General features: G+C 37.5%; 4 protein-coding genes and 1 long non-coding RNA gene across 9 annotated transcripts; 3 read left to right on the top strand and 2 right to left on the bottom strand.

Moving 5' to 3' along the window:
- Positions 1-7896: 7896 nt before the first annotated feature.
- On the top strand, positions 7897-10906 carry LOC110937326. Its single transcript, XR_002590708.2, has 3 exons — positions 7897-8316; positions 9723-10281; positions 10401-10906. It is a non-coding gene; the product is annotated as an uncharacterized LOC110937326 (long non-coding RNA).
- A 7962-nt stretch (positions 10907-18868) lies between these two features.
- Positions 18869-26642, bottom strand: LOC110933923. The gene is made up of 5 exons (XM_022177123.1): positions 26189-26642; positions 21472-22997; positions 20963-21406; positions 20792-20903; positions 18869-20676 (listed from the first exon to the last, which is right to left on the bottom strand). The coding sequence occupies exons 1-5, from the start codon at positions 26640-26642 to the stop codon at positions 18869-18871; spliced, it is 4344 nt and encodes a 1447-aa protein (XP_022032815.1).
- A 2936-nt stretch (positions 26643-29578) lies between these two features.
- On the top strand, positions 29579-30938 carry LOC110937328 (aquaporin PIP1-3). The gene is made up of 3 exons (XM_022179727.2): positions 29579-30285; positions 30430-30570; positions 30670-30938. The coding sequence occupies exons 1-3, from the start codon at positions 29659-29661 to the stop codon at positions 30763-30765; spliced, it is 864 nt and encodes a 287-aa protein (XP_022035419.1). The 5' UTR covers positions 29579-29658; the 3' UTR covers positions 30766-30938.
- LOC110937327 (short-chain dehydrogenase TIC 32, chloroplastic) lies at positions 30901-33968 on the bottom strand. The gene is made up of 6 exons (XM_022179726.2): positions 33637-33968; positions 32575-32806; positions 32401-32480; positions 32151-32304; positions 31577-31655; positions 30901-31391 (listed from the first exon to the last, which is right to left on the bottom strand). Exons 1-6 carry the CDS (start codon positions 33746-33748, stop codon positions 31095-31097), a joined length of 954 nt encoding a protein of 317 aa, XP_022035418.1. The 5' UTR covers positions 33749-33968; the 3' UTR covers positions 30901-31094.
- Positions 33969-40220: 6252 nt separating this feature from the next.
- LOC110937329 (zinc finger BED domain-containing protein RICESLEEPER 2) lies at positions 40221-43397 on the top strand. Of its 5 annotated transcripts, XR_004886060.1 has the most exons (5): positions 40269-40445; positions 40926-41239; positions 42513-42911; positions 42983-43061; positions 43194-43397. XR_004886060.1 is itself a non-coding variant. In XM_022179729.2 (4 exons), exon 2 carries the CDS (start codon positions 40927-40929, stop codon positions 42484-42486), a length of 1560 nt encoding a protein of 519 aa, XP_022035421.1. In that variant the 5' UTR covers positions 40221-40445; position 40926; the 3' UTR covers positions 42487-42911; positions 42983-43061; positions 43194-43397. The 5 variants fall into 5 exon arrangements, 4 of the variants coding, with proteins under 4 accessions (XP_022035421.1, XP_035842501.1, XP_022035422.1 ...); XM_022179729.2 differs by having other exon boundaries at positions 40221-40445; positions 40926-42911; XM_022179730.2 differs by lacking the exon at positions 43194-43397 and having other exon boundaries at positions 42293-42911; positions 42983-43176.
- The last annotated feature ends 20296 nt before the right edge of the window (positions 43398-63693 follow it).

Here is a 63693-nt window from a genome sequence, read left to right on the forward strand (position 1 = left end):
GTTATGTCATGAGCAAGTTGCGTTTTCTTGGTTTGATATGTTAGACACATGCCATATTTAATGTTTATCTTGAATCGCATGCTTGCTATGAGAGATTGTTCACACTTTTATCTTATGCTATGTATGTACCAAACTTGTATACTCGCCTTTGCTTTTGCATTGAATTTGTATTTTAAACATGTTACAGGTTGATGATGATGAAATGAAAGAGGTAGCACGATGCCTAGATACACACTTTAGACATTAGGTTTTATATGTTGTATCGAATTTTGGTTATGTTGGTTTGTTATTTTGATTAAACTTGTTGTTATTTGGGATCTTGTATTGATGACTACTTGAAGTTTGGAAATGAAATTTGGATTATTAAATTATTGTCACAAATAGTGTTATGATGTCTCGAGCAATCTTCACACTTCGTCTCATCCCGATGTTTCCGCCATTGGTTGGGGTGTGACAATTTTAGGAATCAATATCCAAATGAGAAGAAAGAAGTTAATGTTGCAGTAGCCCACTCAGATAATGATGTTTTGATCTGTAGTGTGGAAAGCAGTGTGGATTCCTGGGTTATGGATTCGGGTGCTTCATTTCACGCTACCCACAGCAGTGAAGCACTGCGAAATCTGAAAGAAGGTGATTTTGGTAAGGTAAGACTGGCGAACGATGAGGTTCTTATTGTGACGAGCATGGGTGACTTAGATCTAAAGACTCCAGTCGGTTCATGGACTTTGAAGGATGTCAGGGTGATTCCAAGCTTAAAGAAACAGTTAATTTCTGTTGGGCAGTTGGATGAACAGGGGCACGAGGTTAAGTTCAAGAACGGGCAGTGGAGGTTCTGAAGGGAAAGTCGTAGCTCGAGGAAAGAAACGGGGTTCGCTGTATATGGTCAGTTTACCGTCTAAGGGAGTAACCGTCCCAGTTCAGAAGAAGACCAAGATCTGGTTCACAGAATCTCGTGGGCAGAAGAGGGTTTGCTTTGCAGATGGCAAACCCAGAGCCACATGTCAGATTCAGGATGAACGTGCTGGAAAAGGTTCAGTAAAACCAGTTTGGGGCATTCGTGGCAGTGGGAGCACGAGACGTGCTTCAGTCAGAGTTACCAGACGACATTGGGTTAAGAGAACCAGTATTCCAGCTGTAAAAGTCTCTCCAGTTGATAATCTACTTTATTCGGAAAGTGTTTGTTCTCAGGTTGTTCCAGGATCGGGCAGTTCATGTCAGTGGGAGCCGATAGGAACAGAGAATGAGTCAGGGGCAGACTTAGCCATGACTGATGTGTTGGAGCTAACGGAAGCTTCAACGGGCCTTCAGGATAACTGAAGAGAAGGTCGGGTAACTAGGAAGGAGCTAAGATCAAAAGGTTTTACAGAAATGCAGATGCATAGTTGAAGCACATGTGAAGATTATCCTGTGGCTTCAAGTGGGAGATTGTTGAGTATGAAGCCACTTGATCAAGTGGACAAGAAAAACTTCTCTGATGTCAGGATAAGAGGATAAGGGGCAGAGGCCATTATTCACTGATCTTGTTTTATTTTAAACTTCTTTCTCTTTCTTCAATCTCTATATAAGAGATTCATATGTATTGTAATTCCTTGTACCTCTCCAAATATTATAAACTCCTAGTTACCCGTGGACGTAGGTCAGTTTAGACCGAACCACGTAAATCCTTTGTAATCTTGATTGTGGCAGATTGTGTGAGAGCAAAGTGTGTGTGGTGTGAGTTTGTGTGTGAGAGAGTCTGATCCTAACACTTATACTATTTTAGGCAACCTTTAGACGGTGTTGTCTTGAACACCGTCTTATAAATATCATACACTTTGATTAAAATATTCAAGAAAACATAAAAAAAGGAACTTAAGAAAACATAATCTGGATATCGCCCCTAATTCCCCAAAATACATCCGGGCGGCAAATTTCCCTCCATTGAGTGCTAATTTCATTCTCCTCAAATCTTCTAAAATCTACCTTTTCCCCAAATCTCCTAAATACAATTCTCCACCAAATCTTTCAAAGGCCATTCATCGTCACCACAAAGAACCACCGTCTTCACTTGTGACCGTCTGCCACTGCTAGAAACGAACCGCCATTGACGACTCTTCTTGAATCTGGGCTTGTGTCGAACCGTCTTCAATGAGCATGTGTCGAATCTGCGTGAATCTGGTTTTGTTTCGAATCCGTGCCTTCACCTGTGATCCTCTGCCCCTTTCATCATCACCACAACGAGCCTGTGTCGAATCTTGTGAATCAATGGTACCAGATCTAACACTCTTTACACTTTCATCTAGTTTAATTTTTTGCGGTTGTTAATCTGGAATGATTCATTGATTTGGTGTGATTTAATTTGAATTAAACTTTCATCTAGGGTTTGGAAGAATTGGTCGATTGGTAACTAGGGTCACCTTACAGAGAGTTGATGTTGAGCTTGTTGCTGTCAACGACCCATTTGTCTCTGTGGTGTACATGGTTTGTAAATTTTATTATCTAATTGCATCCGTAGTAGAATTGAGTTTTGGGGGGTTTTGAATATTAAACAGTGTAAAATTAGGTTGAATGAACTTCAGTAGATGGTGGATTTGTTAGCTGATAGTCATGTTGACTTTGAATTTGACTTGGTTATAATTTATGTGCATACTTACATGTTTGAGTGGAAGCACTATGAGCTCATGTGAAGGATGACAGAACCTTTCTTTTTGGTGAGAAAGCGGTGACTGTTTTCGCTTCCGGGTGCAACCTTAAAACATCCACTTCATGTTATAGTATGTTATTATAATTTGTTAGCTATTTTATTAAATAAATATGTTTTGAGATCATTTAAGAAACTTGGAAGAGATCCCATGGGCCTAAACTGGAGCAAAATACATTGTGGAATCGACCGGTGTTAACGACAAGGAGAATCTACAACATTGGCTTGCTGATGAGAAAGGTCGAGATCAGTTTGTTATTCGTTAGGGATCAGACACGGAGGTCCTATGGAATGATGCAAGACAAGTGAAGGCTGATCCTGTTTGCAAACGCCCTATAAATTATACATTTTTTTTATTTTATTTTTTTCTTGTTTGGGGTATTCTCATTTGAACAATACTCAAAAGTGGAATATGTTTTCCCTTCCTGTTGCAGTTTTGGACTGAAAGTTTTGTGCAGTGGTCGTCGTTTGCCTTCTATATATTAGACTGCTATATATGGAAAACATGTAATATTAAGTTACATATTAGTTTTCTCTTATGTTGATGAAATTTTATACCGTATAGCTGTATTTTTTTTGGATAAGATTGGTCCTCCTTGTATATCAATTGTGGCTGTAAGGAACTAAGCGTTGGGGATGATTCTTATGAATGGGACATGCAATCAGGTGGTGCTTCATATTTTGATTCAACTAGAAGTCGATGGGGATTCAGCAACACTGGTCACTTTATGGATGACGAAAACCATGATAGTTATATTGTGGACAATACTTCTAGACTCTTGATGAACAACACTGAATTGTACATGCAGGCACGAGCGTCAGCATTATCTTTGACATATTATGGTTTTTGTTTGCTTAGTGGAAGCTACAATGTAAGCCTTCACTTTGCCGAGATCTCTTTTACAGAATCTCTTTGCTAAATGGCGTTTTAGTCGTTGGATTGTGCTCCTTTTGTACTCTTCTTTTTCTTGAATAGCTGTTGATAGGGCTGTAAACGAACCGAACGTTCAGCGAACAGTTCGTGAACCGTTCAGCGGGAAGTTCGTTTATGTTCGTTCGTTTAATAAACGAATGAACGTGAACAAGAAATTTCGTTCGATTAGTTAAATGAACGAACATGAACAGAGGCCTCGTTCGTTCAACTGTGTTCGTGAACGTTCGGTAAGGTGTTCGTGAACGTGTTCGTGAACATTCGTTGATTTGCGTTCGTTTATGTTCGTATGTTTGTCTTTTAATTGAAAATCTTTGTACTTTCTTATATTTTATTTGTACTTTTCATATTATTACACTTTTATTTATTTTATTACCCTAACAATTAAACTAGGAAACCCACTTTCACCTTGTTTATGCATCATTTCCCTTTCATTTCTCATTATTTACATCGGCGAATACGATCGACCTCCGTTCCACAATAAGGGATTCAAGTTCGAGTGCTACTCTCTGGGCCATCTATCTTTATCCTTTATCGCGTTTGCCAAATTTATTTGTGTTCGTTTGTGTTCGTGAACCGTTCACGAACACGCTCATTTCCTTAATGAACGAACACGAACATAAAATCTCATTCGGTAAGTGTTCATGAACCGTTCGTGAACACATTTATTTCCTTAACGAACGAACACAAACAAGGCCTTGTTCGTGTTCGTTCGATTCGTTTACAGCCCTAATCAGAGCTGAATGGTCTAGAGGTTAACACTGGTTTCTAGAGGTTAACACTGGTTCCTATACACTGAGACAAATCAAAACAAACAAGGTAATCTAGAACTTAATTTATCAATCACATAATATTAAACATGTTTCTAATTATGTTGGGTAATATTGTCCTTTTATGAAGGGAGTATTGCAAGAGCACCTTAATAGCAGTAAAACAACTTTCCTCTAAATCAAAGTAGGGAAATAGGGAGTTTTTGATGAAGAAGTTGATGATGACACGGATATGACGTATAATTATTACATTTTATATGTTAGGTAGTTTTATGATGTGTTTGTGAATTGTGACTTAAAACGAACCCGGATTGTGACGTTTGTGACGTTTATGCTTATGTATTTTTTTTTTTTTTTGAAAGGCAACCATTTATGCTTATGTTTATGCTTATTAGTTTATGTTTATTTAGTTTTTGTGTGTCGTGAACCGGAAATTGGCAGGTTTGTATTGAAAAAACAAGAAAAAAAAAACGTTTTTTAAGCATCAGCGACGACAGGGTAATAGTGACGATCGCGACGACAGGATAACAACCATGATTTATATCATAATATCAAAAGACGGTGTTCATCAAGTTTAATATGGGGATCAAATTGAACACCAAAAGACGTTGTTCATCAAGTTTAAGCCAGTGTTCAAATTGAACACCGTCTAATAAGACTTGATTTTAAACCGGTGTACTTTAAGACGGTGTTGAAAACACCGTCTTAAAACCCATATCACCCCATCTAAAGCTCTATTTTGTACGTTAGGAACCACCCTTTATTGGGAGAATCGCGAGAACCAATGTGAACACAACCAAAAATACCTAAAAAAACACATAATTTTTTTTAACATTTTTTATAAAAAATCGCTACTTTTAGTAGCCAAAATAAAAAAATTTAAATTTTTGTTGTTGTTTTTTTTTAAAAAAAAAATTTGGCTACTAAAAGTAGCGATTTCAATGTAAAAAATATTTAAAAAAAAAATTGTGTTTTTTTTTATTTTTTTAGGTTTTTTAAGGGTTTAGTTTTTAGCATTTTAGCTTGGGGGTGGGGTGGGAGGAGGGGGGTTAGGTTTTTTTTTGGTGGTGGTGGGGGGGGGGGGTTAGTTTTTAGCATTTAGCTTGGTGGGGGGGGGTAGGTTTTTTGTTGGGGGGGAGGGGTTAGTTTTTTTTAGGTTTTTTTAGCTATTCTAAGGTTGTGTTCACATTAGTTCTCGCAGTAAAGGTGGTTCTCGCATGACCCTTACCCTATATATATATATATATAACCCATAAATACATATAACTTATAATATAATATAAACAAGCTTGTTTTATTTATGAATAAAATAAAATTGATAAGTTTCTCATTCTAATTTCTCATAACTATTCACAATGGTATGATATCGGGACAACTTCTAAGCTTTCAAGCAGTGACGATTTACAACCCCGGATCCTTTAGATCTAGGATACCATGGTGACATGAGACGTACCATGTCAACAAATAAACTCCTATAATTATAAATATAGTTAGTTGTATTTTGGTATATATATATATATATATATATATATATATATATATATATATATATATTTAGCACTTCGTGTTTAATTGTTTTAGGATAACTTCCACCATTTCAAGTTTCCTAATCTCATTCGTACGCTTAGTTATACAAGGGATCGCAAACGCAAACTTGTGAGTGAATCTTACAACTCCTCTTTTTCTTTTTTATTTATACGTTTTGGGGTGTATCATGTGTCGCATATTTTTTATCGCATTTTACAAGTTCAAATACATGCAATTACCATTATGTGAAGTATGTATGTTATGTGTTGGTTGGTTGTTTATCATTTGGTGCATTTTCATTCATTTTGGATATCACATCATCATAGATTCATAGGCTCGTATGTTCCCCATTACCTATGAGCAGAACTTGACGTTGCCAACCATGCAAGGTCAGCTCCGTTTGATTGAGCTTAGACCTTGCAGCATACCATAATACCGTGCAAGTTACATTCATTCACTGGTACACCATAATACCGTGCAACATACATTTATTCAATTGCACACCATAATACCGTGCAACATGCATACATTTATTGAATCATTTCATTTGGTTTGTTTATTGTTTGAGGTTGTGTTATGAGTTGGATATATAATGTACAACATGTTTACTTATATTAGACAATGCACGTTGTTTCAAAAAAAAAATCAAATTTAAACATAATAATTTTTCAAATAATAATAAGGTTCACTCACCAACCTTTTTTGACCCAAAAACCATTTTTTACACATGATACAGGTGTACAGGTACGAAGAGAAGATTGGACATAGGATGAGCCTTAGTTAACAAGAAACGGATTAGTGGAATTTAATTGTTATATGTTTTGTGTTTGTAATTGTTTATTTGAATTATTTGTTTTGTGAAACATTCGGTGTAGCTTAGTGAATATTTAAAACACGCAATAGCAAGTCATAAACTCTTTGGATCAACCCAATCATGCCCCGATCACCTATTCCCCTGCGGGTCGGGGTGTGACAGGAAAAGCTTATCATTAGAGTCGGTAAGAACTATATCATCAACATATAGAAGTAAATATCTCATGTCATTGCTGATAGGTCCGTAACGATCCGATTTCAGTCTCGGTTCGGTAAATATACGGAGACAGGTTGATTTGTGAACTCGAATATAATATAATAAATGAATACAAGATAATGATCCACCCCGGGTGAGCTCCCCCGGGGTGGTGGCTCACAAATGTCCCCAACAAATGAGGTATAGTTTCCTATTTATAGACCCTTGAGCCTTGTCCTCCAAACAAGTCGCCTCTTGCTTGGAAAACCTACTAAACCCACTAAAACATTCAACTATCACACATAAAAATGCCATCCTATACAAAAAATAAATACACTAAATAACGTCGGCGTAATTGATAACATCATTATCCATTTTGACCCAGCAATATTCCGCCCGAGAATGATGCTATCAATTCTTCAAATGATCTTCAAAACTAAATCTACTAAATCTGACGTCATCTTCGAATCTTCACAAATCGGCTAAATACCCAAAACCTTCATTGTTGTTTTCCTCCGTAAATGTAGACCCTCCAATATCTTGTCAATTAAAGCTCCGTATCTTATTAAAGAAAAAATTGTAATAGGCATGTGATAGGGTTCAAACTTCAATGATAAAAATTAAATAATTAGCTTCCTTGTGAGGATCTTCAATTTTGCCAGATTGCGTTTAGCTCCTGATCCACCGCTAAAGTCACCCAATTACCATAAAAATCAACAGCCGGAAATATATCATAAAATCCCTGACCCAGTCTTGTTCGCAGCCCAAAAAAAAATATAATAAATCCCGGCCCAATCCTTTAATTCTCTAAAAGCACTTGCAAACCATATTTGTTTTAACACATGTCGAATTATCTATATATTATTTATATTTATATATTAAAAACTAAACCTTATGAACAGTACAAGATCATGTTAGTAATTTTATTGCCTTCTTTCATCTAAACGTGTCACTATCATACACACGTACACATCATCATCACTTTTTCATCTCAAAACCCTCACTCCAACCCACCATCACCCCTCCACCGTCACCCCTCCACCATCCATCTCAGGCACCACCAAATTCGGCCACCGGACACCACTACACACCCCTTTCTCCACACAACACGCGTCATCCACCGCGCGTATGCCGGCATCAACACCGCGCCTCCCTTACTACCATCGATCACCACCGGTCTGGCTCAACCGGCGTCAATCGACGTCGGCGACACAAGCACTTCCAAATAAGGGTACGCATGTCTTCTCCCCCTTCTCACTTCATGCCTAACAAGTCCAGAAACCCTAAATGGCGATGAGGTTTTCCACCGACGATTATCAGCAATGACGACGTCGATGATTACCACAGTCCATCAGAGGTACCCAAATGTGACGGTTTTGATTCGACTTCTTCTTCAGAGGTATTCGGGATTATTGTTGATTTGTAGTTGTGTTATTTATGTTTGTTTACCTAATTTGGAGTTTGCTAATTGCTGGTTTAGTTTCAATTTAAAGTGCTTTGAATTGATAGCTTTTTATTGCATATCAAGATTTATTTTGTGAACATTCGGTCTACGTTTCAAACTTTGTGAATCTGGAGATTTGTTAGTATTTCGAAAAGGTGTGTTGAGTTTGTTTAATTGTGTAATGTTTATTGCTTTTCATTTGTTTTTTTGAAGTATGTGTGGTTGGATGATTCATGAGGTTATTTGAAACATAGTGTTTGATAATTGTGTTGAACCATGATCTGGTAGATTGTTTTCATTGATTTTGGATGATATGAAACTGTAAAAATTTGTTGGAAGTATGTGAGCTTGGCTGATTCATGAGTTTATTTGAAACAAAGTGTTTGAAAATTGTTATCATGGTGAGTTGAGTTGGAAGTTTCGGCCCATTGGGTTGTGTTTAATCTAAAAGAAGGAACGAAAAAAGTGTCCTTGTCCACCCAAACAACCCTTGTGTGTTTTGACTGTACCAAAGTTGGTGTATTTTAATCCGAACCCGGTTTAATCTGTTATTCATTTCTAAAGCTTTTCCTATGTCCATGTTGCAGCATTAACATTAAAGGTGATAAGCCTTTGCTTCACGATGAATCTCAAATGACTCTTAATGTGAAATCACTTGGTCATGTTCTTTATTTGTTCATTTATGTTGGGTTAAACGGGTTCATTTACAAGTCACAGGTTTAATTCGGGTCAGCAAGTTGCGGGTCAAAAGTGTAAATGGTTCAGTAGTAAATGGGTCAAGTAAAATCAATGGGTTTAATTAATTAGTTTCTACACAATTTATTTAGAATGGATTGGTTGGGGTTTGACCATATCTCATGGAAAGTGCACATTGGTTGGGGTACACGAAGATGGATTTTAGTGGGGGTGCCCATCACTCACCACACCCTCCAACGGTCACCAAACCAATGTTCACATTCCATCTTCACGCGTCATGGCCACAACGCGTTTTGGTCACCGCGCGTGGTCACCCATGGTGACGGCGGTCTTCCACGCGTGGTCGGACAACCACCACGGAGCGCCCCCCCCCCCCCCCCCCCCCACATATTGTGTTTTCATTTCCGCGTTAATATGCATGTAGGCTATATAAAGCCCTTTTGTTTAATGAATATTGTACCCCTTCTTTGATAATAATATAGCAAAGCTTTTATCCTTTCTTTCTGCAAATCAACTTTTCTCATTCACATATAGAACTTGATTAGTTAAGTGTGTTCATGTGTGTTTGCTAAGGGGCCTGAACCAACACATTAATGGTCAACCTGAAGGTAAAAGAAAGCAACTTATCGTAATCTGATGCTACTGTTTTATTTGTTTTTGGACAGCTTTTCATCTGTTTGTTGTAATCGTCATCGATGCCTTTTCGCTTGCAGGTAAATACATTTCCAGTAGTGTGTATTTATTGCTTAGCCATATTAGTATATTGCTATTAGTCAATTTTTATTATCACTGATACATGTTATTAGGTTCCCCAAAATTTGTTGTGTTTACATACCTACATTTACTTTTGTGTCGGTTAACCAAACCATTTTTTATATCAATAGAATTAACCAAAACTGTTTTTAACCCAAATTTATCGTTTAAAGAACAAACTCCATCTCTTAAGTTTGACTGTTGGACTTGAATTTGACTTTCGTATATATAAAAGATTTTAATATGAGTACAGAACTATGGTGCGTTTTTTTTTTTTTTATAAAAACGGGTACTGGTATTTTGGGCCAAGTGAAGCTCCAGGGCTTAACAAATGGGTCGGTCGTTGACCTTTCATCTCAACAATGGACATATTGAGTTGGATTCAAAGGAGAAGCACAAGGCCAGGACACTGGTGGTTCGTCACTTTGGATCTCAGGGTCCCCTAAAACTCAACCTCAGACTTGGTACAAGGTAATATCAAAGTCAGTTATCTAAAAAAGCAAACTTTGATAACAGTTTTATATATTAAACAAGTATGTCTTAACTGACCAACTTTGATGCTTTTGCTACTGATGGTCCAATTGCAATAGACTTCACGGGAATGGGGAAAGGCGAAACGTGGGTCAATGGTCAAATCATCGGACGTTATTGGTCTGCTAATATTGCTCCAAGTAACAGTTGCTCAGATTGTAGTTACAAAGAACCATGTTTGAACTGTTGATAACTTATTATGTTAACTGTACTTGCACATATTGTATCACAACAAAGGACATGATAAATGCTTGCAACCATACCTGAATAAATAAATCACAATATTACTAACATGATGAATGCTTGCAACCATACCTGAATAAAGCTAACCAAACACGTCGCGCAACGCGCGACATCGAATACCCCTAGTTAATATAATCTACCTTGGACCAAAATAATCATCATCAGCCCATGTATTTGTTTTAACACATATCGAATTAATATAATCTACCTTGGACCAAAATAATCATCATCAGCCCATGTATTTGTTGACTTGAATTATCATCCCTAAATTTATCCACTTCGTTCAAAAAAAAAAAAAAAAAAAAAAAGACTATTTTGTCCATTAACAAGAATGAATAACCTCCTATATACCTTCAATTTGGAAATATCACCATTTGAATATGTTGATGCAGCACATATTAACTTCTTAGAATTACATGATTATAGCCCAGGTTCTAGGAAAAGAAAAAAGCCTTACACGCTATTGCTCTGATCGTTATTTGGTGCATATGGAAAATGCGTAATGAAGCAATGTTTGATACTAAGGATCCGAATGCTTTCAAAGTGCTCGAGGAGGTTAAAACATTAGGTTTCCTATGGGTTAAAAATAGATCGAAAGAGGTAGCCATGACAAGGGAAGATTGGAGTAGATTTGAGATTTTTGTATAGTTTATGTTAAGTTGGTTGTCTCGCGTTGAGAGTTGATTGGTGTAACGTTGATTTTTTCATGTTCCTGTAATTTTAGCGTCTTGCTAGTATTAATAAAATTTTTGTTGACCGTTCAAAGAAAAATTGTATCTCTCTTACCGATGTGCGGCCCAGATAATATTTGCATTTTGATTAGAAAAACAATTACAACTCCTAGAAATCCATGTTGTGTTGGGTCCACGAACGTTCAAATAGCAGAAAATAATCGCAACTCCTAGAAATCCATGTTGTGTTGGGTCCACGAACGTTCAATTAGGAGAAAATAATCGAATTATGTGTGGGCCAACTAATCAATGATGAAACAATTATTCATCACTCATATCCTGACACAGCTTGCACCAAACCCTAGCCCAACACATCATCTTCCAGCCGCTAACCCCTACTACCCTAAGCCACTATGGATACGAGTAGGGGCGGATTTAAGCCACTTTTGTAAGTTTCTAGAAACCCATTCAGTTTGGAAAATATGGAAAAAATTAATGAGAACCTTGTATGATTTGGAAAAAAATAGTGAGAATCTAACAAAAGGATTGTATGATTTGGAAAAAAAAAATAGTGAGAATCTAACAAAAGGAACTCACTAAAAAAAAGTTCTTAGATCCGGGATGACAGCCACCATAGACATGCTCTGCCACAACCTGGCTGACCCACAACGTCATCCGCCACCCAGTTTCACCGGAAACATGTCGATAACCACCTTCCACCACCATAAAGTACCGTTATGACCACACATCATCAGCCACAACTCATAAGGGTGGAGGGTATAATCCTTGGGGAGTTGTGCGGTGACTCAAGTCACCGAATCGGTGATTATACCCTCCCTTCAAACGCATTCGGTGAGCATGAGAGAGAGTCTCAAAATCGGTGACTATACACCGATGTGATTGATGTTGATTGATGAGTATTTTTGACCGTTCGACATTTAATATTTTGACCGTTAATTTTTTTGAACGTTTTTTTACCGTTTGACACCCAATTTTTATATAAACTCAAATTTTCAATCCGTTTTAACACACAATTCTTACAAAAAATTTCTCTTTCTAGACCCACAAACACTATGGATAAACAAAACAAAGGTGAACCCAAGAAAAAAGGTTCCGCTAGCCGAGGATCGGATTCAAGAAAAAAGGTTTCGCAAACGAGACAAGGTGATTGTAGAGGTCCAAGTGCACCGGTTCAAACCTCCTACGGATATTCACCAACCACTCAACCTCAAACGATAGCCAAGAGGCCCTCACCGAGAAGCTCGCCCAATACACTCTTTTGAAAGAACAAGAAAAAGCACGGACGATAGAGTTGACGAATATACGAAAGAAACGCGAGGAAGACACCATAGCGTTAGTGGCGGAACAACGCGAGGCGGTGAAACAACTCATGTATGATCGGGATTCGAAGACATTTGCTGAGTCACACGACCATGCTCCACCCGAGATGTTGCCATTTATTCTCCCGAGGAAACGAGATATCGTAAAAAAATATAATTGGCCATGCAATTTCTAAATATTAGTTTATTTTATGGTTTAATTTTTTAATTTTAAATGTAATGTGTTTTTTTAATTTTAAATGTAATGTGTTTTTTTTTAAGTTTTAAATGTAATATGTATTTTTTAAGTTTTAAATGTAATATGTTTTCTTTATTTAGTTTAAAAAAATGTTTTAATTATTTATGCATAGTTTATAATTTTTAAATAAAAAATATATAACTCAAACTCTCCACCCTAATATATTGCCAATCTCATTAACACCATCTCAAACCTTATGCGGCCACCCTACGCCACCAAAAACTACCACTGATCGGAAAACAACCAACCGTGTTGTTAATTAACTACAAACCATAATAGTTTTTAAACAGTCTGAACCACAAACCCAGATTGTTTCATAAACAAAGTTTTCTTCCTTTGCACCCAACAAAATCGCTGGATGAACATGCCAAAAGTCGTCAGATCCAAAACTGCTCCAAAAACACTATAAATCACCAGATTTTCTTTCCTTTAACGTCTCGGGCGGTTTTCTGGTGTAGATCGGACCAAACCAAAACTGAAACGAGCCACCGAGGTGTTCTGATACCAAATGATAGGTCCGTAACGATCCAATTTCAGTCTCGGTTCGGTAAATATATGGAGACGGGTTGATTTGTGAACCAAGAACAATGAAATATTGATGAACAAAGGATTAAACCATGAAAAACCAAATCAAATATAATATTATAAATGAGTACAAGATAATGATCCACCCCGGGTGAGCTCCCTAGGGGTGGTGGCTCACAAATGCCCCTAACAAATGAAGTGTAGTTCCCTATTTATAGACCCTTGAGCCTTGTCCTCCAAACAAGTCCCCTCTTACTTGGAAAACCTACTAAACCCACTAAAACATTCGACTATCACACATAAAAACGCCATCCTATACAAAAAATAGATACGCTAAATAATGTCGGCGTAATTGATAACAACATTTTTCATTTTGACCCAACAATTGCCCCATTGGTAGACGAATAACAAGCTATCAGAAGTAGAATTGTGGAACCAACATTTCAAAATATAAGTAGCCAATCAATGGTACCAAGCTCATGAGGCTTGTTTTAGACCATATAAGGACCTTTTCAACCTATTTTTTTTCTTGCAACGAACCCTAGTGGTGGAAACATATAAACAATTTACAATCTCATTTAGCTCCGCATGTAAGAATGTGTTTTTGACATCAAGCTGATGAATGGGCCAGAGATAGGGCCAAGCTAAGGATTGTGCAAATGGTAGAGGGTTTAACCATGGGACTAAACGTCTCATAACAATCAATACCAACCTGCTGAGATTTCCCATTAATTACAAGGTGGGGTTTGTATCTTTTTAGCATGCCATTGGCATGATATTCGTGGCGAAAAAAGCCAGATACAACGTGAAGAAACACTGACCTATGCGGTGATTATGGGTTAGGACTTCGATGATTAGTGACCCGAACGCTTAGCTGCAAAACAGAAGCACCGTTAGGACTCGTTACAGGAATGGGGTTATTCCTGTAACCACCCTCCGGCGTGAGAATAAGTCTCGGTTTGTGGAAGTAAAAGGAAATTGAGAAGAGAAAGTTATATGAGAGCAAGATGATCATACCTTATACGTTTACCTTTATTTATAGGTTTTCCATTAGGGTTTCCTCTAACCTAGGATATATTCCGATAAGTTAGGGATTTACATGATCTTCCCGAAAAGTTGGAGATTTGGTTGTGCAACTTCCATGCGGATATGGAAAGTTCTAGAATAATCATTTATATTTATATTAAAATAATAGGTTGTAACCGGGTCGGGTTGACCGATGCGGGTCATACCTCGTCATGTCCCCCCAGTCCGAGTTCATGGAAAGAAATCCATTAGCTCGGACTAAGAGAGAAAAAGGAAAAGTTATTATACTATGCTTATTACCAAATACGTTGGGCTTAGTGCCGTTATGTTTTGAGGAAATGACGGCAAAAAGATAGGATGTGACAGTTGGGTCATCATTGGGATGACAACTGTTCTTACCCTGTTTGGACACGTATTTCCGTCCGTAAGTCTTTTTGAATTTGAAAGGTTACTTGTGCGTATAAATAACACCTCTATATGTGAGGGTTCAAATCTCTCTCCCCCAAATCGTTCTTTTATCATTCTTTCCGAAAAATGGCCTCAAAACCTAGTGAATCGTCTTCTTCTGCTGCCGCCACTGCCGACGTGCTGTTCTGCAAGTGGGGCGTGACGTCGTACAACAACCTTGTTCAAGACTACGGTATCCGGGCCGAATGGAACCCTATACTGCCGTCCAAAACGGATACTGCATTTCCCCTGAAATCGGGTAAAATCACGTTGTTTAGTGATTTCTTCAAGTTCTGCAATTTTCGGTTGCCCGTCACCAAGTTTCTCAAATTAGTGCTCGATTATTACCATATTCACATTTCCCAATTACATCCCCTCGGTTTGGTGAAACTTCATCAATTCGAATTTGCTTGCATTGCCTTAGGCCATATTCCGGAACTTATTGTGTTTAGGGCTTTCTTCGTGCTTGTGTGGAAATCCCCTTTCTTTACCTTTGACCGGAGAGATACTGATGTGTCCTGCCTTAGGGACATTCCTACCAGTTCTAGGGATAAAGATTGGAAGAAAAATTTTTTCTATATTGATGCCTCTGTTATCCCTGGTGAAATGTACTGGAGGGAAAAGGGGCCAAAGGATAAAGTCAAAGATGATGGGCCTTCTGAGGACGCGTATGTATCGAACGTTCTGTACACAAAGTTGTGTGGTCGTCCTTTCGAGTGCACGGTTATCCCTGAAGGTGCTCTGGTGATGGCTGGTATGAGTTTGTTGTGGCGTGATATCCGGCGATACCCCTCATTTCAAAGGGATGATGCAGGTATGTTTAACCTGTCTTTTGTCATATTTGCCTTAAATTTCATAAATAACGCCCACATATCACGCAGGGGAATGGAGTATGTTTGATTTCGTTGATCCTCCACGGCATCTTGTGTTGAAGCCTGCTGACCGCGTGTTGGACGAAGGAGAACTGGATGTGCTAGGGATGCATCTTGAGCAGTTTATTCTACCCGTCGTACCAGCGGACCCTGCTGTATACATTTCCCCCCTGCCAGTTGTTTCAAATACCAGCGTTTCTGCATCAGAGAAGAGACCCGCTCGAATAAAGCTGACCGGGAAGAAACATACGATGACTAATGTGGCTGTTACCTCCATTGAGGAATCTGCCTGTGTTGAGCGTGGTATCTCTCTGGCCGCCGTTATGACGAGCCCTGGTCGTGCTTTGAAAAAGAGGAAAACATTTGTTGTTCCTACTCTAAGTGCCTTCAAGGCAGTACAAGCTGCTCATGCTTTCCCAATAGGTATGTACTAACCGACTTGGCATGCTGGTGTAGGTTGAAAACTTCATGTTGCTAAATCGCGTCATTTAATTGTGCAGGTACCTCTGTAGGAGTACAACCTGGGGTTGTTGCATCAACTCCTGTGTCAACTGTGGCATTGTTGGTGCCTGATTCCAGTATTGGCGTATCTACGGAGCCCAAGACCCAGGCTTCTGCTACTGCTGCTATTAGCTGTGCCATGCCGCTTCCCACTCCTACCTTATCTGTAGCTGTGACCGTCGACCCTATTGTTACACCACGGACATGCGACGTTGGTACATCCTTGTTCGACTCGCCCATAAGTATTTTTTCTGTTGCTGAGAAAGAAGTTACCGCCGTGTCCGTGGCACAGGAGGTGACTAGCCTTGGTGGTGCTGCTGCTAGTGAAGCTGGGGGGTCAAGCAGCGGCATTGCTGATGATGGTGTCCGTCTGATTGATGACCTATTCTTACCGACCGTTCGATGGGATCCCAATGCTCAAGACAAACACTATCAGCCACGATGGAAAATCGCTAAATCTTCAAGGCTGATTTTCCCCCCTGTCATTCAACACTGGGTTGAGCGGGCGTATCCCCCGGCCGAGGCGGCGTACGTGGAGGGGTTGAACAATGAAGATCTGATGAATTCCTCGATATCTGATTCTGTGAGCCTACCACGAAGGCTGACGGAAATTCATCGTCGATGGATGCATGATAACACCCAACTCCACCAAGCGTCGGCTACTATTCAAGAGTTAACGGATGATAAACATCGCTTGGAGAGTCAACTTCAAACCGCTGGGTTGAAGGAAGCGAGGTTTCTGTCAGAGAAAAACAAGGCTGAGGAGGATTTGAAAAGGGTTACTGCCCATCTTGCTGAAGAAAGGATAATGTGGGCCCGCGATGTGGCGGAAAAAGACCGAGTTCTGGCTCAAGCCAAGAGCATACAGGAAGAGTTAGAGCGCAAGGCCATAGCGGAGGCCCAAAAGGTGAGACTTGAATTATCGACACAATTGGAAAAGTTCCGTGTTGACACTGATTTTGTGTCTCAGGTTCAGGAACGATACCAAGGCCTGACCGCCGAAGTAGAAGCTTCCCATACCAAAGTCCGGCTACTTCAGGCGGAGCTAGAAGAGCGAGAGGGAAAGGTTAAGGAGCTCCAGGACCATTGTGATTTTCTTGTCACCCAGAATAACAAGCTTGCTACATCGTCCGCTTCCCAGCTGAAGGAGGTTGAAAATGCGTTGGCACAATCTAACGCCGAGGTGGATGATTTGACTAGCCAGTTGGCGGCTATTCGCGGCGACAGGAACTGGTTGATAACCAATGGGCTGGTGGGGGCGTTTGAGTATTTACGCGAGTCGCCCCCTTTTACCAATCTGATTGATCGTTTATCCGTTGCTGCTTATCAATCCGGACATCATGATGGTGTGTATAAAGGCTATATGGAGTGCCACCAGTTGGACAAGATACCCCCAGACTTTCATGCTGTCAAAAGCAAACTCCAAAGTGACATGTCAAATGCCCTTGAAGCGGCATACACCGAGCCACTGCCCTGTTATGGCGATTTGATGGACAAGGTGAATGAAGATGGTATAGAGTTGCTGCGTTTGATGCTGGACCCCGCGGAGGAATCTGAAGAAGAATGATAGATTTGTTTTGTTTCGCTTGTTATGTACTCTTGTGGTTTTGCTAATGACACTATTTGACTTGGGTTTGGTGCCCATGTCTGTTTTGATTTGACAGCCATTCTAATGCTAATGTCATGATTTCTGACACCGCCGTATTTTGAAAATATAGCTCTGTGACGTGTAATGATTATTTTCTATTAATGCTTCTAACGTCACCATTGTCAAGCCTTTTTAACCTCTCTATAAATTTGCCTTCCTTTTCCTTATTTGGTAGTTGGACAAGATGGAGAGAAAACGATATAGGCAAAGTCTTTCTAAAATCTTCCGAGTGTTGGATGCTGCTGATGGCTTACTCCAGTTGCAGCATCCGGTGACAAAGTCGATGCTCCGACGAAGAAAGCCACTTCCGAATGCTGCTCCGGCCCGGGCAAACCGGGCGTGCCAAAGTGTTGTCGTTGAGGACCCTCAGCCGATGGATCCTGGAATGTCATCCTTGTCAGCTGACGTCCTGACAGATCTTATCCCAGTGGATCATGACCAGCGATATCGTTTTACGTACCAACGTCGCTCCGGTGGTTTTCCCAAGCAGCGACAGATGGACGGTTCAGAAATGGTGGCTCCGATGGTGGATGGTGAATCATCTGGCAACCTGACTGTTGATCCAGCTACTTTTGTTGATGGTGTTGTGGTGCTGCATACCCCTGCAGTGGTGATGGCACCCAACTTCCATCAGTAGATGCTTTTGAACATGTTCTGCTTTTTTGGTTCCCATGTGTTGGCTTTTAACGACAGGGACAAGTACTTGGTTTATTTAAGATAGGTTACGTGTATGTAAAAATGCCTATCTGTTTTGTGGCGGTTTGTGTATCTATTACCAAGATACCCGCCGTAAGCGCTGTATGTTCTAACCCTATGACTTGTGTAATTGAAAATATTTCGTGTTTAAGGGTGTTGCTTGTAGTTTTACCGTTGTATGCACTTGTTGTGCGATGGTATCCTATGATAAAAGTAAATGTCTTTTATTGAACTAATGTAAAACGAAAAGACACCACTGCGGGTGAGTTACAATTGTAAAATGAGAAAAATGGTTAACTCTTGCTGTTAGGAGCAAGGTCTTATAAGTAACATTTCCTTAACTGAGCGATGTTCCAACTGCGTGGTACTGGTGTGCCATCTAGCCGAGATAGGCGATAGGCCCCTTTGCCCAGATCTTCTTGAATGACATAAGGGCCTTCCCAGTTTGGGCCCAGCTTGCCTGAAGGTTCCATTCTACTCGCTTCATTGTCACGCATGACGTAATCTCCTGTTTTGAAATTCTGTTTGGCCACTCGCTTGTTATAATATCTTTCCAATGCCTTCTTGTATTTTGCTTCGCTGATGGCGGCTGCCTCGCGCCTTTCCTCCAGTAAGTCCAGGCCTTCTCTTAGAGATCTATCATTGTCATCGCCTGTGTTGAGGCGGCGTAGTGATGGTAATCCCACTTCAGCGGGTATCATTGCTTCCGCTCCATAGGTTAGGCTAAATGGGGTTTCATTGTTGCTGGTTTTGGGCATTGTTCTGTGTGCCCAGAGGACATTTGGCAACTCTTCCACCCAGGAGCTTCCCTCGTGGCCTAATCGTTTTTTGATGCCATTCAGCAAACTTCTGTTTGTCCGCTCTACCTGGCCGTTTCCTTGGGGGTGTGCTACTGACGTGAAGATTTGTTGGATGTGGAGATGAGTGCACCATTCTTGGAAAATTCTGTCTGTAAACTGTGTTCTGTTATCGCTTACCAGGTACAGTGGTAATCCAAACCGGCATACTATGTGTTCACAGAGGAATTTTTTGGCATTGTCCGCCGTTATTTTGGCTAAAGGCTTAGCTTCCACCCACTTGGTGAAGTAGTCAACCGCCACGATTAGGTACTTTAGCTTTCCAGGGGCCGGCGGGAAGGGTCCCACGATATCAACGGCCCATTTCTGGAAAGGCCATGCTGCTGTCACCGGTACTAGGCTGTTCTTGGGCCTTATTGTTTGAGAAGCGAATTTCTGGCAGCTGCGGCATTTTCGAAGTTCTGTTACAGCGTCTTCGTGCATCCCAGGCCAATAATATCTCGCGCTATGGATTTTGGCTACCACCGCCCGGGGTCCAGCGTGTATGCCGCATAGGCCCGCATGTATTTCGCTGATGAGATATTTTGCCTCTGTTGGGGAGACACATCGCAGCAGTGGGCCCAGGTAAGACTTTCTGTATAAGACACCATTATTGATCTCATATTGCAACGCTTTCGTTTGTATCTTCTGTGCTTCGCCCTTGGCGGGAGGTAGCTCCCCCGTTTCCAGGAATCGTAGAACCGGGGTGTACCAGCAAGGATCTTCCGCTGTAACAGCGGAAACATTCCGCGGTTCGATTGACGGTGTCTGCAGCGTTTCGACTTTGACTTCCTTTTCCATACCTGAGGTGGCGAGTTTGCTGAGAGCATCTGCTATCTGATTCTTGCCTCTATGCACGTGATTGAGCGTGACGTTGTCAAAAGAATCCTTGAGTTCCTTTGTTTTCGCCAAGTATTTTGCCATTGATTCATCTTTGGCTTCGTACGTTTCGTTTACCTGATTGTTGACCTGTAGCGAATCAACATACGCGTCTACCCTTGCCGCCCCCATAGATTTCGCCATTCTTAGACCTGCTAATAGTGCCTCATACTCCGCTTCGTTGTTAGAACATTCGAAGTCGAAGCGTAAGGCGTACATCAGCCTGATCTCATCTGGGCTTATCAGCATTAAACCGGCTCCAGATCCCTTTCCACTAGATGACTCATCTGTGTATAGTTTCCAGGTTTGCCGGGCAGTGCTGGATTCCGGGATGTCCTGGACGACTGGGTCCGCGATAGCTTCTCCTTCAGGTATTTCGGCTAGAAAATCAGCAATTACTTGCCCCTTAACTGCTGTTCATTTCTGATATTCGATGTCCAAAGCGCCAAGTTCAATTGCCCACTTGGCCAGTCTGCCAGAAATCTCCGGCTTGTGCAGGACTTGTTGCAGTGGGTAATTGGTTAGAACCTGCACGCGGTGCGCCTGAAAATATCTTCTCAGTCGCCGCGTGGCGTGTACCAATGCTAAGACCAGCTTTTCTAGCGTGTGATACCGCGTTTCGGGCCCCGCTAATACCCGGCTTATGTAATATATCGGTGTTTGCCTTCCATCTCGTTCAACCATGAGCACGACGCTTACCGCGGTATGAGCTGCCGCTAAATACATCCTTAATACTTCATTAGGCCTTGGTGCTGTCAGCATGGGTAATCCTTCTATGAAGCGTTTCATGTCTTGCAAAGCTTGTTCCGCTTCGTTGGTCCATTTGAAGTTTTTCTTGTTGAGGCAATCTTTTAACGTTTTTATGAAAGGCAGGGATTTCTCGGCGTGTCTTGCCAAGAACCTGTTGATTGCCACTAACCGCCCATTCAGGGCTTGAGCTTCCTTCAATGTTCGTGGGGAAGGCATCCGCGTTATGGCGGCCACCTTTTCTGGGTTGGCTTTGAAGCCATCTCGGGTGACTACTACCCCCAGGAACTTCCCCTCTTCCACCCCGAAAGAGCATTTCTTTGGGTTTAATTTAATGTTATACTCTCTAAGCCGCTGAAAGTTTCTTCGATGTCTGCTAACATTTGCTTTTCTTCCCTGCTTTTAATTACAAGGTCATCGACATAGACCTTCAAATTTCGTCCGATTTGTGTCTCGAACACCTTGTCCATGAGTCTCTGATAGGTAGCTCCGGCGTTCCGTAGACCAAAAGGCATTTTTGTGTAACAAAAAATGCCCACATCGGTGTGAAACGCTGTTTTTTCTTCATCTTCTTTGGACATCTTGATCTGGTGGTACCCTTTGTACGCGTCCAGGAAACATTTGAATCGGTAGGGTACCAAGGAATCGACCTTTAAATCAATCTCGGGCAGCGGGTATGCGTCTTTAGGGCACGCCTTATTTAGATCTTTAAAATCAATACACATTCGCCATATGCCATCTGGCTTTTTTACCATAACCGGGTTGGATACCCATGTATGGTATTGCACTTCCCTGAGGATTCCAGCTTCCACTAATTTTCGTACTTCTTTGACAACTGCTGCCCGTCGGTCCGGGGCCATGCTACGTTTACCCTGTGCGACCGGCTTAACGCCTGGGAGCGTTGCAAGTTTGTGTTCTGCTTTATCACGGGGGACTCCTGTCATGTCAGAATGCTCAAAAGCGAAGATGTCAACATTTCTTTTTAACAGTTGCTTCAGGTCGTTTCTAACTTCTGGAGACAAAGTATCCCCGATTGTGACCATCTGGTCCGGATGGCGTGTGCTTAGTACCCATCTTTCTGGGCCCGTGGCTCCGGTGGGCCCTTGGCGGCATCTTTTGGTACTCAGTACTTCTCCAATCTTGTCACGAAACACAGTAGCAATACCTCGCGGTGTAGGAAACTTCATGAAACCTCTTGCCGTGGAGACTATGGCGTCCAATTTTCCCAGGGTGAATCTTCCGATTATCACGTTATGGTATGACTCAGCGCGGACCACAAGGAAGGTCAGGAGTATGGTTCTTTCTTTAGGTGACTGCCCAAAAGTTACCGGGAAAGTGATCTGACCGATAGGGTCAACCTTTTCCCCTGTGAACCCTTTGATGGGGGCGTGTACTGATTCAAGCAACTTTCTATCTTCTGGTTGCATTCTGTTGAAGCAATGCTCATAGATAATGTCTTCCGAGCTCCCGGTGTCGACCAGGATTCGCCTCATGCGGTAGTCTCCTACTGCTGCGGATATGATCAGGGCATCTGTAGTGAGGTGCAAGTCCTCCATACGAGGTTCTATGGTCATTGTTGCCAACATCCAGGGTTCGAGCGTGGAGAAACTTCGTTTTGCCCCCCTTCTCATATCCGCGTGTACCATGTTCAATTCACGCGGCCTCTTGCCTGCCGCCTTGTCACTTTCATCCTTGACGACAGGTGGGCCTTGCTTGATATCTCTTACTAGGTGTGCCAATTTTCCCGCTTTTACAAAATATTCGATCTGTTTCTTAAGCTGAAAACAAACGTTGGTGTCATGCCCGCTCCCTTTGTGGTACTCACAGTATTTACTCGTATCTTTGTTAAGGTTATCTTTCAGTGGTTTTGGTGGGTTAAACCAGAGGTTTTCTGAGCCTAAAATTTCAGCCGGTGTCTTGCTTAAGTTGGGGTATTCGGATCGAGGTTTCGACGGCTCATTCCTTGAATAGGAGTTTCGGTGTCTATCTGTAACGTTCCGTATTTTTGAATTTTCTATTTATAGCTTTATCAATTGTACTTTCCAATTTTAGTCATTTGTACTCTCGTTTATTCCCAATTTCATTTCGAGACTTGAATCATAATGAAAACTGCATGGTTTTGATCATATGTTTGTTTGATTCCTATGTTATGAAATAACACGTCAAACTATGTCGAACACGTAAAAACAGTGTAAAAATATTCTAATCTTGGCTCTCGAATCAAGTAATATCAAGAGATTACCCTAAACCGAACAAAAATCGGGAATTCGTGCGATAATTCGATAGTTTAGCAGAAAGTTGTGTTAAATCGAATAAATTACAATATTTATTAATATTAAATAATTAATTAGATTAAATAAATAAATTATTTTTATTTATCTTATCTTATAAAATAAGTAAAAATAATAAATTTTATTAGTTTTAGTTAGTTTAGACTAACTAAGTTAGTTAAAACCTTTATAACATTGAAGTTAACCAAGTTAAGTCTAACTTGGTTAGTTTATTAAAGGAACCAACTAACTGAGTTTGAAAACTCAGTTAGTTCAGTTAAAATTCAAAAATAACAAAAAGGGGGTCTCCTGGGTGAGAACCGCCCTTAACCGGACTCGAACGCGTGACCTCCCGCATAACAAACGACACACAAACCACTCGGCCGGGCATGCCACATCCAAAGGAAATCAGAATCACATTCCCTATATGCGCTAAATACCCGGAACCTCCTTCAAACTTTGCCGCTCAGTTCACTGTAACCGCACCGGAGATCATTCCCTTTCCATCTCGCCTTGGAGCATTCTCCGGTAATCGATTTCGGTTACCAGAATTTACGCCCAATTACCAAACTTGCACCACAACCTCTCCCCTATATAAACCAACCGATTCCCTTACCTCGAAACCTCACAAATCGCAACACCACTACCCTCACCCGCACTCGCAGCCCCTTTGCGACCCACCTACACTTTCGTCGGCACCGGAGAAAGCAGTCGGAGAAGACCACCGGAGGAAACAACAGGAAACCTGCAACCCGCGCTACCGTGCGTCACCGGAGAAACACCCCAGTCGCCGGTAACCCTTCTTTTTCTTTCCGACCACTGCGTTCATTCCCTGTTTTAATTTTCTGTTTTGTTCTTATAGTTTTTTTATTTTCTGTTTTATATATATTCTGTTATTATTAATATTATTAACATTATTATATCTGATTTTCTTTATAAAATCAGTATTATTATTAAACTTTAATAATCAGATTTATTATTAAATCTTAAAACTTCTGAATTTATATTTATTTCATTTCCAGAATTATTATCAACATATTTGTCATTGTATTTATTTAAAATAAATAAGGTTCATATATTTATTTAAATTCAGTTATTATATATCAGAATGTTATTATTATTAATAAAATAGAATTTTATTATATGTACATTAATCTGTATTTTATTATTAATAATATTTAATAATCAGAAATTTTATTAATATACACATACAATTTATCAGTATTTTATTAAATGATATATTAATCAGAAAATTTATATATTTATATATAACAAGTTTGTTATGAAATATCATTATTATCACAAGTATCATGTTGTTATTATTATTACTAACCTATTTTCGTTGCTATAATTATTCGACATCCATAATTAACAATGTTAGAAATCTAGAATACTAATTAGTCTTGAAACTTTATCTTATTCCAACGTTAATTTCATCGTAATCACCAACTAGTATTAACGAATTCCCAAACACAATAGGGTAATCTTCTTGCGCTCGTTGCAACTCCTTGCAATCTTTTGGACAATCTCATTCTCTTATTTCTCACCAAGAAACTAGGGCTGTAAACGAGCCGAGTCGAACCGAGCTAGACCCAGCTCGAGCTCGGCTCGAACTCGATTCGAGCTGGCTCGGCTCGAGCTCGAATTTCAAATCGAGCTGAGATTTGAGGCTCGAGCTCGACTCGATTAGAATTCGAGCTAGCTCGGCTCGGCTCGATCTAGCTCGAACTAACAAAAAATCGCAAAATTTACTACTTAAAAATGAATTTCTTCATAGACTAAGGGCCATATTTACCATTTAATTTAACCATATGGCTAAATATGCAAGTATAAATAGTTAATTCTCTTTGTACATTGTCTTTATCTTCTTTTATAGGAGAAATACTCCCTTTGTTTTTGTTTTCTAAACGATGTGGGACAAAAAAATGAAGGATGTAAACCTTATCGAGCCAACTCACGAGCTCACGAGTCGAGCCAGACCAAGCTCGAGCTCGGCTCATTTACAAACCGAGTCGAGCCGAGCTGGCTCGTTAACAACCGAGCCAATTTCGAGCCGAGCTTTCTTCGAGCTTTTTTCGAGCGAGTTTCGAGCGAGCTGCGAGCCACGAGTTTTTTGAACACCCCTACAAGAAACACGCAACGCACTCTAAGGTGAGTATACATGACCCATTTTCGCTTTTACACTTTTGGGTGCAATCTGTATTCTATATCAAACATCACACAACACGTTAAACATTTTACACACTCTATCATTTCTGCTATGTGAAACATTTTATTCATGTTAGACATGTTATGCTATTGTAAACACTCATGACTATGTGTTCATTAACTTTGCAAGCCTCCCCTAACAATGGTAGCGCTATAGGTTGAGAAACGCCCCTCTCGTTATATTAACGAGTATTGTTAGGTTAAACTATGTTAAAACCACCCTGTAGACTTTGGGTTGGACACTTTAATTGCGTTAAACTTTGGTTTGGACACGTAGAGTAACATCGTTTCGAGTATATACTGTCAATATGGTATTGTATTCACATTTGGATATGAGTAACATTTTAAACACGTACTATGCTATGTATGAAAACTTGTATACTCGCCAACATGCTTTTGTTGACTTTATTTTAATACATATTGCAGGTTGATTTATCAAGATACAAGAAAGCAAGCTAGGATGGCCTAGAAACTCATTTTAGAAATAAACTATTGTTGAATTTATATTTGGATGTTTGAAACTTTGTATTATCCTTTAGAATCTAATAAAATGATTTAATTTATATTGTCACATTTAGTGTTATGTTGTTTTGAGCAATTTGTTCGTCTCATCCCGATGTTTCCGCCATCGGTTGGGGTGTGACACTATCGTACCGCGCGTCTTTGTCGTTTCTCTGGTATCGGTCTCCCCTACTTTTGCCTTTAGATCCCCGGTGATCTTTTTCCTCCTGGTTCTTTAGGGCTTCTTTTTTCCTATTGGCTGCATGGCTAGCTGCCACTGCCTTCTCTTGTATGACGTATACTTTGGTTATTCGAAGTATTTCATCGATTGTTGGGGGTACACCATCCCTTCCATGTAGCGTTCTCAGTAACTCGTCATCATTGACCCCCTGAAGGAAAGCTCCACATGCCAGATCATTTGTCACACCCGGGATCGCCAGGCTTTCCTTGTTAAACCTGATGATAAAGTTTTCTACTGTCTCATTATCTCGCCGACGGATGTGGAGGAGCTCGTTTCTATCTTTCGTGTGTCTGCGCTGCTGGCTAAACTGTAAGATAAATTTCGATTCTAAATCTTCAAAGCTGTCTGTTTCACCTGTAGGCAGGCTATCCCACCAAACTCGGGTCGCGCCCACTAGCGTTTGTACGAACATTTTGCACCATAAGGGCATGGACCAACAGGCTACTTCGCCGGCACTCTTGAATAAGTTGAGATGATCATCCGGGTCGGCGAGGCCATCATACTTGCCAACCGTTTAGGGCATCTTGGGTTTTTCCTTGATAGAAGCCTCGGCGATTCTTCGAGTGAATTTAGACCGGAACGTCGCGTCTATCGGCTTGTACGGTCTGGTAAGTTCGTCTTCTTCCACATTTATAGGCTGTGCTGGTGGGGCGCCCATACCCGGGGCAGTTCCCACTATAGGGTTGGAGCTTCCTATTGGAGACACCCGGGGCCTGACGTGTTTCCCCTGTCGTACACAGGCTCAGCCGTAGGCGGAGTCTGGGTATAAACCGGTTGTGGCGTTGGGACACTCCACCAAGGCGGCATATAAGCCGCGTACGCCGATTGAGCGCTACCTTGCGTCGTTCCTTGGAGCGGATACGCCGAACCCCCGTACGAGGGTAAATATCCGTAAGGGGGTGCATAACAATACCCAGGGAAGTATACTTGGTTTCCTGGTGTGATGGGGGCGTTCATAATTCCGGCCGGCATGACGACCGGCTGATGGGGCGGCGTCGATAATGCCGCGGTAAGCGCTGCTGAGTATAGCGGTGGCATCGAGTTGGAAATCAGAGGTTGATAGTATTGAGGCCTGCTAGTTTGTGGTGTGACGGTGCTGGGGCTTGCCGATGTAATAACAGGGGCGGAGGAGAGGCGTGAAGCCTATGCATTAGTAGTTGTCGCTGGGGTGAACATATTACCGCTAGTTCCCCCTAACTCCCTTGATTGCAGTTGTGAGGGCATGTAAAGAAACGGACTCGTCACCACAGTCTGGGAAGAGACGGTGGTGATGTTGTCAAAACCTGGCGGTGGTCCTTCTGCCTCGAACTCTGGGTCCAGCGACCTTGTAACGGCTGGGGAGGACTGTGTGGTGACACCGAGGCTCGTCCCCAACGTCAGGTTATTGTTTGTCATCGTTTGATCTGCTACGTTCTGATCACTTGCCATGAGGTTCTGTCACTGAATAGGTCCCACGGATGGCGCCAATGAAGAAACACTGACCTATGCGGTGATTATGGGTTAGGACTTTGATGATTAGTGACCCGAACGCTTAGCTGCAAAACAGAAGCACCGTTAGGACTCGTTACAGGAATGGGGTTATTCCTGTAACCACCCTCCGGCGTGAGAATAAGTCTCGGTTTGTGGAAGTAAAAGGAAATTGAGAAGAGAAAGTTATATGAGAGCAAGATGATCATACCTTATACGTTTACCTTTATTTATAGGTTTTCCATTAGGGTTTCCTCTAACCTAGGATATATTCCGATAAGTTAGGGATTTACATGATCTTCCCGAAAAGTTGGAGATTTGGTTGTGCAACTTCCATGCGGATATGGAAAGTTCTAGAATAATCATTTATATTTATATTAAAATAATAGGTTGTAACCGGGTCGGGTTGACCGATGCGGGTCATACCTCGTCACAACGTATAATGTGTGCATTAGGAGGACACAGTACAAGATCCCACGTGTTATTTTCTATTAAAGCATTGTACTCGGAGTTCATAGCATCAGACTAGTTCGGATCAAGTTGAGCATGGCGTTGAGATTTAGGTAAGGAAGAAATGGATGAGATGTTGAGTTTGAGTGGAAGTTTTGGTTTAATGGTACCGCCTTAGGTGGGATTGGTGGTTGGGTCGGGGTGTGTGGGCGGGTCTAATGGTGAGAATAGGTGTTGGTAAAAGGGGAGGTTAGGTCATATGGTAGGTTTGGTTGGGCCAAAGGACGGAAGTAGGCCGTTTAGACAGGAGAGGGGGTGTAGGCTGGTGTACGGGAGGTTGGTGAGAAGTTGTTGAAATCGTGTGTGTGTGTGTGTTGTGGGTCTTGGCCATATGGGCTGGTGTAGATGTGGGTATATGGTGGTGGCGGAAGCAGGTTAGGATACGGTTTATTAGAAGATAAGAGGGGAGGGGTCATCTTTAAGGGAAGGAGAGTTCGTCAAAGGTTACATGTCTAGATAAAATAATTTTCCCGATAGCAAGATCTAGACACCGATAACCACGATGATCAACCGGATACATGAGGAACCCACAAGGGGAAGAGTGAGGTGTAAACTTATGTGGGTGGGTATCCGATTGGTTTTGGTAACAAGCACACCCGAAGACTCGAAGGTCCTTGTAATCAGGGTGTTTCAGATAAAGGACAACAATGGGTGTTTAAAACCGAAACCCAATGGCCTTTGAGGGGAGGATGTTATGAAGGTATACATATGCAATGTATGTAGGGCCTCCACCTAATAGTAAGGAGGAAGTGAACATGGGTAAGAAGGAAAAAAACATGATTTCGTTAAGGCGACGAATAATGCGTTCGGTCGTTGGGAGGTACGGGGGCATGAGAAACAAAATTGTAACCCGTGTTGTAAAGCAAAGTTTTTAAATGGGGTATTATCGAACTCGCCACCCATGTCACATTGGAAAATTTTGATCTTTCTGTGAAACTGGTACCCGATGACCATAACTCATTTCTGTTGTTCTCCAGTATCTAGTGCCATTGCCTGTGTTGGACTTTAATTGTGTAAGTCTTGTTGATCAAGTTCGAAAGAAAAGATACGGGTCAGAATATAATTAGTTAATACATAAGTTTATGTTATGGTTAGATTGATTAAGTTAGTATAAGGATTAGAAGCGATAAGTTAGAAAGTCTATAACCTGTATGAAGGGATACGTCATATCAGATCATACACGTCGATTGAAGAGGCGCCAAAGACAAGCAGACATGTCGATTGGGGGACAGGGTCACGATAATAATTGATCAGAAGACACTCTGTACTGGATAATAATAAGACATACACAACATTATTAATATTGTCATCAATTACCCAATCATTCATTACAAAATCTAGAAAACGAATATTATGAGAACTTTCAACTATAAAACTACAGAGACCCTATACTCAGTCCTCACAAAGCCACCACTCACAGCCCAAATCTAGAGAGAGAGAGAGCAAGAAGAATGGAGGGTAAGGAAGAAGATGTGAGGCTTGGAGCCAACAAGTTCTCAGATAGGCAGCCAATTGGGACATCAGCCCAAACAGACAAAGACTACAAGGATCCACCACCAGCACCTCTGTTTGAGCCAGGGGAGTTGAGCTCATGGTCCTTTTACAGGGCCGGGATTGCTGAGTTCGTAGCCACTTTCTTGTTCTTGTACATATCTGTGTTGACTGTCATGGGTGTAGTCAACTCTCCTACAAAATGTGGGACGGTGGGTATTCAAGGGATTGCTTGGGCTTTTGGTGGTATGATCTTTGCTCTTGTCTACTGCACTGCTGGTATCTCAGGAGGACATATTAACCCAGCCGTGACCTTCGGTCTGCTACTAGCAAGAAAACTATCTTTGACCAAGGCGGTGTTCTACATGGTGATGCAGTGCCTTGGAGCCATCTGTGGTGCAGGTGTGGTCAAGGGTTTCATGGGCAAGAACCAATACACCGCCTTGGGTGGTGGAGCCAACGTTGTAGCCCATGGTTACACCAAGGGTGGTGGTCTTGGTGCTGAGATTGTCGGCACTTTCATGCTTGTTTACACCGTCTTTTCTGCCACTGATGCTAAGAGAATTGCCAGAGACTCACATATAACCGTATGTATATTCTTTCCCTAATCATTCGTTAACAAAGGGCAGGTCGGGTAATGGGTCAAAGCAGATTCTGACCAAAATGGTTTCTGGTCAAACCAGTCGTTAAAAAAGTTCGAAACTTTAAGTTGACTTTGACTTTTATTGTAGATTTTGGTTCCTCTCCCAATTGGGTTTGCGGTTTTCTTGGTTCATTTGGCCACCATCCCCATCACCGGAACCGGCATCAACCCTGCAAGAAGTCTTGGAGCCGCAATTATCTACAACAAGGACCAAGCTTGGGATGACCACGTAAGATTTCGTTGACTTTTGAAGTCAATCATTCATTTCACTAATTCTGTCTGCAAGTTGTTCATCAAGATTTAATCTTTTTTACTTTTGTACTTGCAGTGGATCTTCTGGGTCGGTCCATTCATCGGAGCTGCGCTTGCCGCTTTGTATCATCAGATCGTCATCAGAGCCATGCCCTTCAAGAGCAAATCTTAAATTCTTTTTATTTTCTTTTTTGTCTCTATCATTTATGTCAATTATGGTTTGTTGTTCTTCATTTATATGTTGGTTTTCTGTCGATGTTATCGTTCATTATTAATGTAATAATGTATGTATGTGTGTAAAATTATCTTCATAATATATGGCATGCTTTCCTCAATAGTAACACATATATACATAGCACAAAACTCGTCGTTCAACTTTCATTCAGTATAAGCGTTAAAGACGTTGAGAAACAGCGGTATAACACACGCACACCATCAACAAACAGTATAACGACCACAAAACGACTTGGTGAAACCAAAATATGGTCCGGTGAGAACCGGTTACTTCAACTGAGTCAAGTTCAAACTGAACTCCCACAACTTCTTGGCCATTTCCGGATCATCGACAAACTTGCCAGCTTTTGATATGTTACTATCGGCAAAATACTCGCCACTAACACCCTTCACTTGCGGATGCAATGCCACATAGCATGAAGTTGCAGCTCCTTGAGGAATATTCTTCAAGAAACTTAAAGCCAGCCGGCTAAAGAACGAGACCACAATTCCTTGGTTACGGGTAAGATTGGTTTTTATCACTCCAGGGTGTAGTGAATTCACAGTCACATTTGCGCGTTCTTCCTGATTACACCAACGTAAAAGTGAAATCAACGGTTGCCCACAAAATCAAGAGTTTTTATCATCTCTTTTTGTTTCATGTTAGTGATACTCTGATGGTTAACGGGTTAACGGGTCAGATCATGACCCGTTTAGGAATCATCATGGGTCAGATTTAATCGATGACGGAATAAAGAAAAAACAATCACCTGGAGGCGCCTTGCTAATTCCTTAGCATGCAATGCATTAGCAAGCTTTGACTGCCCATAAGCATAGAATGCGCTATAGCTGAAATAAATAAAAAATTAAATTAAATAAAAAAAAAACCAAAAAAATATAAAGAAAAATCACAATAAACATAAACTATTTTACAAGAAAAATCACAAAAAATATATGCATGTTCCATCCAAAATGACTTTTTTGTGCATTTCAGTCCTTCACCTTTGGTTTTTTTTTTTTTTTTTTGCCATTTTCATCCTTGAGGTTTGCAATTTATTGCGACTTTCACCCCTCGAAATTTGGCTCTCAGGGATGAAAATGGCAAGATTTTAAACTTTTTGGATGAAAAACAAACCTTTGGACGAAAGTCGCAAAAGTGGTCAAACCTCAGGGATGAAGATGCACATTTAATATTTAGTTATTAAAATAATCAAAAGACCATGAAAATATTAACCGGTCAACCTGACCAATACACTTATGAAAATGGTCTGTATTGACCCGGATTACCCAACCCGTCCATTTTGACACCTAGTTTTATGAAATTGTATTAACAAAATATTGTACCTCTTTTCATCATTGATCTTGTCAAACCTAATTCCTTCAGGGTACGACATCTTATGAAGATCGGACGACACAACAACTATCCTTCCCTCCTTTTGGCTTTTAGTTGAAGTCTTTTTCATGGTATCCAACAACAAGTTTGTCAAAAGGAAGTGACCTAAATAAAACAAAACATGTTTTGTTAAAAACAAATCTTACTTCATGTTTATTTATGTTTCACGTTTAGTTAACATTAACGTTAACATTAACATACCGATATGGTTGGTTGCAAACTGCAGTTCAATGTTGTCTTGCGAAAGCGTGAACGGAGGAGACATGATCCCTGCATTGAGACTTCATGCACCAAAGAGTAGATGAAATTAGTCAAATATGCATCTTTCGAATATATATATTTTTTTTCCAAAATAATCGAAGAATTCTTGTATACATTAGGATGTTTAAAGGAAGGTCCTTTGCGATGTAGTCAGCCGCAAATTTTCGTACAGACGCCTGTGAGCTCAGATCCAACTCCATCACATCAAGTTTGGCGTTCGGGGTTTTCGCACAAATGCCTGCCTTGACTTTTTGACCAACTTCGAGATTTCTGACTGCCATGATCACATGTACCCCGCGCATGGCAAGTACACTGGCTGTTTCCAAGCCAATACCACTACTAGCCCCTAGAAATGAAATGTACATTGTACGATTAGCAATAACATCAGGAATTGGTTGATTCGTAAATCATAGTTATACACGGCGATTATGACCCGTTCATCCAGACATGGATTCGATTAACAAAATTGTACAACGACTCAATTTGGGTACACGTAATTTACACAACAAGCCAATCTGGTATCCTCAAATTGTACAACGAACGAATTTGGGTACACCAAAATTATACGAGTCAATTTCATATGCGCAAATTATACAACAGACCCATTTGGGTAAACTCGGATTATATAACATATCAATTTGGGCACACTTAAATTATACAAAATGTCAACTTGATATACTTAAATTATACGACATACCAATTTGGGTATACTCGATTTATACAACGGGTCAATTTAGATATATGCGCTAATCATACAACGATTCAACTTGGGTAAACTTGGATTATATAACATATCAATTTGGGTATACTTAAATTATACAACAGACCAGTTTGGGTACACGCAAATTATACAACGGGTCAATTTGGGTACACGCAAATTATACAACGTATCGATTTAGGTACACGCAAAATATACAATGTACCAATTTGATTTACACAAATTACACAAAAAAACATTTGACCAGTCTGACTTGCAAATGCCAGCATCATATTCATCAATCATCAATCAAACCAAAAAAAAACACAAACTGAAAAAACCAATTGCATGATATCATCAATCTTTGACTTTATTTCAAATCCAATCAACCTAACAACAACATAAATTTGAAAATTACAAATTACACCATAAAAAAGGGTAATTCAAGAAGAATCAAACAGATCTAAAAGTAAAATTACCAGTAACAATGGCAGTAAGGCCAGTTCCATCAATCCCATTTGTAACATCTTCGGCTCTTGAATTTGCAGAAAACCCTGATGGCCCACTAAACAGTGAGTATATCCACGTCATCTTGATTGATGGGTCGCTAAAAGATTGGATTTTTATAGGAAAGAAGAAGTACCCACTTGGATTAAAGTGGTTTAGAAGAAGATGGTGATCGTATAGATACAAAAGTTGGGGGGTACTTATGGGGTTTGAATGGAATAAGAAGAACAAAGAAGGCGGCTTGATATGTTCACACGATGATCAAATGGGAAAGTTTCATGTGGAAAATTGAAAGGTTTGAAAAGAATTAAAATACGTACCTTTATGTAGTGATTATATAATTTGTTTTTATTTATTATATAACTAGAATTATCACCTGCCGCAATGCGGCAAGGATTCATTAGTTATATATCATGTTAGATGAAAGGCAAATGGATCTCACTTGACCACGAGCCTGTGTGTAAAACCGAGAAAAAAAATAACTAAGTCGATCTCTAATTCGTACGCTGCGACAGACCTATCAAACAGGGAAAAATAGACGCGCTGCGACGGACATGTCAAACAGGAAAAAAAAATAGATGAAAAAACGTTAAACCCCACACGCGCGTTGCGGTGTGTTAAGTCGGAAATTTAGAACGACACGTTAAACGGAGAACTTATAAAAGATGAAAAGTATATAAGATACTAAAGTTGAAAGTAAAAAATGTGTTGAGATTAAATTGCAAAAGATGAAAAGCTTTGGGTTGAAAGTAAAAAAGAATTAAAGGGGTTAAATTGCAAAAGATGAAAACTTTTGAATTAGAAGTGAAAAATCAAATTAATCAAAGGGGTTAAAATACCAAATATTAAAACTATAGACTTAAATTGCCAAATATTGAAATTTTAGAGTTAAAAAAGAAATCAATTAAACAAAAGAGATAAATAGATTTAGTTAAATTGATGTTTAATATTATTATTATTATTTAATAAAAGAGATAAATTAAAAATAAGGGTGAGAAATTACCAGAGAATGACAAGTGTCCAAAAAGGATTTTTGTTTATTAGTATAGAAAGATTTGTTTTTTTCTTTTATAACTTTTATCTTATTGCAATATTTTATTTTTATCTACATTTTAATATACACATTATGAAAAATTGAGTCGTGATAGTCTTTACTTTCTGTATAATTTACATTGAAATGTTTATAAAAAATAAATACGTATTTAGATTTGTATAAAATAGAGTATGTTTAAAAGTTTTTTTTATAACTTATGGGATAGTTGTATATTTCTTTTAGCAAAGGCAAATGATTTAAATACTTTGAAAAGAGGAGGTGTTGGGTTGTAGTCTCATAGACAGCAGAAAATAAAAGAAATTTGTCGTTAAAAAAAAATATTAGTATAAGAGTAGGATCAATTTAAATGTCAAAATTATGTCCTTATACTTTCGTATATTCTTAATTTGATTTGATACTCATTACTTTTATACTTCTTTTGTTTTATCTTTATAATAACAACTTTTAATAAATATCAAAACAAATTATAAATAAAAATAAATTTACCACAAAGAGTAGGATCAATTTAAATGTCAAAATTATTCCGTGTACTTTTGTATATTCTTAATTTGATTTGATACCCAACACTTTTATACTTCTTTTGTTTTATCTTTACAACTCATATATATTTTTCGGGATAAATCATATAAGAAAATGTTGGATTTTGGGAAAGCAACACTTTTCATTATGGGATGTGTAAGATAATACCATATTCAAAAAGATATATAATGAGTTGTAAATATAATGTATTAAATAACATTAATTGGTATATAAATGAATTTTTATATTTAATATAATTAGGTCATGCATGTTGGGTCATTATAGGAGCGTGAAAGGAGGGCATTTCTAAATAATGACCAATGAGAAGAAAAAAAATGGAAATTAATGAATGAAATGGACATTAGCCGTTACACATTTTGGAATGAGTATTATAATGCTGATGTAGCGAAAAATATCCTCAGGTACATTAACCATTACGTATGGTCTTAGTAAATTAATTAACATTTATTGGTACATAAATTAATTTGTAGAATATTATGCATTTATTTGATAACATTAATTATGTATAAATGATCTTCTACTTAATATATATGCATTTAATAACATTAATTATGTATAAATGATCTTTTACTTAATATATATGCATTTAACAACATTAATTATGTATAAATGATCTTCTATTTAATATAGGTTGTCGGGATATATGCACGATTTCTATTTTGAATGTATAAATGATCTTCTACTTAATATAGGTTGTGAGGGGGAAGATCAAATAAAAAGTTTATTTTGCTTAAGTAGGATGAGAAGGAATCTTAACCATTCATTTTTTAAATCAATGATTAAGATGAAATTGTAGGAGAAAGAAGAAGTGCAAGGTTATCTTGGGAAAATCCTATTTATAGATTTTCTCTCTCCACATGCAAGTCACATGCATATTCCACCCCCATTTTTTAAATGTTCATAACTTTTTTATGCGACATTATTTTTTCATAAAAATTTCACCATAAAATCGAGCGTCTTTTTATCTTTAATTTGAGTAACATATTGCTATATAAAATATGAAAACTAAAAAAACCCACTAAAACGTGTTGTATTTCTATGTTGTATACATTTTTTGTGCTAGATTTTTGTACTACATTTTTGTACTATATTTTTGTGCTAAATTTTTTGTGTTGAATTTTTTTGTCTTAATTTTTTTTTCTCAATTTTTTGTGCTGGATTTTTTTTACTACATTTTTTTCTGAATTTTTTCGTGCTATATTTTTTTGTACTAGATTTTATTTGTGCTATATTTTTTTGTACTAGATTTTTTTATGCTATATTTTTTTGTACTATATTTTTTGTACTACATTTTTTGTGCTAGATTTTTTTGTACTATATTTTTTTGTTGAATTTTTAAAAAACAAAAGGTGTGGCACATGTCATTTTCACTCCTATTTATAAGGACCAAAATGTCCTTCATTCATACTTATTAGGAGTGCCACATGTCATCATCACAATCCTTCTTAGGCTACTTAGGCAAAATCTACTTTTTAATGGATCATTCCCCTAGGTTATGATATACACATGTTTTCTATTTTGATATACGAATTTATTTATAAACGTCTTCGAAAAATATTAGTGTGAACTATAATTTCTATTTCTAGTTCTATACCACAACAAAAATGAATAGTGATTTGCTCTTTCTTGAGTGACACGGCCCTTTACCATTGAGTAGGGGTGTGTAAAAAACTGAATTAACCGAACCATAATCAATAAAATCGAACCAAATAAAAAACTGGTGGGTCGGTTAATGGTTTTTTTGAAAACCGAAAGTAGCGGGTCGGTTATAGTTATCATTTTTTCCATACCCACCATAACCGAACCGAACCGACATGTAAGAAATCTTTGTAGAATTTAGAACTTTTCACCATATTTTTAATATTTGATGTTTTTAACTGGAGATTTTAAGTAATTATGGGTTTTTCATATTATTTTGTGGTTTTGGTTGAATGTTTATTTGAATTTATGGAATGTATCATATCACTTTATTTGAATATTTGATAATAATAATTGGTATTAATATTATAGATTATATATATATTTTTTTAATACTATGTAATATACTAATATATACAAATATGCAATAACTATTCGATGTTAAAAAAAACTATTTTTAGCTAAGCTAAATACACGGTTAACCACCCATAACCATTAAAATCGAATAACCATAACTACCATAACCGATCGGTTATGCTTATGGTTATCCAATAACCGACATCGCGGTTATGGTTATGGTTTTTAGTCAAAACCGACTTAAAACGACCCATACACACCCCTACCATTGAGCTTTTTCTTTCTTTTTTTCTTTAGTCATTGAGACATTCTTTTTTTTAACAAATAGGATGTGTTTAGTTATATATTGAATCATATTCTTTTTTTTTTTTTTTGTGTGTTAACAAATGGGATGTGTTTAGTTATATCTTGTATAATTAATATATTAAAGATTATAATTATATAATACTATAACAAAGCTTATCTAATTTTGAATTTTTTTTAAACAAGTGGGTTATGTTTGTGCGTTGAAACGGTTCGGCTTTAACCAATCCTAAACAATCGTTTGTATTATCTTGGTCAACTACACCCGAACATGTGTTCATCTTGGTCAACTACACCCGAACACGTGTTCATACTTCATAGCGGTTGTTAGGGCATAGATTTCGATAATTATGGATCCAATATTCTGAGATGTTGTCTGGATCAGTTATCTTTAGCGGGTTGTGCAGGGACTCAAAGGATCAAGGATCCTTATTATTACTTATAGTTTCTAACAATCGTTCTCGATGTTTGTTAATACTCATGTGCAGGTTATCAACGAAGTAGACTGAGTCTTAGCTGGAATCTCGGGGATGATTCGTTCAAGATGTTGCACGTGTTATTTCCACAAACAGTCAAGGGAGTGGACGTTGTCTTGCATGATTATTGGACTTAGTTATTAGTGTTTTTCAAAAGGGGTTAATCAAGTGTTAGTAGACACAATACACATTTCGCATACACACGCGACAGAGTAGAAACACACAACACTCTTAGCAATCAGTTGTAATACGCTTGATCAACATCCGAAGTTGTAAACTCTTTTGATTGTGCAATATAGTTGGTAGTGATAGTTTTCACTACCCGAGGTTTTTGTGTCGCCGATCTACTAGTGATCAAGGGTTTTTCCTTGTATAAATTTCTGTGTTTGATTGTCTTATTCATCTAACATTCATTTCATCATCGTTCATTACTCAAGCCAGGGGCGGACCCTATGTATACCGAGCCGTAGCCCGGGCTATGGCTCAACTTTTTATTGGTAGTCTAAATTTTTTTTTTCGGTTTTTATACCAAGGATGCCCCTGAACAACTACGAGGACACCCCTAAAAAATTCTGTAAGCCCAAATCAATTGAAAATAATAAGCCCAAATCCCAATTGCCCAATATGTTTGCCCAAATCAATTGAAGATTGTAAATAATAAGCCCAATTGCCCAATATGTTAGCCCAAAATAATAAAAGATTGTAAATAATTGCCCAATTGCCCTGTTGTTTTAATTCACATCACGACACAACTACGAGGATACCAATCAATTGAAAGTAATAAGCCCAAACCCCAATTGCTCATTTCGTCATACTATAAGCGATGATGATAAATTTGCAAACTTGAATGGAATAAGTGATCTTGCGCGTGTTATGGTTAAAACGGGAACCCATAGTTCTTGTCCTTCAGTTTATCGGGTAGTGAAGCTAGCTTTGCTTTTACCGGTTGCAACCGCAACCGTTGAAAGATGTTTTTCGAAACTGAAGCTTGTTAAGATGGATTTACGCAATCGAATGGGCCTGGAATTTTTTATCAATGCTATGGTTTGTGCGGTCGAAAAGGATTTTGTACGTGAAGTAAAAGTCAACGATGTGATAGAACGATTTCAAGCTATGAAAAAAAGAAGAGGACAAATCTATTACGTATTTGTTTTACTTTATTTATTTATTGTCGTTTTTTTTAGTATTTGTACGATTGCACGGTGAATTTTTTTTTTTTTTGGGGATACCCCTGAGTTAATGTTCTAGTTCCGCCACTGACTCAAGCACTCCACCTCACTTTATAGATTTAGTTACATTATCCTTGTTCAGATTTTTGGCCAAAACAACGTTTTTGTTACACTACCACTTTATTTTTATTTTATGTTTTCTTTCGTCGATTGCTAATGCTACCGTATTTGAGTTTACTCTTCCTGTTGCTATACTGAATTCTGACTTCGTACGAACTGAATGAAATAGACGAAATTCCTGTCAGGTGTACCCGCTGCAGAGCGCGAGCATAAACCTACTATAGATTGAAATGAACGGCTCCGTTACTTGATCAAAATATACTTTTTCTTCTTCCTATTACTTTTTTAGAATACGTGAATTGTGTTTATAAATGTTAAATTATTACTAACAATGATACATACATTTTTAAACTAAATATATACAACTGAAAAAAAAAATATTTCTGTTAATGTACAACACTTTATTTTTAATTTTGTAATTTAATTACTTATTATTCCCTTTACCAACCTAGCTTAAGATAGTGATTTGTATGATATGGCTGTCTCCAATGCATCGGCCTGTATTTACTATATGCATCCTATTCATCACTGCCACATCAGCTTTTTACTTATTCTTAACAAATGCACTCTCTCTCCTCTTTTTAACTCCAACCCATCCTTCCCACATGCACCCTAGGGGTGTCCAAACTGCTCGGCGCTCGAAGATCGTTCGATGATCGTTCGAAAAAGCTCGGAAATATGCTCGTTCGATTCATTGCTCGGTTAAAACTGAGTCGAGCAGCTCGGTTCGGTTTAAAAACGAACCGAGCACGAGCATAGGTACGCTCGCTCGTCGCTCGTTCGGTTTCGATCGAATTTATTATTATATATATATCTCTATATATTATATTTACTAAATATATATTATATTTTTAAATATAATAAAGATGTAGGAGGTGCATATCCACATTCCAGCCCAATCCAGCCCCTAAATCCTCACCTCACGTGTCTTCTGGTCTTCATATCTCTACTTCAAAAAAAAAAGAAACAAAACCCTAATATCTTCTCTCAAGCCGCCGACCATCCGACCATCCAGTTCCACCAGTCGCTTCCTTCATCCGCCGGCCACATCCCTCATCTACCGGCCATTCACCATCCGTCGGCTATCAACCGTGAGCCGTTCATTCAAAACGCACAGCCTCAAGGTTTGATTTTGTAGAATAATCTTCATCAAAGTTTGATTTTTTGTTGATTTTCTGTTTACATTCAGTTTCTCGCATGTTTAATGGTTACATAAGCAGATTGAACCGTTCAATTTTTGTATTTAGTTGAATAATTGTTGTTATTGAACTGAAATTGTTCTAGTTTTGACTAATTCTCTTGTTGTGGTTTAAATCTCGATTTATTTGCAACTGTTTTAGGCTCATTACTTATAAATTTGCTCTGAAAAGTTGTGTAGACTTTGTCCATTTGCTGTTCACTTTCAGTTTTAAGTTGTGTTGACTTTGTTCATTTGTTTTTCAATTACATAAGTATAGTGTTTAATTTTATAGTTATATAACTGTTTTGTGTACCTTTTAATTTGTTTGAAAAGTTATTTTGACTGAAGAGTCATTAGTTACTACTTACTGTTGAACCTGTAAATCTTCTAGCTTTAACTAATTTTTTAATTTATTAATTTGTAGGATGTCTTCTCATAAGGCATCAAATGTAATGGAGAATAGTGTTGAGTTAAGTGATGGGGAGAGTGTTGAGTTGGAAGATGAAATGAAAGACGTGAGAGACCAATCTTCTAAAGATGTTGGAGCAAAGGGGAAACGAAAGAATGCTTCTGATGCTAAAGAACATTTTAAAGACATTGAAGGTATGTATAAAGGCAAAATGGTGAAAAAGAAACAATGCATCTATTGCAAGCATAGCTATGTAGCAAATAGCTCGGGCACCACGACAAGTCTCACGCGACACCTCAAGGATTGTACTTATTTCCAAAAGGCACAAGGTAACAGTAAAGGTTTTATAAATTTTGGTTCAAACAGAAGTGACAAAACAGTTTTTATTGATGAAGAGTCAAGTGGGGGTTTTAACCCAATGAAGGTTAGGGAATTAATTGCAAAGCTGATTATAGGACATGAATTACCTTTTTCAATTGTAGATTACCGTTGGTTTAATCAGTTATGCAAGTATTTAAACCCTCTTTTCCAAAAAGTAAGTAGGTCAACAATCACTAGAGATTGCATAAAAGTGGTGAATGTAGAAAGAGAAAGGATAAAAAAGATTTTGAAAAAGGTTGATATGATCTCTCTTACTAGTGATTGTTGGACCTCAAATCAAACCATAGGGTATATGTGTTTGACAGCTCACTTTGTTGATTCCGATTGGAAATTGCAAAAATTGATAATTGGTTTTAATGAGCTTGCACCACCACATAATGGTGAGGTTATATCGGATGGTATCTTAGAATGCCTTATTAAATGGGGTATTCAAGATAAAATAGGGACTATAACTTTGGATAACGCAACAAACAATGATAGGGCAGCCATGTTTTTTAAGAATAATTTTCAAGGTAAAGGTAAATTACATTTTGAGGGATTGTTTTTCCATGTGAGATGTTGTGCTCACATTTTAAACTTGGTGGTACAAGATGGTTTAGGGACTATTGAAGCATGCCTTTTAAAAATAAGAGAAGGTGTCAAGTATCTAAGGAAGTCTCCTAGTCGTTTGTTGAGGTTTGGTGAAATAGCAATTAGTCTAGGTATATCCACTCATAGGTCCTTATGTACCGATGTCAAAACTAGGTGGAACTCAACGCATCGTATGCTTGAATCTGCTATTCACTATAAACGAGCTTTTCAAGGTTATGCATTGAGAGATTCTAACTTTATATGGTCTCCCGCATCTGATGAATGGGATCGAGCTGAAAAAGTTTGTAAGCTACTAGAGGTTTTTTTAAAGGCTACTAACTTGTTTTCTGGTACATCATATCCGACATCAAACTTGTTTCTTACTGAAATTTTTAAAGTGAAAAAGGAGATATATAATGTTTTTATATCAGATGATGAATTCTTGTCAGGCATGAGTGTGCCAATGTATGAAAAGTTTGAGAAGTATTGGGGGGAAGTTAGTGTGCTTATGTCTATAGCATCTATCTTAGATCCTCGTTTTAAGTTGAAGTCGGTCACGTGGACTTTTGAGAGGTTGTATCCAATGGAGGAGTGTAGTAGTCGGGTTGAAGAAGTGAAAAGTTAATTAAAATCTATTTTAATTTGTTTAAGGATGTCACGAGTAGCTCAACACCACCACAATCTTTAGACGAACCAAATCCACAAGGGGATGATTTTATGGCTTACCTCAACTCTATACCCCTTGAGACCGGACAGAAAACTGAACTTGAAGTGTATTTGGAAGAGCCTATTCATAGATCAAAGGAGCTAAAATTTGATGTGTTGATGTGGTGGCGTCAACATTCGAGCAAGTTTCCTGTTCTAAGCAAGTTGGCAAAAGACATCTTTGGCATTCCAATCACTACCGTAGCTTCTGAATCCGCATTTAGTGCGGGAGGACGTATTTTAGATGACTACCGAAGCTCTCTATCGAAGGACATGGTAGAACTTCTCGTTTGCGGAAGTGATTGGTTAAAATCCGTCTCAAAGACAACGATAAAAACATTGGCTGTAAGATTAAATTTATTTTTTTTCGTTCATTTCTATATTATATACTAACCTTTATACTTTTTAATGTGTAGCAATCTGCAAAAGACGAAGAAAACTTGGATATTGATGTCTTGATTCCCGATAAGTCTTCTCACTAATTAATAATGGAAGGTATTATTTTTTGTGTTTTGAATTAACATGATTATTTGTTTATAATGCTGAACTGGACAAATAGATTTTAACCCCCTATTTCTTTCACGTGTAGTCAGTAGTCACACATCTGATGTGTTTGTTATGATGTAGGAACAAGTGAAGAAATTTCATGATGCTTCTTTTTAAATTATTAATAATTAAGATGCCAAATGTGTTGTTGTGATGGGTTTTGTTGATGATATATATATTTGTTAAATTGACAAACTTCATATGGGACTTTTAAATTGACTTGAACGTGTGTTTTGGAAGTCATTTTGCATTTTAGATGTTCTTAAACATTAAACATTTGGATCATATTTTGTCTTTATTTTTATGGGACTTTTTATGTTTGTATTTTGGTTAAATAAAACTGAGCAAAAACGAACCGAACCGAGCGGCTCGGTTCTAAACCGAACCGAGCACGAGCATAGGATTTCTGCTCGATTACCTAAATCCGAACCGAACCGAGCGGCTCGGTTTCAAACCGAACCGAGCACGAGCAGACCTCCGTACGGTTCGGTTCGGCTCATGAACACCCCTAATGCACCCTATCTCCTCTATTTTTTTAAGCTTAAAATTGAATGGGCCCACCTTCTCTCTCTGCACTTAGTTGCACTTCCCCACCTACAAGCCTTCCCCTTCATCACCCACTCCATTGCATCCTTCCCACATGCAGCCTCTACGTCACCAAATACACCCTCTTCACTTGAAGCATTGGAGGCAGTCTAAGTTGGGGTGTAGACAGGGTGTTATTCCATTTTTTTTTTTTAATCTTGGGATAAAGGTGAGAGAGAACATGAATAGACTTGATAATCGGAACCTATTTTTGATGTGGTGAAAAAAGAGACATATGGAAGGAAGGCTTCTTGTTTGTCTATAGGTGGTAGAATAACCTTTTTAAAATCAGTATTGAAATGCCTTTCGAATTATTATTTTTCTCTATATATGGCTCCGAAAAAAGTGATTAACGGGTTAGAAGAATTATTTAGAAGATTTCTTTGGGATGGAAGTTTGGATGTTAAAAATATGCATTGGATCGTTTGGAATAGAGTTGTTCTTCTTAAAAAAAATTGGGGGGCTTGGTTTAAAAAAGCTTAAACACATCAATATCGCCTTATTAGCCAAATGGGTGTGGCGATATAAGTGTGAAGATACGGCATTGTGGAGAAAAATTATAGAAGCTTTTCACGAAAGACATAGAGGTAAAGACTGTTTACCTTTAAACAAACATACATCTGGTACTTGGAGTAATATAGCCAAAATGGAGGCGAGATGCATTGTGAATGGGATGAAAAATCATGAGTTGGTTCGACTCATTGAGCTTTACTCGAGCTTGGCTCCATTAATATTAATTGATTAATTGAAAGGTTTACATTTTTTTTCTATATAGTTGCTTTTATCACAATTAGATAAAAAGATTTTAGTTTTCTGATGGGTCAGTCAGAAGGTACGTGACTTGCAACCAAAATATACTAAAATGTATGTTGAGGGTTCAAATCTTGTGAAGGTAGTGACATAATTATACTAGAAAATATAGGAAGTGTGGTTCAGAAAAAAAAAACAATGGTATTCGGGATGTACTTACATTAATATTTATACAAACAATAGACTCGTTTAAGTTTGTGGGTTTAATAAATCTTGGTATATTGCTTAGACTTAAACTTGTTAAGCTACCTTCACTTGAGAAATGAATATGTTCGAACTCGTTTTAACTTGGCTCGAACTAAGATTTTACGAACCCACTCTCATATAACGTGTTAAGATACTTTAAACTCCTGACAGGGCCGTCCCCGAGAAGTCGGGAGCCAATTAGGGCCTTGTGCGAGTAAAAAATATGGGCCCTAAATATAAACTTAGATTAAATGTTTTTGTAATAAGACGATAAATGGGTGAAAACATAAGGATATTAATTAAACTTTTTATTGATAATATTGTGAAAATCATTTTTTGAGAGAAAAAAAAAAAACAGTTCAATTGAAAAAAAATAAACAAAAACCTAATGAAATTGAATTAAATGTTAAATGAAATGCTATAATAAAAAAAAAAGACAAATGGCTATTATTATAAAACTTTGTTAGTAAATCTTATCTTGGGTTGTTTTTAACATGAAAGCTAAAAAGCCCATGGGTAATGAAGGAAAAAAAGGTCCAAATGCATGTTTTATACAAAAATAACAAAAAGATTTGGAGATCCTGGCTTTCGATCTGCAGCCCTCAACTTTGCTAAACAATAGCTCAACCATCTAAGCTACATTCAATATAACAACTAATTCGGTTTGTATATAATTTATATACATATTACGAAAGAAACAAATTTATTTTGGGCCCCTAAAACTTTTGGGCCCTGTTCGGTGGCCCACTCTGCACACCCTACGGGCCGGGCCTGACTCCTGAAAAATATATGATTTACCCTTCAAACACCTGATCCGAAAAGTAAAACAATAGTTATCTTAGGGTTAAGGGCTATTGGTGTCGGTCAAGATATTAGAAGGCCCCTTTATAATAGGGTCGTATTATTGGCGCACCTTGGGGGATTAAATCGACACCCTCTATACGCTATACGATGCGTATTGAGGTGGTTCAAACTTCTATGTCTGCAAAAGGCTGACAATGTCCCCTTACCAAAAAGTAATACGCATCGTATAGGCCTATACGATGCGTATTAAAGGTGTCGATTTAATTTTTGCAAGGTAGGTTCCTGTCACGCGGTAACTTTCCGTCACGTGAACGAAGAAGCAGCACTTTGGACATTTGTCGGCCTTCAAACATCTAGGAAACATTATTTGAGAATACCTCTGAATTTATCGAAGTTGTAAAATGAGATCATCTACTGTTGGGTTATCATCTTTCAACCCCATTTTCCCCAAATTTATCGATTCTGTTTTTCAACAGGGATGTAATGAAATGATTCCTCTCAATTGAATAGACCGACACTTGCTTCATAGGACTCACTTGAATCATCTCGGATGTAATAACAGTACGTTTAGCATCTGTGCCTGCTTGAATTGCAGAAAGCAAAGGATAACGAAGATGAACATTGTATTTATCACGAAAATACTGAACAACCAAGATAACAGCTCCGGTTTCATCAGCTGCATTTGGAACAGGAGAGTTGAAAAACTGCAATTGGAATTGATCTTGGAACAGCATACTCTTGTTACCATATGACACATGATAAAAGCGCTTCTCTAGACAATCTGGGATTATGTTCCGCAAATTGGGAACTACATATTTGCTTCAAGATTTACGTCTGATGTCCATGTTTGATCACATTTGACTTCATCTACGGCAGTCCAATGACTTTCTTCCCACGTGTCTGCACCATGACCTTCATATTCTTGGTTCAATAGCAACTCATCTTTAGTAGTGTTTATTTGAGAACATGATTCAGATACATAACGGTTCTCCAATTCCAGATCAGTAAGCAAATACACAACGGTTCTCCAATTCCAGATTAGTTGGTATGTGTCATACCAGCGTTGTTTATCACCCTGTGTGAGCATTGGAAGCCCGACAAACAGTCTTGCAATTATATCATGTCAAGATGTTTCAGTTTGCACACATTCTCACTCAACGAATGTTAGGGTTTCGTTTCTTCATGCTCCAACTCCGTAGTAAAAAACAGTTGCGGTTTGCACATTCAATCTTCATTGCTTCATTAAAATCAACAATGCGGTCTCGATTGATAGCTTCAGTTTAATTACATTCATATGACACATGATAAAAGCGCTTCTTTAGACAATCAAGGATTATTTTCTAACTAAACCCTTGAATCCCAATGCTTCTCTAAAAATATTTGTTTCTTTTGCTAGTGTTTCCCGTAGTCACAAACGATCGCGGTTTGTATTTTGCATAGCCACTGTTTCCGTAGTAAAAAACAGTTGCGGTTTGCACATTCAATCTTCATTGCTTCATTATAATTAACAAGGCGGTCTCTTTGTACCGTGAACTTCACATTCTCGGTTCAATACAGAAACCACTAGTAGAAGAACCCGACACGTCTTCATGTTACGGAGAATGTTCTCGAAATTGAAGGAAAAGGAAAAATGGTTGCTGAAGTTTCGTCTTCTATGATGATCCGAAACATTCCGAATAACTACACAAAGATTTGTTGCGTACTGATTATTGAAAAGATTTGTTGAAATCAAAGAAAAGAGTAAAAAAGATGAATTGAGGCGTGCATTGTTTAAATCTGAATCAGTTGGTATGTTTTAGAGAAACCTTTAAGTACGGATCCTACAGCTGTATTTGGAACAAGAAGTCCAACAATCCGTTAATTATCTGTTGTTGTCTAAACAATATGAATGCATGTAACGAATTTGACAACTGTGACAGCTTGTTAAAAGTATAAATCCCCTCCAATCCTTTCCTGGTCAAATCACACACTATAAAGTTTAAACTTATTGTGTGTTGTAGTTTGGAAAGATGACCGGATAGAGATCTGAATAACAAACAATGGAGAACTTGTTTGCGTTATCCTTCAACATAAGCTAAAATACTCTAAAATAAGAAAAAATATGCTAAAATACGCTAAAATATGTTAAAATACGCTAAAATACGATAAAATACGTTTGAATACGATAAAATACATGAAAATATGCTAAAATACGCTGCAATATGTTAATATACGTCATATTACGAAAAAATACATGAAAATACGTTAAAATACGCCGAAATACGTAAAATACCCTAAAATAGGTTAAAATAAGCTAAAATACGTTAGAATACGCTCAAATACGTCAAAAATACTATTAAATACGCAACAATATGTTAGAATACGTCAAAATACGCAAAAATACGTCAAAATACGCGACTAACGATATTTCCACACACGTATACATATAACACGGCACTATGGTGTACAAGTGGATTTCAAACAAAACTGTACGTAATCATAGAATACGATATTCGCACGCAACCGAACGGCACCGAAACGACTTATGTTGAAGGTATACGTCATAAAACGACAAAATATGCGAAAGTTCGGCAAAAAAACGACACGTATATGCTTCGAACCGAGGGAAACACGATAAAACTAAATTTGAAATAATGCCATACACGATCGTATAGGCCTATGTCGTATCGTATATCAGCATAATACGCATCGTATAGGCCTATACGATGCGTATTAAACTTTCAATTTTCTCAAAAATACCCCTGAATTTATCAGAAAAACAGGGATATTTCAGTAAATTCATCGATTAATATGTATTGTATAGGCCTATACGATACGTATTGAACTATAAATTTCTCAAAAATGTTTTTCAAATCAAGGGTTCCATCATTACAACCACTTGTTTTCAACGGGGATGTAATGCAATGATTCCTCTCAATTGAATAGACAGACACTTGCTTCATAGGACTCACTTGAATCGTCTCGGATGTACTGAACAACAGAAATAACAGCTTCGATTTCATCAGCTGCATCGTTTACCATGGAATGCATCCTTATTTTTGTAAATTGCACAAACAAGCATGCCTTGAACGAGTCTAGAACACTCGTAATCCTCAACCGGTTTTCAAACCGGACGAAATCTATTAAGAAATTGTTCGACACAGACATGCATCGGGAAAGAAGCATATAAAGAACCTTCAAAAGTTAGACATATTTTATTAGCTATTATACCTCGTTTAATAGCAAGATAAGAAGGATGAGATATCAGCACTTAGCTCGAAAAAGTTTCTCTCAATCAGGTGTTCCAATCGATTCCCCCTGTTAACAATGTCCTGTTAATTGTTTCAGATGACATGCTTGGTAACAAAGACAAACTGTTAATGTTAGGTGTTCGAATAGATTTTCCCTTTTAACAATGTCCTGTTAATTGTTTCAGATGACATGCTTGGTAACAAAGAGGAACACTTTCTTCCGTTTTATTTTTTTTCTACTTTTAGAAAGGTTTAACCACCTCACGACTGTAATAAAACGAAACATAATCCCAGATTGTCTAGAGGAGCGCTTTTATCATGTGTCATATGTTAGATGGAATATATGGATGGAAAGGCCGCATAGTTTGTTTTTTTTATAATTTTGCAGACGATTTAGAGAAACAGAGAATACGTTACGAGATTCTTCGAGAATTAGAAAAGGAGAAAATACGGAACGGCAAGGGTGCTGGTCTTTTCTCCCACGTGTGATCCAGAGGTCGGTCTCGGGTGGGCATAAGATCCGTGGGTCCTATTGTCGGATCTGTGACTCCATGGAAGATCTGATTAAGGTAAGTGTGCCGTATCATGTGTCATGTGTCATAAAACGGAACATAATCCCAGATTGTCTAAAGAAGCGCTTTTATCATGTGTCATATTAGAGTAGTATGAGTCTGAGTCCATTGTGGTTCGTGAATGTTTCGAATCATCATAGAAGAGGTGTCTGGTTTGTATTTCCCGTAGCCACCGTTTCCATAGTAAAAACGGTTGCGGTTTGCACATTCAATCTTCATTGCTTCATTATAATTAATAATGCGGTCTCGATTGAAGTATAATTGCAAGACTGTTTGTCGGGCTTCCAATACTCACACAGGGTGATAAACCACTAGTTTGTTTTTTTTTTTATAATTTTACAGACGATTTAGAGAAACAGAAAGTACGTTACGAGATTCTTCGAGAATTAGAAAAAGGAGAAAATACGGAACGACAAGGGTGTTGGTCTTTTCTCCCACGTGTAATCCAGAGGTCGGTCTCGGGTGAGTATAAGATTTGTGGACCCTATTGTCGGATCTGTGACTCCATGGAAGATGTGATTAAGGTAAGCGTACCATATCATATGTCATGTGTCATAAAACGGAACATAATCCCAGATTGTCTAGAGAAGCGCTTTTATCATGTGTGATCCAGAGGTTGGTCTCGGGTGAGTTGTGGATGATTTATAGGAGGAGGTTATGAAACGAATATATGTTTATGCGAATCTAAAGGACAATACTGACAGGGGTGCTGGTCTTTTCTCCCACTGTGCAAACTTGAAAAATCTCAACATAACACATTGTAGACTGGTGGGCTTGAATGGTTTTAATATATTTCATCCTGGACTATCTAGTCAAATACTTGAAAATGGATATGATCGGGTCAAGATCTTTATCTATCATGTCATCGACCAACTGCTCGAAATCCCTTTCGTTTCTCGGGTTCACATTCGACACAACACAATAAAAAATAAACTTCAAAAAATCAGTGCCCAGATTGTCTAAAAGAAGCGCTTTTATCATGTGTCATATTAGAGAAACATAATTTTACAGACGATTTAGAGAAACAGAGAATACGTTACGAGATTCTTCGAGAATTAGAAAAGGAGAAAATACGGAACGACAAGGGTGCTGGTCTTTTCTCCCACGTATTTTATCAAATGAACTGTCACGTGTGATTGGCACGTGTGATTATCAAATGACAACTTCAGGGGTCTAGTCCTAGCTAGTTTCTCCCATGTGATACGCATCTAATATGACACATGATAAAAGCGCTTCTTTAGACAATCTGGGATTATGTTCCGCAAATTGGGAACCACATATTCGTGTAAAAGCTTGGAAAGATGACCGAATAGAGATCTGTATACACCCTTGGTATTTGTTTACCACATGACACATGATAAAAGCGCTTCTTTAGACAATCTGGGATTATGCTCGAAATCCTTTTTGTTTCTCGGGTTCGCATTCGACACAACACAACAAAAAATAAACTTCAAAAAATCAGTGGCTTGATACGCGTCGTATAGGCCTATACGATGCGTATCAAGCCCGCCGCCAGACATAACCTGCACCTGTCAGTCTGCCATGTCTTTTACTTTATTTCAATACGCATCGTATAGGCCTATACGATACTTATTGAATTGAAAAAGTGTGCGAATAGAGAGGGAGTGTGCCATTAAAAAAACCCTTATAATATTGAGGTTCATGTGCCTCGGATGGTCAATGTTAATACAAGTGGCGGCAATTTTTTATTTAGTGTTTTCTTCTTTTATTTTTTATTTTTATTTGTTTTCATTTACATAATAGATTAGAACATTGTGTATTACACGAGTTGTATAAATGTAATTTTATATAATAAACTAGGTTATAACCCCGTGTATTACACGGGGTTGAATAAATAAAATTTATATACTAATTAATAAAACAATATATCTTTAAAAACCTCATTTATTATACGGGTTGAATAAATATAATTTTATTTATTAAATAATAAAAAGTTATATCTATAAGAACCATATTGTACGGGTTGAATAAATGTAATTGTATATATACCAATAAAAAGTTACATCTTTAAAACCACGTGTATTGCATGGGTTGAATAAATGTACAATTGTTTACCAAATAATAAAATAATACATCTTTAAAAAACCTCATTTATAACACGGGTTGAATAAATGTAATTTTATATAACAAATAATAAAAAAATTACATCTTTAAAAATATGCGCATTACACGGTTTGAATAAATGTAATTTTCTGTACTAAATAATAAAAAATATATATCCTTAAAAAACCCCCTGTGTTGTACGAATTGAGTAAATCTAATTTTATATATCTAATAATAAAAAGCTATATCTGTAATAAATCTAATTTTATATCTGTACTAAATAATAAAAAGTTTCGTAAAATCTATTTGATACCAAACTAAACTAAACGTTCAAATATAATTAATTCAAATAAATAAATGAGAAGGAGATTAAACTAAATAATTGTAGAATTATATATAGGCCTATTATGGTATCTTTAACTTCCGTTTTGATGAATTATAGTTATATGCTCTGGAGTATTACAGTCATATGCTTATTTTTAACATATTTATCCTTTTTGCTTATTGATAAGAAACATGTGAACATCACCTTCCAAGTGTTCTTAGTTTCATGTTTACTTCATCTGTTTCCTCTTATCCCTCTCCGTTATATTTTGTAAACAGAATATCATCATGTGCTAATTTTACAAATTTATGAAACCGAATATCATCATGTCCTAGGTAGTCTTAGTATTATTGGAATTTCCATTTGATTCATGGTTTCTGTTAGTTACTTCGAATTTCCTTGTTTATTTTCTGTCAGAGGTATGCGTGTATCCCAAAAACGTGAAAGGCTGAAACCGGTAACCACTTCATTTAGCTGTAGTGTGATGACAGTTTAAACCTATTTAGTTTTTTTTTTTGTTTATGATCTACCCAACTGTAATATGAGTTCAGCTAATATGTTCAGTTTAATTTATTTCATTACGTACAGGTCGATACATAAAATGTTTCGTTGAATGGCATATAGTGATGGGTATTGGTCGATACATCTTAGTTTTTATCTACTTATGAGCATTACACGGTGGAGGTGAGTAATGGTGTGAGTGGTAGTTGATGGTTTGTTTTGAAGGTTGTAGAGCGTTACACGGTGGAGGTGAGTAACGGTGTGAGTGGTAGTTGATGGTTTGTTTTGAAGGTTGTAGACAGAGAAAGCAGAGGGTGATGGTTTTAGGTTTAAAAAGAAATTACATTTCAGGCCCTGTACGTGTGAAATTTCAAAAAAAAAAGAACCTCATCAATCAAACGATTGTCTCTAACCCAGTTAGGCATTTGGATGAAAATGGCAAAAAATTACAAACATGGAGGGCTATTTGGTGCAAAAAAGTAATTTTGGACGAAAATGGCAAACATGCCCAAACCTCATGGACGATTTTGGCAATTAACTCTAATAATTATCCATAAGATATTAAACTAATAATATTTAGTAGCAGGATTATCTATAATATAAGATATTAAATTAAATAATATTTAGTAGGATGGTTATCTATAATTAATTAGAAGAAATTAAACTAAAATTATAATTATCTATAAGAGATGGTCTAATATGATGACAAGTGTCCAAAAGTGGTTTCTTTTATTATATAGTATAGATAATAAAAACAGATATATCTTTAAAATAAAATGTATACCGTATGTTATAGTGTTTAAAATAAAGCACGACAAAGTGATACATGTCCAAATGAAAAAATATATAAAAGTTCAAAATATTAAAACATACTGATTATAAGAATTATAATAGTTATTTTTTTTTTTGTAGAATCTACAAAAGAAATAGATGATTATTATTTTTAGATGACGCTTTCCATCTAAATTTGTGTTTAAAATATTTATAGAAAAAAATCTATTTTTTCTTATCTATTGTTTTTGTTTAAAGTTATTATTAAAATTATTATTATTATTATTATTATTATTATTATTATTATTATTATTAGTATTTAATATGAGATAAATAGGAAAATAATGTGAAAAAGTACCGTAAAGTGACACGTGTCCAAAAAATATTTTCATTTATTAGTACTACTAGTAGTGAAACCTGTGTGCAAACACATCTTATTTTTAAACAACGAATGGCTATACATTTTAAAGGTTTAATTAAAAATAGATTATAAAAAAACGGACATCTTTTAAATAACAAATAATATATAGATCTAACACACCAAATTCCATCTCTTTGATTCATAATATCTATTATCAACAGGTTCAAACAATCAAAAGATCACACAATTGCCCACTCTCTCACATTCTGTCAACCCCTCTTTCCATCCTCAAGGCTTCAAAGGTAAAATCAACTTTAACAATGGTGCAGTCGAGTGACTCGAAGAGACGGTGTCGATTATTCTATCCACTGAACTCATTGCAAACTACTACACAACAAATAAAAATAAAACTAAGAAATTAAGGGAAAATAACGAAAATATCCATTTAACTGAGAATAACCAATGGGGTGGTGGTCCATTGGCAAAGGCAAATCCTTTAAAACACCTAGGTTAGGAAGGGGGAGGTCTTGGGTTCAAGTCCCACAGACGATATGGGATTAAAGAATTAGTCATTCAAAAAAAAATTAATTGAGAATAATAAACAAATAAACTTGACTTTCTAAAATCACAGAGAACCGTTGACATAAATGTTAAGACAATTATATTAATATCACGTAAAACTTACAACCAAGCATCTTAAACTGAATCTATCGAAAGACTCTTCGACCACATTAGCGGCTTGAGGGGCATATGACGATGATGTCCTTGTAACCCTTTGTTCTAGCCATGAAGGCTAGCCAATCCTAGCATTACCACTCAAGTTTATTTTGATATAAACATCATATCTATTGACACTAAAACGGCCAGTTAGCTACGATATCAAATTAATATAGCATCAAAAAATCTTTCTTATAGGTTTAAATAATCTTAAATATATTATATTTGACATACTTAAGTGAACATGAGCATGCTTAATCTGATATGGTTCACTACATGACTCCACTTAACACTAATAACTACACATGTTTATCTTCAAAAAAAAAAAAAAAAATAGAGTTAAAAGGCAGAATAACGAACCTTTCTAGATGTTATAAGGTCCATTGCTTCAGCATGTGAGATCTTGCTAAACCAAATCCTGCACACCCAAAACTAACATTGACATGCTCACTCTGGCAGAAGATTATGATAATTAGATTTGAGTAGTTTATACTTTATATATATATATATATATATATATATATAGGGCCAGGATCATTTCAGAACCATAAATATTTACAGAACTCGCAGAACTCCTAATAAATAATCTATGGACTAGATTGGCGCGGTGTAGGCGCTTCATTAAGGGTAAAAAAGTCTTTTGACTTCTTCACACAAAACGCCATCTCATGAAATCAAACGCCAAACATATAGAACACACCATTCTAAATAAAAATGCCATTAGAAATAAAAAGGTGTAAATTACAAGTTTTGTTCTTTATGTTTGTACCAAATTGCAGGCGGTGTCCTTTACCTTTAAATTTGACGGGTTTTGTACTTAATGTTTCAAAATCTTGCATGGTGTGTCCTTTCTCAGTTAATTTTAAATGTTAAGTGAAGGGTAATTTGGTCTTTTAACTTATTTTTATTTAAAACACCATTTTACTGATATTAATAAATAATAAAAATGAATTATATATACCTAAACACACACACTCTCTATAAAACACACATTATCTCTCTCTCTAAAACACACATACTTTCTCTCTATCACCACCACCTGCCACCACCATCCTCACACCAGGACCACCACCCTTACACCAGTCCACCAGTGATATATCTTCTAGTGGATAAAAAACAAGAGGTTTGGTGGCAATTAGGTAAAATCATTTTTATCCAAAAACCCATCTGAATTTCCTCCTAAATCATATCATTTTGCCCCAAAATCACAATACAAAACAAAACAATAATCATCTAAAATCACGTTTTCAAGAAGCCCGATTAGAAACATTGAAAAAAACCCACATCTTCTTCACAAGATCAGGTCATCAGACAGTTCATTTCTTCAAAAATCCATTAATAACAAACACAAATAAATCATACATTGAAGGGGTATGGTCCCAGATCTCGCGTCAACATCGACCGCGAGGAACCACTACCCTTATCAAAACCCCCACTAGCTAACAACCTACTTATGTCCATGCGGGAACGCATCGACACAGTGGTTGAGTCCAATCTGTCCAGTGATGGAGGAGGACTTACCTGGAATATGAGAACGGTATAGCGATGCGGCTGGCACCGCATCTGGTGTATGAAAACGGAAGTATTCACAGCGATGCGGCCTGGCACCGCATCCAGTGAACACTTCTATCAATACAGAGAAGCTGAATAACAGCAACAGTCACCACGGACGACGATGCGGCCTGGCACCGCATCTCGCGTATTTCTTGATCAAAGAGTGAGACGCGGGAACATCTACAGTTACCGCAAACAGCGACGCGGCTTGCACCGCACCCTGTCTACTCATCAAGTGGGACTGACACCACAGAGCAAGTGGCACCAATGGCAGCCGCTTGTCAGGACTACGTAAGCAACAGACTGACGTGGCGTCGCCTCCCCGGCCAACATGTCTGACACACCTGCAAAGGTGCAGCATGCTGTCAGTCTATCCATCCACCTCCTCCTTCACTCCTCGGCTATAAATACCAACCCCAAACCAGGTTTGAGGTATCTCTTCACAACTCTCTCACTACTACTACTATCATACTTTGCTTCCCAAGCAGACTACTGATTCTCACACCGGAGAGTGGTAACAAGGAGCACCCCCCACCTCATCCTCCTTGTTACGAGTCACGGTTTGTTTCCTTGTGCAGGAGATCGACCCACCGGTGATCCAGCCAGCGATCCTCGAGATGAAGCGATTAACCCTTCTTGACGAGACCAGTGAGTTAACCCTGCCCGGTTAACCATTGTTTCATCATACATGTATACCCACATCTGAGTTTCTTGGAAAGAATCAAACAACAATGATGAACTAGTGAAATTTTGGGTTTGTCTAGGTAAACATGAACTTTTGGGGCAAGATATATATTCAATCAATTTAGTGTATAAACATATTGATTTTGATCAACGGTTACTGCAAAAATACCCAGTTGATTCGGACAGCGTAGAGATTAAGCGAACGCATTGTTTACGTACCAGAGACTTATCGGAACCGTCTGTGGTGGAGATTGAAGACAGAAACGGTGAGATTGAGTCGTGATTTAGAGTTTTTGAGATGGATTCGAGCTCCGTTGCGGCGGCGGTGGTTTGTCTGTAAATCTCGTGCTGATGAGTGTTTGTTCGGAGTGTGTGACAATGTGGAAGTAACGAAGAGAACGGATGTAGTTTGTGATGACGCTGACGGTGGTGGTTTGTCTGTGAATTCCGGTAGCATTGTCGGAGATGATGACTGAGGTGTGGTGGTGGCCAGATCCAGGTTTAGATAAATAAGCAAGGAATGAATTATTTTCAAACGTTATTATTTATTAACCTAATTAAAACTATTAAAGTGGTTTTTTAAATAAAAATAAGTTAAAAGACCAAATTACCCTTCACTTAACATTTAAAATTAACTGAGTTAGACTCAAAGGACACACCATGCAAGATTTTGAAACATTAAGTACAAAACCCGTCAAATTTAAAGGTAAAGGACACCACCTGCAATTTGGTACAAACATAAAGGACAAAACTTGTAATTTACTCAATAAAAAGCCAAACTTAATTATAATAAAATCCCGCCTAAAAAAACCGCCAAAAAATTCTATATATACAACATCTCAGACCTTCAATTAAAAACACACACAAAACCCAAACGCCATATTTAATATATACCATTCGCCTTTGAAACGCCAAAAAACCCAAACATCAAATATCTTCTAACCCAAAACGTTTATTTGAAATTCAGTTTGGTTGTCTTTAAGATTTCACTCAATGTAAGGGACAAAAAATCTTAAGTGAGGATATTGAACATTTCATTGAGTAAAAATCTTATTGACTTTATCATCAACTTTCATCCAATTTATAACGCCAAAACATACAAAAACATTATTGAGATTTGTTGTCAATAAAGTTTAGCTGTATGGGGTGGACAACATTGTCAGTTATCTTTCTTAACCGAGGATTAACAATGTTGTCCATCGCATACAGCAAAACATTATTGATTTTAGCATGATCAAATTTTGAGGTTTAAGGTGCTTTTATTTAGTGGCGTTCTTTTTATCGGTAAAACGCCAAAATCAAAAAATCAAACATCATTCATTGGAAAATTCAAGATTGTTGGCTGAAAGGGTGTAAACTCAATAACATTTTGGTGCATGAGATGGACAAATCTTCAAGAAAAAGATGCTAATGTCAGACTTTGTGCTTCCAACGGCGACAAAAAAACTACTTGAAAAAAAAAACAAAATGAATCATACGAAAGTCGAAATAGCCAGTTAAGATGATTCAAAAAAGAAGAAAAAGACTGGTGACAGTGAAGATTTGGAAGATCAATAGTTTATATATTTTTTTCATTTTCTTTTTCAGTTGATTGTTATATAATAAAAATGCCATATATAATAAAAACGCCAGACAACCAAATGCTTGTTAAAATGCTATCATGCCGTAAAACGCCCTCAAAAACTCCCAAACTATAATAAAATTACTTTGGAAAAGTATTATAAAAAACTCAAAAAATAAAAAAATAAAAAAATAAAAACCAAACTTGAAAATGTAACTAAAAACAGTAACTAGAAACAGTAACTACAAAACACTAAAAATGAAGAGACGGAAAATTTACTATATTAGAATCTAAAACGCCAAACTTGAAAGACGGGACGTGTTACAGTCTTCAGAAACAATAATTACAAATAGTAACTGAAACGGCAAATAGTTTATTAAAATAATGCACCGCCTAACCTACGCCGCCTAAAGAAACCCTATAAAATAATAACTCTCAGCAACTTCCATTTAATCAAACCAAAAAAAAACAAACGCCAAAATGCTACTAAATACCACTCACTGTAAAACGCCAAAAAATTAAAAAAAATCAAAGATGGCTAATATGCTTTCTTGGATATTCAGTAGTGTTCTTCGTGAAGTTTCACTGAATGGATTGTTAGCTAAGGGGAGAAACTCAGTAAGATTTTGCTGCATGAGATGGACAAATCTTCAAGAAAAAGATACTGATGACAATCGAATGTCATTTTGTGTTCTTTGTTCTTGAATAAAGCTTGGATGAGGAGAAGAGATCAATGACACTGAAGAGTGGGATGATTATAAAGATGAAGATCAAGATGAAGAAAAAGTGAAAAACCCACCCACACGTCATAGATCTATCTCCCTAAACATCCACAAAAAGCCACTTCAACAGACGAGTAGGCAAAATATCAAACCGATGGGTTTGTTAAGTTTTACATAAAACGTCATATATTTGGTGATAGTTCTTGTACTATTAAAGAAGAGAGAAACTGATGACAGTGAAAATTGTGAAGAGAGATCCAATTAGGATTTTTAATTTATTTTCTTCGCTTCTATTTTTTTCCCTGTGGTTGTAATATAATTTTACAATTGAAAAACACCAAGATACCAAAAACGCCAAAATGTATATAAAAATAATAGAACAATGGGTCATCTTGTTTAAAACGCCTTGAAAAAAATGCCATTCAGATAGATTTCCTGACCCCCTGGGGTTCCAATGGCATACGATTTGAAAAACGCCATAAACGCCAAAATGTTAATACAATGAAGCCATTAAACGCCATTAATTATTGAATTTGGTTAACGCCAAAAATCTTAAACCCCAAAAATAAAACAATATTGTGAAAAGCGGAACTGGAAAAGGAGAAGATAAAAGGACAAAAAAACCCCTCCGCCCTTCTCTATGCCGCGTGACACGTGTTGGGCCAGGATGCGTTCTCACCGTTCTCACACTTTTGAGCGTTTTTTCCTGATCCCGTTTCTATATATATATATATATATATATATATATATATATATACATATAGGGGAAGGATGCATAGAAAACTTATTTGTGCTAAGAAAACCTAAGAAACCCAATCTATAACCATTGATCAAGATCATCCAATGGCTCATAAATTTTGAAGCTTTTTTGAATTAAATTTAATAAAATGATGAGGTCAATAAGAGTACTTGAAGGGTATTTAGGTAAAATCAACCATAATTGTAGTACATTATATATACTATAATATTATGTGATTTGACATGCATGGCAGACTATCAATCATAACCCAACCCCAAATTTCATACCCCCCCCCCCATTTTCTTTCTACCTCAACTCTGTTTCTCTCTCAACATTCAAAACCCCCCAAAACCCACCGGAGAAGAAGAAGAAGAAAGCACTGCAGATCCAACCCCAACATTTCAAACAGTCCATTCTTCTTTTCTACCCAAAATCTCATTCTCTCTCAACCATCAGAACTCCCAAACCCACCGGAGAAGAAGTTGTCACCGGAGAAGAAGCTGTCACCAGAGAAGAAAGTGGCACCGGAGAAGAAGCTGTCACCGGAGAAGAAGCTATCACCGGAGAAGAAGAAGAAACTGACTCGGTTTTTTCTTTTTTGGTAGATTTGTCATAATCCAAGTTACCGGAGAAGAAGCTGTCACCAGAGAAGAAACTCTCACCGGAGAATATTCTGTCACCGGAGAAGAAACTCTCACCGGAGAAGAAACTGTCACCGGAGAAGAGTGGTGAGTTCTAGAGTACGTCGGAAGGGGTTCTGGCAAACCAACAAACAATAGGTAAGGCCACCGCTTAAAAGAATGAATATTTATTATGTTTTGATTCTTTTTTTTTTCGAAAAAAGCTACAGATTTTGAGGATTGGGACTCGGACACACCAATCGCTGAAATACAAAAAAGGAGATTTGGTTTGTTCTTTTTATATTGACTAGTGTTTTCATAGGTAGTAAGTTGGGTTGATTAAAACATTTCCTAAGTTTTTTTAATAAAAGTGGTGCATATTGATGTGAGCAGCGCAACTCCGCCGGCTATGGGGCGAAATGGTATGTATGTTATATTTTGTATATATGATAAGCTAGGTGACTGTACCTAGGAAAAAAAGGGGTGGGCGGTTAGCATAAAATCATGTTACATGTCGGTGTAACACATGTAACAAGTGTCAGAACTCAAAATTAAATGCATATTCTTATTCCAACCCTTAACATTATCCAGATACATGTCAGAATGCCTGTTGTTATTTGAAAAAGATAAACAATTTTAAGATGTGTAACACATGTTACAATTACCTATTGTTTTGAAGTAACAATGAAAAAAGATATCTTTACTGTTACTTCAAAACAAAAAGCAATTGTAACATGTATTACATGTGTTACACATGTTAGAATTGTCTTTTGTTTTGAATTAACAATAGGCATTATAACATGTATCTGCATAATGTTCTGAAGTGTAACACATGTAATACGTCTTACGTTGGTTAGGAAAGATTGTAATATAAGAGCTACATGTCTAACACATGTTACAACTGCCTATTGTTTTGAAGTAACAATAAAGGAATCTTTTTTCACAACATTATGCAGATACATGTTAGAATGCCTATTGCTACTTCAAAACAATAGACAATTCTAACATGTGTAACACATCTTAGAATTCCCTATCGTTAACAATGAATTTATTTTTTTTCCCAACCCCCCTGGCATAAGGCCCGCATGTGTAACACATGTAAATGTGTCAGAAATGTAAAAAATGCAGATCTGTAACACATGTTACAATTGCTTATTGTTGTGAAGTAACAGTAAAGATATCTTTCTTCACAACCATTTATATTAATAGTTAGATGTGTAAGACATGTAATACGCCTTACGTTTGTTACAAAAGATTGTAACATAAGAGCTACATGTGTAACACATGTTACAACTGCCTATTGTTTTGAAATAAGAATAAAGGAATCTTTTTAAAATGCCTATTGTTACTTCAAAACAATGGACAATTCTAACATATGTAACACATCTTAGAATTGCCTATTGTTTTGAAGTAACAATGAATTTATCTTTTTTCCAAAACCCCTTAGCATAAGGGCTACATGTGTAACACATGTACAACTGTCAGAAAATTAAAAAAGGCAGATCTGTAACACATGTTACAAATTGTTTTGAGGTAACAGAAAAGGTTGTAACATAAGAGCTACATGTGTAACACATGTACAACATGTTTCATATATTAGGTGTAATATATCTACTAACTTGTTTGTCTGGTAAGTGGCATCGAACACTAGCACATCCCCAAAAGCCTTGTAGTTTAGCTTGGAGATCTCATCAGCCCAAAACACAGCATTCAATTTCCCATCACATACAACAAAGTCGTAGTAGAAGTTTGGAAGACTTTCCCTTCGATCACGAAGGCTATCCAGAAAACAAAAACAAAAGCTATACAACGACAAAGAAAAGCTATACGACGACAAACAAATACGAAAGGTTGTGCTAACATATGTTACATGTTTTTTAGTGCTTGCAGCGAGGGAGTTGGTTCCACCGGATAGTAGTTGTTTGAAGGGTATGGTAACTGTTTACATATGTAACATTTTTTTGGGTGGTTTTACTTAGTTTTTTTTATGTGTGAAATGATGCAGATAAAAACTCAAAATTTGGGGAGACTTCAACTTCAGGGCATAATTGGGCAAAAGGTAGCTAGTGTTAGTTATGTTACTACTATTTTTTTAATTAGTATTTTAAAAATGTTGGACTGTAACTTGTGTTATTACGACTTGACCATAGCAGTTGCATCCAAACGAGAAGGGATCTTGGCAGGAAGAAAGAGAACCACAATATCTGATACGACAAAAGGTGGCCATAAAGCGAAAGAAGGTAGATGGAGAAACCGATGAAGAATGGGAACAAGAAGTTGATGAGGGCATGTGGTGGGTACCTTTGACGTTGTACAGAAGTTACCCTCTAGTGTAACACATGTTACAAACATGTGTTACATTTGTTCAACCCCTTTGTAACAAAAAATCGGAGCTGCACATATGTAAGACATGTTTGTAACTAATGTTACACTAGAGAGTAACACATGTATGATCAGTTTTGGATCATTTGTCTATATTTTAAGCCTGTATAAACCTACAACATCGATACCCCCCAAAAAGGTTACACATGTTACGGCATAATGGGAAATGTGTAGCAACGTTCAATACTGTTGTTACACTCTATAGTGTGTAACATGTGTGACATGGGGTTTGTCAGCAAAACATATAACTTGTAAGGTGATACGGTTGTATCTTTAAAATATGTTTACCTATAAGTACTTACATGTTACAGGTTGTATCTTTAAAACATGTTTAAACTAGAAACTGGAAACATTTAAAAATATAAAAAAGAGTTACACAAGATGTAACATCTGTAAACTAGAAATACTTGTGTAACATTTCGGTGTAACACATGTTACATGTTGTATCTTTAAAACATGTTTACCTATAAGTACTTACAAAATATAAAGCAGAGTAGGGACACAACTTTAAAGGATGTTACACACGTTGTAGAGAAGATGTTAGACGTGCACACACAATTAACATGTGTAACATGGCGACAAGTGTCATGTGTGATCTTTTTTTGTTACCCAAGGGTGCTTAACGTATTACAACGTTCATAACGCACGTAAACTTATACTAACATCCGTCCCTATGTCCATAGATGATCTAGAACATACTCCACGTTACCATCTTTAATGCAGGTTTTTTATCTACTAATAACATTGTTAATAACAACTCTAGGTACATATATAACATGAAGTGTATCGTTTGTCCCTTTAATTCGTTACACTAGTCACATATACTTATAGTTACATATATTACTTGTTTGTTCATTGATATGACATTTTGGATGATGTAATGTTACATATGTAATTTTATTAAGTTTAAATTGACACCAAAGGGGCTGACATATGTAACACATGTTTATAACATATGTTACACTATGGGGTAACATATGTAACACGTGTATAACCATCTTACACATGTTACATATAGTTGTTGCATCCAAAAAAATTGCCTTCACAACAACATCCGTATTCATCCAAAAATGGGCATACTTCATAACACATAGCAGCCAACCAAAAAACACACCATCGTCACCACAAAAACCTGATGATGCGTTGTAATCCTTTGACGGGCTTCGCTTCTTGATAACCATCTTCATCTTGAACACAAAACATCTTTTCACCTATGAACAAAACAAGTACATCAATATTAATCTTCTATAGTTAAAACTTATTAATCTCCTGTGTAACATGTGTAACGTGGCTAGACATGTGTTACCTCTCTAGTGGAACACATGTTACAAACATGTGTTACATATGTACAACCCCCCTTTGTGTCTAAAAAAAGGCTTGGGGCAACCATAAG

Source organism: Helianthus annuus, chromosome 2 (genome assembly GCF_002127325.2).
Source record: "Helianthus annuus cultivar XRQ/B chromosome 2, HanXRQr2.0-SUNRISE, whole genome shotgun sequence".
Taxonomy (NCBI): domain Eukaryota; kingdom Viridiplantae; phylum Streptophyta; class Magnoliopsida; order Asterales; family Asteraceae; genus Helianthus; species Helianthus annuus.

What these genes read in the sequence shown, in the direction of transcription:
- LOC110933923 (XM_022177123.1), bottom strand. Translation starts at nt 26,642, where the DNA reads ATGTTCGTACAAACGCTAGTGGGCGCGACCCGAGTTTGGTGGGATAGC. An exon ending in AGATCACCGGGGATCTAAAG is followed by an intron (nt 22,998 to 26,188) that starts GCAAAAGTAGGG and finishes GGAACGTTACAG; the next exon opens with ATAGACACCGAAACTCCTAT. An exon ending in TTCAGGCGCACCGCGTGCAG is followed by an intron (nt 20,677 to 20,791) that starts GTTCTAACCAAT and finishes AGAAATGAACAG; the next exon opens with CAGTTAAGGGGCAAGTAATT.
- LOC110937328 (XM_022179727.2), top strand. Translation starts at nt 29,659, where the DNA reads ATGGAGGGTAAGGAAGAAGATGTGAGGCTTGGAGCCAACAAGTTCTCA. An exon ending in CCAGAGACTCACATATAACC is followed by an intron (nt 30,286 to 30,429) that starts GTATGTATATTC and finishes CTTTTATTGTAG; the next exon opens with ATTTTGGTTCCTCTCCCAAT. An exon ending in ACCAAGCTTGGGATGACCAC is followed by an intron (nt 30,571 to 30,669) that starts GTAAGATTTCGT and finishes TTGTACTTGCAG; the next exon opens with TGGATCTTCTGGGTCGGTCC.
- LOC110937327 (XM_022179726.2), bottom strand. Translation starts at nt 33,748, where the DNA reads ATGACGTGGATATACTCACTGTTTAGTGGGCCATCAGGGTTTTCTGCA. An exon ending in CCTTACTGCCATTGTTACTG is followed by an intron (nt 32,807 to 33,636) that starts GTAATTTTACTT and finishes TTTCATTTCTAG; the next exon opens with GGGCTAGTAGTGGTATTGGC. An exon ending in AATTAGCAAGGCGCCTCCAG is followed by an intron (nt 31,392 to 31,576) that starts GTGATTGTTTTT and finishes TGGTGTAATCAG; the next exon opens with GAAGAACGCGCAAATGTGAC.
- LOC110937329 (XM_022179729.2), top strand. Translation starts at nt 40,927, where the DNA reads ATGTCTTCTCATAAGGCATCAAATGTAATGGAGAATAGTGTTGAGTTA.